Raw genomic sequence first — 71670 nt, 5'->3', positions numbered from 1 at the left:
AATTAACAAAGTAATTCACCCAATGCGCTCTTGACAATCTGGAATTTCTTTGCCTACTTACTACCTAAAGGATGGTAGTAACAATTGATATCAATATAGTTATCAATTTAAAAGACTGTTTCTTATATAGTTATCAATTTAAAAGACTGTTTCTTCTCAATACCTTTACAAGACAAAGAGAGAAAGACTTGCCTTCACAGTGCCTACTTATAATAATTCTCAGCAGGTTAAAAGATATCAATGGAGGATTCTCCCACAGGGAATGTTAAAGAGCCCCACCCTGTGCCAATATTTTCTACTACAGCCATTGGAAATAATATGTAAACAATTTCCTAAATCTATAATTTATCATTACATGGATGATATTTTACTAGTTGATTCACATACAGATAATTTAGAAAGAATGTTTGAAGAAGTAAAGAAAATTTTGCCTTGTTGGGGATTACCCTGAAAAGATACAAAGAAAAGATTCTACTAATTATATAGGATATAAAATAGGTCTACAAAAAAATTATACCCCAAAAGGTGCAAATTAGAAGAGATCTATTATGGACTTTCAAAAATTATTTGGAGACATTTCCCATCTATGGAACTGTTCTTGGGATTAAAAATTGATGAACTGAGTAATTTGTTCAAAACCTTAGAAGGTGACAAGGCCCTTCTATTTATAGTCCAAGAGAATTATCAGCTGAAGCTGAGAGAAAATTGGCCTTGGTGGAAAAGAAAGTATAGGAAGGACATATGGTGTGGATCCCAAGCTTGATTGCATTTTGGTTATTTTACCCTTTAAGCATTCTCCTACAGAAATTTCAATGCATAGGGGAGATATTATATTGGAATCAATATTTCTACCAAATATACAGAGTAAAAGATTAAAAACTTATGAGGAAAAGATCTCTGACTTGTTTTTCAAAGGAAAACTGAGACTTTGTCAATTAGCAGAAATAGACTCAGCAGAAATTGTAGTCTTTTAACTAAGGATGACATTGAGAAATTATGGGCAGAAAGTGAACCTTGGGAAAGTGTGTTTGATATATTGTGCACCCCAATAAACTTATCTGGGGGTCAGAGAAGAGAACAACCACTATATTAAGCATAGAGGTCAGGGAGTGGGAGCACACGCCCTTAATCCTAGAATTACAGAGACAGAGACCTCTGAGAGTTCAAGGCCACACTGGAAACAGCCTTTTATCCCAGCACTTGAGATCTCATGTCTTGCTTGGGAAAGACACATGTCTTTAATCCCAGGAAGTGATGGCAGGAAGCAGAAAAGTATATAAGGCATGAGGACCAGGAACTAGAGGCTTTTTTTAAAGCTTTAAGTCTTTTAGCAGCGGTTTGTTTGGGCAAGTGGTTCTTTTAGCTGAGATCCATTTGGGTGAGGACTCAGGGGATTTCAGTTTGAGCAAATAAGGTCAGCTGAGAAGGTGGCAAGACCTTTTAAGATTCCTGTTACAGCAAAGAGCTTGCAGTAAGTTTTTGGGAGAGATTAACAGCAAATATCCCAAAAGTGATAGAATTTAACTTATAAAGAGAGGAGATTGGATTCTGCCTTGCATTGTATGGGAAACACCCATATCTGGAGCCCATATATTTAATACAGATGCAAACAAGGAAAGGCAGACCAATGGCTTCTGATGTGCAGTGGAACAGTAGCTGGAACAGTTATTCTTGAAAGAATAACTAAGCTGACAGAGTCTAACTTGTCAATGGTTGAGTGGCATTTAATAAAAGAGATGTAGCTACCCACAAGCCGAGAAGAATAGGATGCAGATAAGAACTGGATGCCGAAATGAAGCCACCCGCAAGCTAAGAAGAATGGACAGCTGAATTCAGAACACATCAACAATTTCCAGTATTTAAAACCCTGAATCATGACAGGACACTTGTGGAATTCAGGTGTTTCTGGTACATGGACTGCTCTCACCAAATGTGAGGTTGAACTGTTGGCCTTGTGTACATCCTACTTCACAAATGAGTCTGTAAGATACGCTAAGCCTATGGGCTGAAGATGATGCCCCAACGTTGCAGAGAAACCTCGGGTGACTGTCTAGGCAGCTGGCTGTTTCTGTCAACTCATATTTTTTTTGGAAGCCACTTGTGTGCACTTACTGGTTTGCTTTTTTTTTTTTTGTAATATTATTTCCTTCTTGGGTCTCTGAAGGAGTTGAAGATTAGATAGTTATAGTTACAGTTATAGTTAAAGATTAGATAGTTATAGTTATAGTTTTCCTTGTTAAGAATTTCAGAAAAGAAACTCAGTAAAGAGGTAGAAGTGTATAAATTTGAAAGACATTATAAGATAGTTCTGTTAGTAATACAAGTTAAGATAGAAAGAATATCAGGTACATTTTGGACTTACCAAAATAGGATAGATAATGGAATTATTTCCTCTGAGTTTGTCAAATGCAAATGGACTAGACATTGTTTAAGTATTTATTGCTTGTATATATTGTGTATAGTTATTGTACTTATTGTATATAGTTTTTCTTATATTAGTTATAACTTCTTTCCTTTTTTGTTTTTATTAGAATAAATAAAGTTGTCTGGGGGTCAGAGCTAAAAGCAAGCAATTTAGATGAAGTCTATGGTGGTAGCACACGCCCTTAATCCAATTACATGGCAGGCAGAGTCTCTCTGAACCTTTAATCTCAGTCCGAACCATAGAGACCTGGAGTTCTATATAGGCAGGCAGTGATGAGGAAATCATGTGGTTGGGTTTAAAGCCAATGAGAAGGTAGAACAGAAAGGCAATCAAAAGACGGGTCACAGAGGAGAAGGTCTCTCTCTCAGGGGAAGGATGGCAGTGACTGGTAAGCTAAAGGCTTCGCTAGTTAGTGCTCTGATCATTTGGGCCTTTAACTCAACATTTGGCCCTGTGTTTCTTCTTTAATAAGACTGTTTAGAATTTCATCTACAGGTTACAAGTCAGAAAATTTAAGTAAAGTCATTCAAAATCCTTATAATTCAGTTCAAAAATCAGAATTGTATGCTATTCTGTTGGTATTAATGGATTTTTCAGAAACTCTCAACATAATTATTGACTCTCAGTATGCTGAAAGAGTGGTCTTACATATTGAGACTGCAGAATTTATCCCTGATGAGTCAGAATTAACTTTATTATTTATTCAGTTACAAGATATAGTCAGGAATAGGAAGTATCCCATATATATAACTCACATCCAATCCCACGTGGGTCTGCCAGGCCCTCTAGCACAAGGTAATGATGAGATTGATAAACTATTTATAGGAAATGTGCTTAAGGCCTCAGAATTTCATAAAAATCATCATGTGAATAGTAAAGGTTTAAAAAAAGGATTTTTCCATGACCTGGCAACAAGTCAAGGAAATTATAAGAAAGTGTCCTACTTGTTCTTTTTAACAATCAGACTCCACTACCAGCAGGATGTAACCCAAAGGGTACTCAAAGGAATGCAGTCTGGAAGATGGATGTGTTTCAGTGCAGAATTTGGAAAACTGAAATATGTAAACCCCAATATTGATACTTACTCAGGATTTCAATGGGCAACTGCTCTAAGTTCTGAAAAGGCTGATTTGGTAATCACACATTTGCTAGAAGTTATGGCCATCATGGGTATACCTGCACAAATTAAAACTGACAATGCTCCAGAACACCTCTCTGGCAAACTGAAACAATTTTTTGCTTATTAAAATATAAAGCATATTACAGGTATACCACATAATCCTACAGGGCAAGAAGTCATAGGAAGATCAAATCTAACTCAAAATGATATGCTAAAAAAACAGAAAGGGGTAACAAAACCTCCCAGAAATAGATTATATAATGCTCTACTAACTTTAAATGTTCTCAGTGCTAATGAGAAAGAAACAACAGCTGTGGAGAGACATAGAGAGATAATAGAAAAAAACTACAGAATTAAATCAGCCAATATACATTAAGGATGTACTGACCTCAGAATAGAAACCTGGACACGTGTTACATTGGGAACGAGGTTTTGCTTTTGTTTCTACAGGAGAAGAAAAGCTGTGGATACTATCAAAATTGATAAAGGTTTGATTTGAACGAGACCTCTTAATTAGAAGAGATGATAGTTTATCAACCAGCATGACCATCCAATTTAAACTAACTTATACCACTAACAAATGCTTTTCATTTAACCAGCTATAACTTGCCAACAGGGAACCTCCCCAAGGTTAGGCTTGGGGAAGGGTTTTTCTTTCTGTTCTTTAGGAGAAGAAAGGCTAAAGAATCTTAAGAACACTGGACAAATGAGACACCTGAAGAAAAAGGACAAATCATCCAGAAAAGCATGTCCCAAGAAAAAGAGTAAATTGGCCTATTGGTATATCACATATGAAATTTTGTAAGTCTTCATAAATGTTTGTTTCTGTTCTTCTCTACAGACACTTAACACAAATGGTCTTTATGTAGTCCCAGTTCAATTAAAAATTAAAGCTGGCTTTGGAGTTAGAACATGGCTCTCTCCTTCTCTAAACCCAAACATGTTTGTTAAAAGGAAAATGCAAAATCTCTGTATAATGTCAGAAGATCCATCTGATAAGGGACAGAAGAAAATAAAAAATAAGGGACTATTTTATGGTCCCTAATCTCTCAATTCTTTTTTTTTTAAAGATTTATTTATTTTATTATGTATACAGTGTTCTGTGTGCATGTACACCCGCAGACCAGAAGAGGGCAACAGATCTCATTACAGATGGTTGTGAGCCACCATGTGGTTGCTGGGAATTGAACTCAGGACCTCTGGAAGAACAAGCAGTGCTCTTAACCTCTGAGACATCTCTCCAGCTCCTCTCAATTCTTTGGTATTTTGATTCTTTATACTTTCCTTAAGGTATGAATTTATATCAAAATTTATAAGATTCATATATATATATATGCATATATATATATATATTTTAAACTTTTGTTATGATATTATTGGTCATATAGAGTACTAACTAATTCTAGAAAAAAGGCTTCATTTAGCTGCCTACACATGTTTTTTGTGTTGAAGTCCCTATTAGTTTTCTGCAGGGAATCATAACCAGGCCTAACAGTGAATTTGAAATCTCCAGAAAGATGATAGGGACCCACAACGATGATTCCACATGGACAATAGTAATAACACTAAGCTGACAAACATCATCCAAAGATCACCTTTGGACTACAAACTGCTCAGGACAATTTCAAGATGGCCAGCTGAGATGATCCAGTCTCATAGACTATTGGAGCGAGGACTTGAGATAAGCCCTGCACTTTTGCATTATGCAGAGAATGGACAACAAATGATACAGCTACCTCTCCCAGGACTTCACTATGAACCCAATTTTTTTCTTTTCAGGAACCCCTAAAGATGCCTTTGCCCACAAACAGCAGGAAGCAATTTTAAGTACATGAGGCCCATATTCCCAAGAGGTGGGGCGGGTGGTTTTTGATCTTTCAATGGGTTTTGGATAATTGTCATTGTTTAGGTTGATGGTTACAAGTTATTTTTGTTAATGGTCAGGAAAGAGGCTAAACAAAGAAGATTAGATTTAAGGTTCTTTTTTGAAAAAAAAATAAGATATAGATAAGAAGTAGATTATCAAATCTACTCTGAAAAGCAAAAAGAGAGAATATAGATATGATGAGATAAAAGGTAGATTATTGAATCTACTTTTAAAAGGCAACTACTAGTTTTAAATATTTTACATTGGATTGGATTTTTGTATATTGTATACAAATTATATATATTGATACAAATTTGAGATTGATTTTGTTAGAAAATGCTGTACATATATTTCTAATCATGTTCAGTATATTGTACCTATACAGTTCAATTAACAATGTAATTCAATTTGTTAATTAGGATATAAAGAAATGAAAGTTAGTAGTTAGACATTACAATCAAACTTGTAGACATACTAGGTATGTTTTCAAGGTCAAACAGAGATATTTTTTAGATAGACAGGTCATCTTGAAACCCTTCAGAGATCTACATAATATGGCATTTAAGGTGATTTAATAAAATAGATTTTTTTCTTTTTCTTTTTTTTAAAAATGACTATACGACATGTCTGCTCTTGGTAGCACCAATCTACTACAGAAAAGATATGGGCATTGAAGAGACTGCATATGGAGTTAACTTTCACTGTGGCTAAAGTTAGCCACTAGGCAAGAAAGTACCCTGACATCAACTACTGATAGTGTGCTATTCACAAATCACAAGCAGGACACAAATCATAGGACTACTGATCCTTGTCATGACAAGTGTGGTTACAGCTTTGGCAACAGGTGTCCTCTAAGGCCAGGGCAATATGGCCCAATTGCTGAAATGGCTTTGCAATCTGGAAAAGGTATAGTGCAGCTGAAACGGCAGTAGGCCGATGGCTCCTGGTATGCAGTGGAACAGTAGCTGGAACAGTTATTCTCGGAGGAGTAACTAGGCTGATGGATTCTGGCCTCTCAATGGTAGACTGACATTTAATAAAAGAGATGAAGCTACCTACAAGCTTTGAAGAATAGGATGCAGAGAAGAATGGGATGCTGAGATAAAGCCACCTACAAGCCGAGAAGAATGGGAAGCCGAACTCCAAAATACCAGCAATTTCCAGAATTTAAAATCCTGAATTATGACATGACACTAGTGAAATTCAAGTTTATTTAGTACATGGAATTCTCACACCCAATGTGGACTCGAGCTGTAGGCCTTGCGTACATCCTGCTTCATAAATGAGTCTGTCAGATATGCTAAACCAGTAGGCCCAAGATGATGTCCCAATGTCACAGGGCAAGCTCGGGTGACTGTCCAGGAAGCGGGCTGTTTCTGTTATAAATCACACTGTTTGGAAGTTGCTTGTTTGCACTTCCTATTTTACTGGGTATTATTTCCTTCTCGGGTCTCTGAGGGAGTTGAAGATTAAATAGTTATAGTTTTCCTTGTTAAAAAAATTCAGAAAAGAAATTCACTAAGAGATATTAAGTGTGGAAGTTTGAAAGACATCATAAGATAGTTGTCTGTTGGTAATAAAAGATAGAATAGAAAGTGAATTAGGTACATTTTGGACTCACCAAGATAGGACAGATAACAGAATATTTTCTCTGAATTTTTATTTTATTTTTTCATTTTTATTTATAATTTATTTTATTTATTAATTTTTTTTCGAGACAGGGTTTCTCTGTGTATCTTTGCGCCTTTCCTGGAACTTGTTTTGGAGACCAAGCTGGCCTCAAACTCACAGAGATCCACCTGACTCTGCCTCCCAAGTGCTGGGTATAAAGGCGTGCGCCACCACCACTGGCTGAATTTGTTAAATGTAAATGGACTAGACATTGTTGATGTTATTGCATGTATATATTGTATATAGTTATTGTACTTATTGTATATAGTTTTTCTTATATTAGTTATAACTTTCTTATTTTTTTTTAATTAGACAAAAAGGGGGAAATGTAGTGATATTTTATTTGTGCTTTAATAAACAAAGCTTGCCTGGAGATCAGAGGAAAATGCAAGTCATTATAAGTAAACTAAGAAGTCAGGCACCAGTAGCACATGCTTTGAATTCTATCACTTGGCAGGCAGGGATCTGTCTGGATCTCTGTGATTTCAAGGCCACACTGAAAACAGAGCCAGGTGTGGTGGCACAAGCCTTAAATTCCAACACTAGTTAACCCTGGAGGTCTGGATTTTTGTGCAGGCAGACAGGAAGTCACAGACCTGGGCAGGAAGAGGAAGTGATGTAGCTGGACAGAGACAGCAGCAAATCAGATAACAGACCACCATGGCATATAGGCGTGGATAGTCAGGAAGTATCTAGCATTGGAAGCTGAGTGGTGAGGTGAGGTTAGCTTATTGCTGTCCTATTCCTCTGATCTCTCTCAGGCTTTAATTCCTATATCTGGCTCTGTGATTTTTATTTAATAATACCATTTAGAAATTCATCTACACATGGTGGTCTTTCAGAGGACTCAAATTCAGTTTCTTGTACCTATATCAGGTGACTCACGACTGCCTGTAACTCCAGCTCCAGGTGATGGAATCTGTGTCAAAACCTGCATTCATGTGCATTAATCCACACAACAATCTGTGTGCATATGCATTTACCTAAATAAAAAATTTATTTAAAAAAAACTAATTATACAAGCAAAGAAACTAACTTAGTAGTTAAAATGGAGATATACTCAGTGCAGGGTGCTTGCCCAGTGCCTATGATGCCCTGGGCTCCATCTTCAGCTTTACACTGTGAAAAGAATGCATGGAGTTTGAGGCTTAGGGTTCAGCTCAGTGTTGGGCACTTGCACAGCTTGCATATGGCCCACTGGTTTGATCTCCAGCACTATGGAAAAAGTAAAGGTTATAAGGGGCTTTGACATATAAAGTAGATATAGAATCAGAAGTGACCAGGTGTGTATTTCACGTAAACTTAATTTTCTTTAAGTGTCATTTTTGTAGTTTTAGTTTTCATATGTATTGTTTTGTGTAGTTGAAGTTTTTCTGTGTTCCATCTGGTCTGCAGCCACTCAGACCCAAGTAAACACACAGAGGCTTATATTAATTAAAACTGCTAGGCCATTAGCTCAGGCCTACCACTGACTAGCTGTTACATTTAAACTAACCCATAACTCTTACTTATGTTTAGCCACGTGGCTTGGTACCTTTTCTCAGTTCTGCCTTCACATCTTGCTCTCTCTGTGTCTGGCTGGCGACTCCTGACTCAGCTTTCCTTTTCCCAGAATTCTCCTTGTCTGCTTATCGGGCCTATACTTCCTGCCCAGCTACTGGCCAATCAGCATTTTATTAGAAAAAAATCAGAGCAACATATTCACAGCATAGAGAACATCCGACAGTACCTTCCCTTTTCTGTCTAATCAAAAAGGAAGGGTTTAACTTTATCATAGTAAAGTTACATATAACAAAACATTAATCAAGCAAGAATTACAGTTATTTTTATTTATTTATTTATTTATTTTGGTTTTTCGAGACAGGGTTTCTCTGTAGCTTTGGAGTCTGTCCTGGACTAGCTCTGTAGACCAGACTGGCCTTGAACTCACAGAGATCCACCTGCCTCTGCCTCCTGAGTGCTGGGATTAAAGGTGTGCGTCACCAACACCTGGCAAGAATTGCAGTTATAATATCTAGTGTATTTGTATTTGGATGAATTAAAGAAAATATTCTATCTATCCTATATTTGTGAGTCTAAAGTTTCATATCTACCTTATATTTTATCATAACCAAGGAAAACCATAGTTATAACTATCTAGTCTTCAACTACATCAAAGACCCCAGAAGGAAACAATATTATCTAAGTAAACAGGAAGAGCATTATAAGCAACTTCCAAAAATCTAGAATGACAGAGAGACAGCTGGCTACCTGGCCAGTTACCCAAAGTTCATCTGCAGTGTTGGGGCATCTGTCTTTAGCCTATAGGTCTAGAGACTCTCAGTCACTTTTACTGTGTGTCCTATAGAATGTCTGTCAGTTTCTTCTGTGAAGCAAGAACCTGAAGGACCATCTCACCTTGCAAAGTTCAGTGGTCACCTTCCTGTGGGTCCTCCATGTCCATTAGATACAACATTTTGTCAAGCAGTCCAGGCAAGAACAGTTTCTTGCCCAAATGGCTATTTTGGCCAAGCAGAAGATAAATTCCATATAGAGTGTCTTCGACGCCCATCTTTCTGAAGTAAATGATGTTGCCAGGAGCAGATGTGTCTCATAGTCCAGAAAAGTATAAGTTTTTGAAACATTTTAAATGCCATATTCTGTAGGTCTTTGAAGTGTTTGAAGATTATTTATCTAATTGAAATATATTTATGTATATCTAGAAAACTTAACTAAAATGACTACAAGTGTGATTATCATAGAAGACTAATTATTAATCTGTACTTCTTAATTATCCATTACAATTTAAATGAGTTACATAACATAATACCTTAAATGAGAGTAGAAATATATATATACTGTATAACAAAATTAACTTTAAATTTGTATCAATAAACTAAAATCTATATCAAAGTAAAACATTTTAAACAAGTTGTTGTTCTTTAAAAGTAGGTTCAATAATCTACCTTTCATTCTATCATATCTATATCCTATATTTCTAGATCAGTTTTGTTTTCTTTCTTTTTGTTTTCAGAGAACATGCCACGATATAGCCCTCACATAGCATTCCTGGGTCCCTAGCTCCCTGGGATATACCTCACTTGACAGTGCTTTTCTACTATACAGGAAACCCTCAATTGGATCTGTAAAGTCCATTAAATGGGGTACATGGTACTCACTTGTAATCCCACCATTCTGGAGGTAGAAACAGAGGAACAGATAATCAAGATCATCCTATCTATACAGGCTAAGAACTTGTTTTGAAAAATAAAGACACTAAAATAAAAAAAAGTTTTTACAAAAACCCAAAGCTATGTAGTTCTACTGTTTTGAATTTGTATCAATATATAAGTCTTAAATAGGAATAGAAAAAGTTTACATTTGTATCAATATACAAGAATCCATATCATTGCAAATTATCTTAAGTTGATAGTTTGCTTAATTAGTTTACCAGCAGATATAATAACTACCTTAATATTCTATCCTATCTATTCCCCTTCTTTTCTTTTCCAAAAGAGAATCTTGAGTCTAAATATTATTGTCCACCCCCCAATCTGCTACATTTATCCACAACCCTGAGAAAATAAAACCTTTTGGGAGAAGGAGTGTCATTTTCATAAAATTGCTTTTGCTGTCTAGTGGATGATAGTATCTCTTGAATCCTGTAAGAAAGCTAAATGATTTAGTCTCAAGAGGACTAGCCATAACTATTGTAGACAATCTCACAGTAATGGGTAAAATTTATCTGAAGTTCTGGCTACAAACGTAATATGATGGACCATCTCATTTTTTTGGTTCAATGGCATCATTATGGACTTGGTAGAGTCATTGTTGTGGGGCCCCATCTTCCTTCTGGAGACTTCATGGATTGGAAATATTTATTTTTCACTGGAAAACTTGAACATTATTAATATCAAAATGGAAAGTTTGAATCTGAAGTAGACATGACTTGTGAAGAAGGATTCTGAGGAATCAAGACTAAGCATGGAAAGAAATAAAATCTCAACAACAATGATCCCTAGATATTTGTTTTCTTCTGTCCCTCATCAGGTGCCTCTTCTGATATGAGACAGAATCTCCTTATTTTTTCTTTTGCAAAGTACTTGGGTTTGGAGAAGGAGATGGCCACATTCCAACTCCAAAGCCAGCTTGATTTATAATTGAGTCAGGACCATAACTTTTCTAGAGTTAAAGAGATATTGGTGTTAGGCAGTGAGATATTACCCTGTGTAGTATATTGGTACCAAAATGTCCTTCCCTTCTTTTGTAGATGGTTTGGTGTCCATTGTTGATTTCTTGAAGATGAGTATTTCTATTATCTCATAAAGACAAAAATCAGAACCCTGCCTTGACCCTTGTTTGTTGAGTTTTCCTTACAACTTGTAGAATTGTCACATCGATGGATGAGCTGTCATTTCTCCTCATCAAGGGGTTTTTTCCTGTTCAAATCCAATTTTTCGTCATTTTGTTGGTATCCACAGATTTTCTTCTCCTTCAGAATCAAAAGCAGAACCCCTTCCCCAACGTAGGACATATCCTGGCTTCCATTGCAAGGTCAACATATTTCAAAGTACATAGGTTGGTTTAGCTCAGGAGTGTTTTCCATTGTCCAATGTCTCTCCACAGCTGCTGTCCCTTTCTCATCAGAACTGAGAAAATTCAAAGTTAATAAGGCATTATCTAATCTATTTCTAGGGGTCATTGCTATTTCTTTCTGTTTATTTAGCATATCCTTTAAAGTTCAGTTAGATCTTTCTATGACTGCTTGGCCTGTGGAATTGTGTGGTATATCTGTAATATGCTCTATATTGTAATAAGCAAAAAAACTGTTTCATTTTACTAGAGACATATGCGGAAGCATTGTCAGTCTTAATTTGTACTAGTATATCCTTGATGGCCATATGCAGTGGGATGTCTTTCTGTATGTTGTGAATATGTATTGCTTCAATTGGTTGATAAACAAAGCTGCATTGTCCTCTGGCAGGGCAAGATGGAGCCAGGGGGAAAAATCCAAGATAGGAGAGAAGAAAGGAGAGTAGGGCAGACATTGCAAGGTGCTGGCAGGAGAAGCATGATGTAAAGTACCAGTAAGCCACAAGCCATGTGGCAAGACATAGATTTATAGAAATGGGTTAATTTAAGATATAAGAACTAGCTAGCAAGAAGCCTGCCACGGCCATAGTTTAAAAATAATATTAGCCTCTGTGTGTTCATTTGGGTCTGAATGACTGTGGGACCGGACAGGACATAGAAAAACTTCCAACTACAGCCATAACTTCTAATAAGTGTGTAATTACATAATCAGCCTTTTCAGAACTTATAGGAGTTGCCCACTGAAATCCTGAATAGGTGTCAATGGTGTGGCATATATATTTTAATTTTCCAAATTCTGCAAAATGAAAACTATTCATCTGCCAGATTTTATTTCTTTGTATAACTTTAGGATTACTTCCTGCAGATAATGGAGCTTGGATAAAGAAGGAACAAATATTACTTTTTTTATGATTTCCTGGCTTCTTGCCAAGTGATGGAAAAGTCCTTTATCAAACTCTTGCTATTTATATTGTGTTTCTTATGAAATTCTGAGGCTTCTAGCCTATTTCCTATTAATAACTGATCAATCTCATCGTTACCTTGTGCTAGAGGACCTGGCAGAACCATATAAGATCTGATGTGTGTTATATATATATATACATATATATATATATATATATATATATATATATATGTTGTTCCCTATTTCTGAACATTTCCTGTAATTGTATTAATAGTGAAGTTAATTCTGTTTTATCAGGAATACATTAAGCAGTTTTAATATGTAAAACAACTCTCTCTGCACATTGAGAGTCAGTAACTATATTGAGAGGTTCTGAGAAGTTCATTAGTACAGTAAGACCGGCATATACTTTTGTACAGAATTGTAAGGACTTTGAACCATTTTGTTTAAATCTCCTGTTTTATATCCTGCCTTTCCTGATTTATTTGCATCAGTATAGAATGTGGGGACTCCAGAGATTGGTTTTTGCCGTACAATGTGAGGAATGACCCATTCAGTTCTTTGTATAAATTCTTTTCTCTTGCTTTTGGATAACAGTTGTTAACTTCTCCCACAACATTATTGCAGGCTCTTTGCCAATATTCATTATCTTTCCATAAAGAGGAAATTTCCTCATTAGGTAAAGGTGCTAGAATTTCTGCTGAGTCCATTCCCTGTCAATTGACAAAGTCTTAATTTTCCTTTTAAAATCAAATCAGAGATCTTTTCCACATATATCTTTAACTTCTTACTCAGTTTACATGGTAGAAATATCCATTCCAATACAATATATTCCCTCTGCATCAAAATCCCTGTAGGGGAATGTCTGGAGGGTAAAATGACCAGAATGTACTTAAGTTCTGGATTCACACGATCCACAGGTGCCTCTCATATTTTCTTTCCTTCTAGAACCAATTCCATATCAGCTTCAGCTGAGAATTCTCTTGGACTTTTTAAGTCCTTGTCCCCTTTTAGGGTATTGGCCAAATTTTCTAGTACATCTTTATGTATTCCAATAATAGTCTGTAAAGTGGAAACTCATCCTAACAATCTTTGAAAATCATTGAGTCCGCAGTTGATCTCTCCTGAGTTGTATCTTTTGAGATCTAATTTTTTGTAGATCTATCTTATAATCCTAAATAACTAATAGCATCTCCTCTTTGTATTTTTTTTAGGAGCAATTTGTAATCCCCTGTGGGCACCAGAAACAGTGAGAAATCCAAGGGAGTCTGCTTAAGGAGTATAATGAATTTATTAGGACACAAATTGGAAAAAACAACTCACTAAACAGAATAGGCAAATCATCACAGGGTCCTGAAAGACTGTGCCTACAACGTCCTTCAGCACCATCCAAGCCCAGGAGGGGGAGAAGAGACCCAGCATACATGCCTCTCAGGTCTTAAGAGTAGCCCCGAGCCCATGCCCCAGGGGTTGGTACTTCAAGGTCATAGGTAGAACAGGTACCTACTCCAGTGAGGTGAGAGCAAAAGGCAACTGTATGCTCAGCAGAGGATGTGAGCCTTCTCCTCATGCTTTCTAGTCCTCTCCATATCCAGCCAGCCTTCTCAAAGTAATGAAATTAATGATCCTTGAAAGTACAGTCTTTTACATTGTTGATTAATATGTGTCATCGTATATCAGGCTTAAAACAAATGAACAAATCAAACAGAAAGGGAAAAGGTGTCCTGTTATCTCATCCAGGTTGCCCACGCTTGGCCCCCAAGAGGTGGCATGCCAGGTGGAGGGATGGGTGAGGGGACAGGAGGTTGTCCACCAGGAGGCAGAGCTGGAGGCAGGTAGCTGGCTGGTGGCAAACCCAAACCTGGAGGAGGGTGAGGAGGGACTACATGAGTAGGGGGCAGGCATGGAGGTGAGGGTGGGAAATTAGGGTTGTAGGTAGGGGGAGGTTGAGGGTAGCCTGGGGTAGGGGGAAGAATGGTAGTTGGGGGGAAGGAAGCTGGAGGTAGAGGAACAGGAGGTGGAGGTGGGTTGTGGGGGTAGACATGGGGGTGGTAGGAAATATGAGCAGGTGGGCCATAGGGTGGGCACAGGGCACCATAGGAGGGACCCTCGGTCTGCATCATGGATTGCAGGCTCTGGAAGCCCTCTCCTGACATGTAGGAGCTGGTGGTAGACATCCCAGTCATGTAGCTGGAGGGCAATGGGGGTAGAGGCCAGTGTGACAATGGTGGGGGCTGGTGCACAGGAGCTGGGTGGGCTGGAGGAGGAATCTGGACTTTGGGGGGGTCACTTGCTTCCCCTGGACCAGTTGCTGCAGCCTCCTCTAAGGCAGGAGGGAGAGGAGGCTTCCAGTCTGCAGGGGGGTGCTCTGGAGGCAACGGTGGGTGAATGGTCTCAAGTTTGGGAATCTTAAGTGGTGGTTTTGTGGCTTTGTTCTCTTCCTTTGGAGAAATCGCCATGGCTGTGCACTTAGCCTGTTTTGGAGATGGTGTTTTGGGCTGCTGCTGAAGCTCTGTTGCTTCAGAGCCTGGAGATGGCCAAGACTGTGGTAGCTGTGCCACTTGTGATGTAGGCTGCAGAGCTGGGGGCTGCTGCGGGGGAGGAGGGGTGTGTTGTTTCTCTTTCCTGTAAAGATCCAGGATTTGGTGGCAGATGTCTTCCAGAACATCTACAGGGACATCTTCAACAAACTGTTCCCACCATCTCCTGGATATGGGACTGGAGGTCCACTCTTGGATTTTAAATTTTTGAAAGCGTCCCGCAAGATACATTGCTGCTACAGCTAGGATCTCTGGCTCCCACTGCAGTGACAGGGTGGTACAGAGACTATCATTTACAAATGTCCATGCCATTTGAATCAACCTTTGAATTTTCTTTTTATCACCTTTGAGCTGCTTTGCGTATCTGAGTAGGAACTGGTACGGGTGCTCTACTTCTAGATCAAACTTTATGGTCTGCAGTAAGATCCTCTCCAGCACCAGGACTTCTTCCTTTGGGTCATCTCCAAACTGACTGAACTGGACATCATTTAATAAACTGCGAGCCGTTTTGATGATATCGTTACATCTTTTTGGTGTCTCCTCTACTTTCCCAGCCAGAAAGAGACAGCAAGCTCCTGTAACATATCGTGGATATTGCTTGAAGGAATGAAACATATAGAATCGATGAAAATAAATGATTCCAGTAGCCAAGGTGTCATAGTGTAACCCCAAATGTGTGCCCATATCAAAGATGAAGCGAGCCCCCTCTTGACGGTATCGGGCCTCAGTGGCTGGATCAAGTCCTTCAAGTTGTGAGGGTGTATGTACCAAGTCCTTCTTATCCCAGTACCAGCACGGTTTTGTGTGGTCCGGCATTGCTGATATGACTGAAGGGCTTGAATTTTCTTTGTTCCACTCCATTTATTGAAGTAGCCTTTTCTTCCCCAAAGGGCCTCTGGACTGTTACAATCCTCTGAGAATCTTTCTTCAGGTTGACATCAACCCCTGGCCACAGGCAAACCCCTTACCAACTCCTCTCCTTCCTGACAGCAGCAGTCTTGGAGATTGAATGTCCAGGGTCACTTTCTACGACAAGAACATTTCCATGTAAGTCCTGAGTGATTTTTGGGACCCCACAGCCAATGGAAAAGGATGATTGTAAAGCATTCCCAAGACCCTCTGGAGTGCCATGATCCTCAGGGTCTTGTCCTCAGAGAGATTCCCTCTACTGTGTTCTGAGCTTGTGGATACACTTGTGGCCATAAGACAGGCCGATAGGGTCTTATTTGTTACATGACTCTGCACTAGATAGCACTGATGCTGTACGTATAACAAGTACACCCGTTATGTGTCTGTTGGCAGTAAAGAGGAATATGTCCTTTGCCCCTCAATTAGCTATATCTCTCCTGTGCCTGTTCAGTGGTTTCCAGAAACAGAAATGATACACTGAAATGAGTAAATGGAAACACACCTCCCCAGGAAGGAGCCTTTGGCAGAGGAACTGCCAAGGAGTCAAAAATATGTTGTCTACCGGTCCACAGGAACCCTTGTTCCACAAAAACAAATATAAACAGTAACATGAAGGGCCCACATTATGAGGGAACATGCTAATAACCTCAGCACCCTGAGTCAGGAGGATCTTGATTTCCAGCCTCCCCAGAACTGCAGGCCAGTTCTAGGACAGCTTGAACAACATAGGAAACCCTTGTCTCAAAACAATCAACAACCATAATGAAATCAACAAGCTATCATAGAAAGACATTTGAGATGGAGGTAAAACTTAATTTAGACCTATACTCATTGTCTTCAATGTGTTCATCTGAAGAGACAGAAATGAAAATTTCCTGTCCTATCTTGGGTCTAAAGGTCCCTACATCAAACCGCATGACCCGAGGGAGGACAACTACTCACCAGTTCTGAGCACTGACCACAGTCTCTTTATCCCAGCTGAGCCAGGCCCTTCTTCCAGGCTCCAGGTCTCTGGGTATCTTCCATGGCTCTCCTGAAGCCTTTATATACCTTTCTGCTCACCCTCCCTATTGAAATCCTAACTTACAACTCCAAAGCTGCAATTTGATTGGTTGGCTCAATCTCCACCCCTTCAATTCTACAGACAACATTCAATCATTTCGTTGATTGAATCAGAACTCTTTGTGAAAACACCCTCTAAAGTCTAAGATCAATATAAACATTCCTCTTGTTAATTACTACAAACACTGAGTTTGTTGAATTGTCCTTTTATTTGCTTATTTATTACTTAGTTTTGAATTTGTTACAGGGCCTGGGTCTTGCTCTGAAGCTAAGGCTGTTTTGGAACTCTAACTCCTAGTAATCCTCCTGCTTCGGCATCCTTCCTCTTTGGATTACTGTTATGAATCATCATGTGTCGCTGAACTTGATTCTTGTGACAAACGCAGTCTGAGTTTGAGTCAGTTTGTGATTTAATCTGTTACTGATAATAGACATAAAAATAATTAAGAAATATTTTTGTCAATGGACCCTGGGAAAAACACCTAGTCAGTCTGGAATATGTTCTGTAGCTCAAGGCCTGAACTGGATGCTCTGTCAGTAAACTCAAGTAGCAGCTACTCAAAAGGGTGAGGCAGGAGGATGGCTTGCATCCATTAATATTTTAGAAAGCACTGACTGGGTGGTGGTGGCACATGCCTTTAATCCCAGCACTCAAAGGCAGAGCCAGGCAGATCTCTGTGAGTTCGAGGCCAGCCTGGTCTACAGAACGTGATCCAGGACAGGTACCGAAAGTTCACAGAGAAACCCTGTCTCGAAAAAAAAACAAAAAAAAATATTTTTTGAAAGCATTTCTGTACCTATACCTCAGATAGTAAAGTCCTTGCTTGGCATTTATAAAACCATAGGTTTTGTGATCTAGATGTTGGGATATGCCTGCCTTTCCATAATGTGAAGATTTGAGTAAAAGGCTCAGAAATTCAAGGTCATCTTTGGTTATATAGAAAGTCTGAGGCTAGTGTGGCCGGCACTAAACCATTTCTCAAAACAATTTTAAAAATGTGTCAGGGTACAACCACTGTGGAAATCAGTATGGAGGTTTCTCAGAAAATTGGAAATCAATCTACCTCAAGACCCAGTCATACCACTCTTGGGCATATACCCAAGGAATGCTCAATCATACCACAAAGATACATGCTCAACTATGTGCATATCAGCATTATTCCTAATAGTGAGAACCTGGAAACAACCTAGATGCCCGTCAACTTAAGAATGGATTAAGAAAATGTGGTAAGAAAATATACACAATGGAGTACTACTCAGCAGAGAAAAACAATGACAGCATGACATTTGCAGGCAAATGGATAGAACTAGAAAATACCATCCTGAGTGAGGTAACCCAGACCCAGAAAGACAAACAGGGTATGTACTCACTCATAAGTGGATACTAGATATAAAGTAAAGAACAATCAGACTGCAACCCACAGAACCAGGGAGGCTACATAGCAGGGGAGACCCTAGGATGACTGTGGCTTATAATAAGTTTTGGTTTTACTCAATTACTGGGCAAGCGTCAATGAAACATTTCCCTATTAGGATAGGAATTTATACTGTATCAAGCTGATAATAGAAAAATTAATTAATTAATTTTTAAAAAATGTGTCAGAGTGAAAGACCCTAGCCCTTCAGGTTTACACCCCCAAGCCTCAGAAAGAGAGAAACTTCAAGCACCAGGAAATGAGAAACTAAAAATCTAGTTCCCAGGGCAACCTGACTCAGCTACTACTCAATCACCCCTGTAACAATATAACAATGTAAAAAGATTTCTATTAAGAGATGTGCTCAACTGTGACTGGGATAGTTGCAGGTGTTCCAAGAAGGACCACTGTGACCTGTGTGTAAGCTTAACTCCCACCCTGATAGCCCCCTTGAGGTTTACGTAACTGTACCCCCTCTGTGATCACCCTGTGATCAGGCCATGAAATTGTATGGAAATTGTAATCTTGTGGGTTTTGTGGGTTTTTCCTTTAAAAGCCCTTATGGGGCTGCAGTAAGATGCGACTCTTGCTCTTTGGAGCAGAGTTTGCCCATCTGTACAGATGTTTCTTAAATAAATCCTTGTGCTGTTGCATCAACTGCACTGGAGTCTGGGTTCTTGGGGCGCCCACTTGAGACCCTAAACTTTGGGATCCAACAAGAGAGGGTGATGTCGCAGTTGTTCTCAGGAATCCGTAAGGAGCTTTAGAAAGGAAAGATTGCAGGGCATGGAAGGAAGCTCAGAGGTTTCCAGTGTGTCCTGCTGTTATAGAGTACACAAGTTCAAAGCCCAGCAGGAAGAGTCCAGGCTAGGAAAACCTCTGCCCTCTCCTGGACATCAAGGCACAATGCTTGTGTGCATACACAGACATACATACACCCACAGATGGAGAGAGAGAGAGAGAGAGAGAGAGAGAGAGAGAGAGAGAGAGAGACAGAGAGACAGAGAGACAGAGAGACAGAGAGAGACAGAGACAGAGAGAGAGAGAGAGACAGAGAGAGAGACAGAGAGAAAATAATGAGGCTGGTTACAGAGTGAGAGACCTTGGAACACTAGTCTAAATGGGATGTCTCCATCAACTTTCTCCTGTTGGCTCAGGGAACCCTGTGGAAGAGGAGGAAGGAAGAGTGTAAAGCCAGAGGGGACTGAGAATACCAGGAATGCTGCTGCTTCTTCTTCTTCTTCTTCTTCTTCTTCTTCTTCTTCTTCTTCTTCTTCTTCTTCTTCTTCTTCTCCTTAAATTTATGTATTTATTATGTATACAGTGTTCCACCTACATGTATTCCTTCAGGCCAGAAGAGGGAACCAGATCTCATTATAGATGGTTGTGAGCCACAATGTAATTGCTGGGATTGAAGTCAGGACTTCTGAAAGAGCAACCAGTGCTCTTAACCTCTGAGCCATCTCTCCAACACAGGAACCCTTCTTAAACACAGCAGAACTGCTGCACTTATGAACTCAGAGAGACTGTGACAGCATGAACAGGGCCTGCATGGGCCTACACCACATGGGGTGCTGGTGTTGAGAGAAGTGGACACAAGCTCCCTCCCTAACCCAGACTCTGTCTCCAGTTGATAAGGACTTGCAAATGACAAATAGTTCTCTCAAATGCAGTCTCCCTGGGGATAGAAAGAACTCTTAAGGACAGGTTCAATGACCAGCAGTAGACAGCCAACACAAAAGAAACTCCTGGCATCTGTGATGGTTCTTTGTCTCATAGTGTTTTCTTAGGTCATTTACACACACACACACACACACACACACACACACACACACACACACACACACACACACACTACAGGTCCTTTGCTTATATAGTATGGCTACCAATTTTGTGTTTTCATGGGATTCCTCTGTGTTTGAACATGTCCTGCATCCATATGTATTCCTCATACTTTGTGTTTAGCTCTTCTTCCTCTGTTTATTATTTATTTTTTCCTACCCCAATTTGTTTTTGTTTTATTTTACTTTATTTGGTTTGCTTTTCGGGTTTCTCCCTGTAATAGCTTGATGGCTCAAAACTCACTTTGTAGACTGGCTGACCTTGAACTCACAGAGATCTACCTGCCTCTGCCTCCCTTGAGCTGGGATTAAAGGCGTGTGTCGCCACCACCCAGCTTTAAACAATTTTTAAGACAGATGCTCACTCTGTATGCCTGACAGGTTTGCCTACTTAGAACAGGTTGGTACTGAACTCACTGAGACCCACCTACCTCTGCCTCCCAGTGAGAGGATTAAAGACGTGTGCCGCCATTCCTGGTACTGACCCAAACTCTTTAAGATTCATTCTAGGTGTAGGAGTGTTTTGCCTGTGTGTATGAATGAGCACCACATGTATGCCTGCTGTCCAAGAAAGTCAGAGGGGGGCTTCAGATCTCCCGGGACTGGAGTTACACATCATTTCAGGACACCATGTAGTTCTTGAAAGCACCAAGCAGACACCATAACAGGCTGTCTGACTTCTCTCAGAGATCAGGCCTCAATTTCAGTGTCCTGAGACTTGAACAAGCAGTTTCTGGGAGGGCCATGAACAAAAGACATAGTCCATGACTCTGCTGATTAATGTCTTCATGTAGACAACAAATATTGTAAGAATAAAATGGGGCCGGGCAGTGGTGGTGCACGCCTTTAATCCCAGCACTCGGGAGGCAGAGGCAGGTGGATCTCTGTGAGTTCAAGGACAACCTGGTCTCCAAAGGGAGTTCCAGGAAAGGGGCAAAGCTATACAGAGAAACCCTGTCTCAGAAAAAAAAAAAAAGACATAGTCCTTGCAGTAGCTCCCTTTCTGCACATACTCTGACATCTGAAGGTTCAGCCAGTTGTTTACTCTCTGGGACCCCTCACCAGCTGAGAACTACGTGCATGGGTCAACGTGAACATGGGAGGCCAGCCAGCCCCCATGGCAACTCAAGGACAGAGCCTGGGACTTGTCCAGGCCTCCGCCCAAATTGAAAACTGTAACCCCCAAGCAGTAAATTCAAAGCTTACACACCTCACTCAATCATATGACACCAAGGCTTGTACCACCCTTGTTTATGTTTTCTTTAAAAGCCGCTCACCCTGAGACCTCAAGGCCATCCTCCTCCACCCGTATTATCAGATATTCCACACAGACCAAGCCCAAGCTTGCTTGTTATCAATAAACCCCTGTGTGTTTTGCATCGGATATCAGCTCTGTGGTGGTCTTGTCCGAGAGCCTGGCGATGCGGCCACAACAATGCTGGAGTTGAAGATTTTTTTTGTTTTGTTTTGCTTTGTTTTGTTTGTTTTTTTTGAGACAGGGTTTCTCTGTGTAGCTTTGGGGCCTGTCCTGGAAGTCACTTGGTAGCCAGGCTGGCCTCGAACTCACAGTTATCTCCCTGCTCTGCCTCCCGAGTGCTGGGATTAAAGTTGTGTGCCACCACCGCCCGGCTAGACTGGAAGATTAATGGGTGCTCATGAGCGCTCAGCCCTTCTCAGCCCCCAGGTCCCACTCTTGATTTCATGTCCTTGAGCAAGTGTGCTGCCCTGACCTTCCTGAAGCACTCGCTGTTTCCTGGGGAACCAAGGGTGGCTCTCCTCAAAGCCACCTCTTCTGTTCTGTTCTGTTCCATGGGTGGAAAGCAGGTCTTACATGGCTCAGGCTGTCCTTGAGTTGACAACATGGCTGAAGATAACTGACCCTCCTGCCTCCCACTCTTGAAGTCTGAGCTTACAAGCAAGCCCTGGCTTGTCTGCTGCAGTCAGTGCTGGGAAGAGGACCCAGTGGATACTGGGTAGTTAGTTCTCTACAAACTGAGTGCATCCCCAACACCCCAACCTCCATAGTAAGGGAATCAAGCCAGCCTCCTGCCTCACCTTCTCAAGTTCAGGCTTTGAGCTCCAGAACATATTCCCGACTGACTAGGTACTTTTCCTACAATACAGTGACAAAAATATTTTAAAATTATTTTTATGTCTATTATCAACAACAGATTAAATCCCAAACTGACTCAAACTCAGTCTTTTGTCAGATGAATTAAATTCAGCAACACATGGTGATTTAGAACATTACCCAAGCAAGAAGGATGCTGAGGCTGTAATGCCCAAATCCCAGGGACCCCCAAAAGTCCACCACAGAGACCGAATCCCACATGTAAGGCAAAGAGCCTTTATTTTCAAGCTCCAGGGCTTGGTCTGTCTGTCCCATGCAGCAGTGACAGCAGACTGCCTTGAGCCCAGGCAGGTTAGGGGTTTTTTTTGTTTGGTTTTTTTTTTTTTTTTTTTTTTTTTTGGTTTTTTCGAGACAGGGTTTCTCTGTGTAGCTTTGCACCTTTCCTGGAACTCACTTGGTAGTCCAGGCTGGCCTCGAACTCACAGAGATCCACCTGACTCTGCCTCCCGAGTGCTGGGATTAAAGGCGTGCGCCACCACCGCCCGGCAGGTTAGGGTTTTTAATCATAGCAGAGGTTGGGTGAGGAGATTTCCAGGGTTCAGGACCCTGATTGACTGACAATTGTCTGGGGTTATCTGTAAAACAAGAACAGGTGTGTTCTAGACTCTGCAACATCTGGCTGCCTTATCTAATATTTGGAATGTTTGGGTTGTTAGGTACTTCCCCATCCCTGGGTGGTTCCCTGGGTGGTGTTAGCTTATGGCTTTTCCTAGATCTGGGTGTTGCCTGCCAGTAAGCCTGTCACAGAAGCTGTGTCTGGGCCTCTAACCCTGTCATGGCAGCTGTGTGGTCAAGCTGTTTTGGGGCCCCTCAACAGAGGCAGGAGGATTGCTAGAAGTTAGAGTTCCAAAACAACCTTAGCTTGTGAACAAGACCCAGTCTCTGTAACAGATTCAAAACTAAGGAATAAATAAGCAAATAAAAGAACAAATCAGGGGCTGGAGAGATGGCTCAGTGGTTAAGAGCACCGACTGCTCTTCTAGAGGTCCTGAGTTCAATTCCCAGCAACCACATGGTGGCTCACAACTATCTGTAATGGGATCTGGTGCCCTCTTCTGGCCTGCAGGGACACATGCAGGTAGAATACTGTATACATAATAAATAAATAAATCTTAAAAAATAAATAAAATAATTAAAAAAAAAAAAAAGAACAAATCAACCAACTCAGGTTTGTGTAGTTAATTAACAAGTGGAATGTTTATATTGATCCAAGACATTTGAGGGGCAGTCTGGGTGTTTTCACAAGGAATTCTTATTCAATCAATGAAATGACTGAATGTTGTCTATAGAATTAAAACTTGGAGACTGAGCCGTCCAATCAAATTGCAGTTTGGGGTTGGAGGGTGGGACTGCAATAGGGAGTGTGAGCAGGAAGGTATATAAAGGTTCCGGAGAGCCATGGAAGATCCTCAGAGACCTGGAGCCTGGAGGAAGCACCTGCCTCAGCTGGGATAACGAGACTGTGGTCAGTGCCAAGAACTGGTGAGTAGTTGTCCTCCCTTGGGTCATGCGGTTTGATATAGGGACCTTTAGATCAAGATAGGACAGGAAATTTTCATTTCTGTCTCTTCAGATGAACACATTGAAGACAATGAGTATAGGTCTAAATGAAGTTTTACCTCCATCTCAAATGTCTTTGTACAATAGTTTGTGATTTCATTACGGTTGTTGATTGTTTTGAGTCAAGGGTTTCCTCTGTTGTTCAAGCTGTCCTAGAACTGGCCCTGTAGTTCTGGGGAGGCTGGAAATCAAGATCCTCCTGACTCTGGGTGCTGAGGTTATTAGCATGTTCCCTCATACTGTGGTACGTTCACACACTACTGTTTTTATTTGCTTTTGTGGAACAAGGGCTCATGTGGACCTGTAGACCACATATCTTAGCCTCTTTGGCAGTTCCTCTGCTTCGGACTCACAGTAGCTGTCTGGAATTGCTTGTGAGTTCTATCTTGATTCAGGCTTTAGTCTGCATCTTTTTCAAAAAGGTTTGCTTTTTGGGGGGTGGGGGTGATATGTTTTAAGTTTTCTGACCCAGGGTGGCTGAAAAAACTGCAAGAAGCCACTGCCATCATCCTCCTTGGTAGAAACTAAACATTTTGGTTTTCGAGACTGGCTTTCTCTGTGGCTTTGGAGGCTCTCCTGCATCTGGCTCTGTAGACCAGGCTGGCCTTGAACTCAGAGAGATCCACCTGGCTCTGCCTCCCGAGTGCTGGGATTAAAGGCGAGTGCCACCACCACCCAGCTAGAAACTAAACTAAACATTGAATCACAACATAAAGCTTTTTTTTTTTTTTTTTTTTGAGAAAGTGTCACTCATAAGGTATTTTGACATTGAAATCATGTGCCCATTAGGGGGATAGAAAGGCTCTCATGATGCCAGTGAGAGTCTAGATTTACACTACCAATGAGGACAATGGCTTAAGTTGATGTCTCTACCATTGTCAGAGCAATTGACTCAGTTCTTGAGTGGTTACTGTACTGGGGCGGGGGGGGGGGGGGGGGGGGGGGGGGGGGGGGTGGGGGGGGTGGGGGGGGGGGGGGGGGGGGGGGGGGGGGGGGGGGGGGGGGGGGGGGGGATTTCTAAACTTTATCTTGAAGATATGTTCTCACCTGAATGCTTCCCCAGGAGCCTTCTGACTGAAGACCATTCATGATGAGTGTTCAAACCCCACCCACACTCATGAAGTTGGCAAGGCAGGCACTCCTGAGAAATGAGGCCTTGGCCATCTCTGCTCTGCAGAAACTGCCCTGGACGCTCTTCCCAGCACTGTTCAAGGACGCCTTCCATGGCAGACACACTAGGATTGTGAAGGCTATGGTGGCAGCCTGGCCTTTCCCCTGCCTCCCTGTGGGGACGTTGATGAAGACCCCCAACTTGGAAACCTTCCAGGCTGTGCTAGATGGAGTAGACATGCAGCTGACAAGAGAGTTTCACCCCGGGTAAGCAACAACCAAGTACTGTAGACTGAGCACAAGGGGCTCGTGGAAGAGACCGTGGGTCAGGGAGAGCGGCTTTGTAGGTGGGTCAGAGGCTTCTGATGGGTTCATCATGCTGGGATGCAGGGACCTTGAAACCTATTGTTTCCTGTAGTAAGGACAGTTGAGTATGGATTAGAGGACAGAGTAGATGTAGCCAGAGAGGAAGGAGCCTATCCCTGGCTTTCCAACAACCACTAACATGGGACTAGGTAGAAATGGAGAGTAACTTAGTGGAAGGAAAGTGGTCAGCTGCACACATGCAGCTCAGGGGAGCTTCCATGACACACATGAGTTCCTACGTTGGACACTTGGTGCTGGAGAGACCTTGGCAGGAGGGAAGAGCTGACATTAGGGATGTGTAGTGAAAACTTGCTGGGGGTTGGGGCTTGTCATGTCTGCTGACACTTTACATGTTTTACCCACAGGATCGAGAAGCTTCAGGTGCTCGACCTGAGGAATGTTCAACATGCGTTCTGGAACGTATGGACTGGAAGAGAGGATGGGGACTGCTCAGCAGAGACTGTGGATGAGAGGCCTGTAGTGAAGGTCCTTTCCAGATATGCACTGAGGTGGCGGCATCTGAAGGTGATAACTGACCTCTACCTCAGGCTCCGTCTGAATGAAGAGCAAGCATGCTTCTTGAAGTGGGTCCAGCAGAGAAAAGATTTTCTACAGATACACTGTATGAACATGAAGATCTGGACTGTGCCTGTGTGCACTGTCAAAGGGATCTTGGATGTTTTCCACCCAGGACACATTGAGGACCTGGAATTGAACCTGGCCTGGAATGTGTCCAAACTGGCACAATTTGCTCCCTGCCTTGGACAGATGAGAAGTCTTCGGAAACTCTCCCTGAAAAACAAGGGCCAGAACATTTTCGGGCTTGTCTACAGAACAGCAGACACTGAGAAGCGGATCCGCAAGGCCTTTGCTCAGTTCTCGAAACTCCACCGTCTGCAGCACCTCTCCATGAATGGCATCTTCTTTCTCAAAGACCACATGAAACAAGTACTCAGGTAAGCAAGGATGGGGAGGTGGCTCAGCTACCAGAGCAAACCTTTCTAGTTCACTCTAAGGATTAGCATGTGCATGGGGCCTGCCAGTGACTGGGGACAAGTATGGTGAGAGTTGTGGGTGTGACTTGATTTAGTAGACTCCAAGAGGCAGCACCCGGTTACTCTGATTGTTCATAGAGTCAAACTGACCTTGAGACATGTGCCCCATCTTCCTCTTTATAAACCCCAGTATACCCCACTCCAAAACCTTTTCCCTGAACTAACCGCTTTGTCTATGTCTAGGTCCCTGAGAACCCGCTTGGAGACTCTCTCCATCCAAAACTGCGATCTGACAAGGTCCGACTTGAAATATTTCCCCTGGAGCCACAACCTGTGCCAGCTAAAACATCTGGACTTGAGGCAAACCGAGTTTTTGACTCCATGTCTCAAGCCTCTTGGAGTACTGCTAGAGATTGTAGCAGGTACTCTGGAGTCTCTGGACTTGCAGGGTTGTAGTATGGATGACTCTCAGGTCACTGACCTCATCCCTTCCCTCAGCAAGTGCTCCCAGCTCACGGAGGTTAACTTTTCATACAATGACTTCTCCATGCACGTCCTGAAGAAGCTTGTGCGTCACACAGCCAACTTGACCAACATAAGTGTGGAGCACTACCCTGCCCCTCTGCAGTGCTATGATGCTTCCGGTTGCATCGAGGAAGACAGATATGACCAACTTTGTCATGAGCTCATGGATATACTCAGAGCCGAAAGGGAGCCCAGTAGCATCTTCTTCTCCACAAATGCCTGCCATGTATGTGATGAGAACTGTGACTATGATGAGTGCTCTGAAAATAATGAATGCCTTGTCTTTCACCTGGAGCTTTGTTCTTGCTGGCAGTAAATAGGGAACATGACTTCTGGATGTGGGTGCTCTCCCTCTGGGTTCTTTCTCAGTCATTAGCCTCCCTGCTAGCTTCAGGGTCTGGAAAGACTCTCAACTGGCTTCAAGCATCTACTGAACCAAGGAACTGTTTTGGAAGTCTTCCGTTGTGATCTCTATTAATTGTGTTTTTAAAAGTCCCTATGCCTACCCATTACATTCTCCTTTTCAGCACAATAAGACAGCAATAAAAGAATTCAGTATCAGTTTTCTTCTTCATTGATATCTTTACTAAACTCATAGATTGATGGATGTCTTTTTGCTTAAATGCCATTATGATTTTCTGGCTCCCATACACCAACCAATTGTAAGAACTCTGGACATAAATATAAAAGTGAACAGATAGATGTCTATAATCACAACATTCCGTATTGGGGCAGGTAGATACAGTCTTCCTCTAGGGTGGACTAAATATCCATGCCAGCCTGGGATACAGAGTGAGACTCTCTATCCAAAGACCCTGGAGCCAGAGAGATGGCTCCAAAGCACAGGCTTGGGGCTCTTTCAGAGGGCTCAAGTTCAGTTTCCTGGACCCACATCAGGTGGCTCTCGACTGCCTGGAGCTCCAGCTCCTGGTGAAGGAATCTGTGTGGATACCTGCATTCATGCGCATTACTCCACACAATACATGTGTGCATGTGCATATACCTAAATAAAAAAAAAACAAATTTTACAAGTTAAAAAAATAAAAACTAATTATTAAAAATGGAGATATACTCTGGCAGGGTGCTTGCTCGGTGCCTATGAGGCCCTGGGCTCCATCTTCAGCTTTACAGGCTGTAGAGAGTACATGGAGTTTGAGGTGCCCGGTTCAGCCAGTGTTGGGCACTTGCACAGCTTGCATTTGGCTCCTTTGTTTGATCTCCAGCACCATAAAAAAATTAATTTATGAGGGTTTTGATATATAAAGTAGATAAGATTCAGAAGTGACCAGGTATGTATTTCACATAATATTTTTTTTTTTCTTTTTTTTTTTTTTTGGTTTTTTGAAGAGGGTTTTCTCTGTAGCTTTGTGCCTTTCCTGAAACTGGCTTTGGAGATCTGCTTGCCTCTGCCTTGGGAGTGTTGGGATTAAGGGCACACTCCACCACCGCCGGGCAACAAACATATTTCTAAGAGTCAATAATAAAATAAAACAGAAACAAGCCGGTCGGTGGTGGAGCACGCCTTTAATTCCAGCACTCCCAAGGCAGAGGCATGCGGATCTCTGTTAGTTCGAGGCCAGCCTGGTCTCCAAAGCAAGTTCCAGGAAAGGCGCAAAGCTAACAGAGAAACCCTATCTCGAAAAACAAACAACAAAAAAAATAATAATAATTTTATTTAACTGTTATCATTGAAGTTTTAGGTTTCATATGTATTTTTTCCCCCTAGAGAACGTGCCACTATATAACCCTAACATAGCAATTCCTGGGTCCCTAGTTCCCTTAGATGTACCTCCCTTGACAATGCTTTCCTACTATACATGAAACTCTTAATTGAATCTGTGAAGCCCACTAAATGGGGCACATGGTTCTCACTTGTAATCCCTCCATTCTGGAGGTAGAAACAGGAACAGACAGTCAATGTCTTCCTACCTACACAGACTAAGAACTTGTTCTGAAAGATGGAAGAAGCAAACACAGCCCTAGATGGAGTTCAGTGGCAGAGGGTGGGCAAAGCATTCATGGAGCCCTGGGGTTAAGTCCCAGTAAGAGGCAGAGAGACAGACAGGGGAGAGAGAGAAATAGGAGAGAGATGAAGGAAAGGAGAGAAAAAAGGGCTGTGTATTGCTTGGTATATTGTTGGCTGTGCACATGTGTAGTCCTGGATTCCCATGCCCAATGTGAAAAAAACAAATCAAAGAAACCGGAGAAATCCGCATTTGCATCTGTAAATAGAGGTCATGACTTCTGGATTCTTAGATATGGAAGGCTTGGAACACATCTCTCACCTGGGGACTCAGAGCTCCTGATTTCAGACGCTGCTGAGATGGCTGAGATGGAAACAAAATGATGAGCAGTGAGGTGGATTTTGCAGCCTGAGGACAGGGACAGCAGTGGGACCTCGGGGACAGGTACAGTCTTTTGGAATCAGAATGGCGATTTTGTGTTTCTATGTGGCTTCTGTCAGGGTCATGACCAGTGGCTTTGTCCTGCACCTGTAAAACTGGATGCTCTCCCTCTGGGGTCTTTCTCAGTTATTAACCTCACTGCCAGATTCAGGGTCAGGAGGATCTGATGACTCCGGAATGGAAAAACACTGGTATCTAATGACTGAAGTAGAGGTCCAGGTCACATCGGCAACAATGAAGTGAGAGCTTTTGTGACACTTCTTTCATTCTTGTCCTTTGCCTGTGAATTAGTCGCATCCCTTTTGTGTGTCACTGAAGTGAGCAGTTGAGACACTTCCTCCGAAGGATGTTCCAAGGGACTAGGAGGATTATTAGCATCCAGTCCACGCAGACATCGTCACCATGGACCCATCAGAGATGGCTGAAGGAAAGGGGAGCTCAGGGCAAAGTGCACAGGGTTTATGAGGTTGATTCTGCACTTTTCAATACTACTCTCTCTTTATTTGATAGTTTCATGTAAGCCAAGCTGTCCTTGAACTCTTGATGTTTTTTCCCTTACCCTACTGAGATTACCATGAGCCACCCAAGTCCAGCCTGCATGCCACATGTCTGTAGGTTGTAATCCTATGGACTCTTGAACTCTTTGAAATAGCCTTAGTGTATATAAAGGTGTCTAATAAATATATGTCTCTCTACTGGTATAAAACATTTAGTTTTGTTTTGTATTGTTTTTTGGTTTTTTGAGACAGGGTTTCTCTGTGTAGCTTTGGTGCCTTTCCTGGAACTCACTTTGGAGACCAGGCTGGCCTCGAACTCACAGAGATCTGCCTGAATCTGCCTTCCGAGTGCTGGCATTAAAGGCGTGCACCACCACCACCCGGCCATATATTTACTTTACAAAAGAGCTGAAAAAAAAAGAGCTGTATTTTATTGTATTTTAATTCTTCCTAGCTATATCCATTATATCCCCCCTTTTCTCTATAGTAAGATATCAAAAGAATAATTTATTATTGCTCTGTTTTATTCTTTATTGGAATATGTATTGACCACATAGAACAAGGATTCTTTGCTTAAATGTACTGCTGTTCTCTGAATTCCATAGATTATCTAAATTTAAGGATTCCTCAACAAACGGTTTCTTGGCATGGCGGTGGTGGCACACGCCTTTAATCCCAGCACTCGGGAGGCAGATTCAGGCAGATCTCTGTGAGTCCGAGGCCAGCCTGGTCTACAGAGTGAATTCCGGGAAAGGCACAAAGCTACACAGAGAAACCCTGTCAAAAAAAAAAAAAAGAGCACACTGCTTTTTTAGAAGATCCAAGTTTGGTTCGGGAGGCTCTCAAGTGGCTCTCAAAAGGTGGCTTCAGGTGACAGGATTACTGGATTACCTCTGGCCTGCCTAGGGCCCTACTTTTACATGTACAAATCCATACAATAAACATACATATACACCTAACTTTAAAAAATAGTCTTTAAATAGAGAACCCCATTTCACAAAGAAAGTGAAAAAAAAATGAACTAGCTGATTAAAATGGAGATGTTGCTCAGTAGCAGGGACTTGCCTAACTCATGTGTGGCTCTGACATCAATCCCCAGCACCACATGATGAAGAGAATATGTGGAGTTTACAGGGGTGTGGGTTGAGCTCAGTTGTTGAGCAATAGCCTAGTTTGCTCTGGGCTCTGGAGTTTGAGCTCCTGCACCGTGGATTGAGTGAAAGGATATCAGGAGTTTTCCCATGTAAAAAGCACTTGTGGAACAGAGCCAGCCCTGTGAGAGTAGGTACAGGTCAGCCATCCCCAAATTCCTGAGCATGAGACAGCTGTCCTCCTCACCCATCTGCCTTGTGGTGGCATGAGCAGAGGTAGTTTCACCTCCTCCCCACACACACCAAAGCCTGAGACACATGGGAGAACAGGCCCTGTGGTCATTAGTGTGGGAGAGCCATCCCTGATCTCCAGCTTCAACACTCGGGAGAGCAGGCCCTGCACCTTGCCAGGGCAGCACAATAGAGTCAACACTCTTAGTGCAGGTGTAGGTAGCCAGCCCTGATATTGTGACCACAGGAGAGCTGTCCCCATCTCCCATCTGGCAGACCAACCCCACAGCTGCCCAGGCCCAAACCCAGGGTTATGATTTGCCTGCCCCAGCATCCACCCCATCTATGATCTACTGCTAGAGCACGTGAATGGACCAGACCCACAGACCAAAGCTGCAGCATCTCCATAACACAAGGTGGCAGTGAGATGTCCAGGGAGAGTCCTTGTGGGGTCCATCATCGAACATGTAGTGAAGACCAGGGCCCTCAAACCAGATCAATGACTCGTTGCAATGAACACTTCCAAGTAGAGATGTATCGACAAAGGAATATATAAATGAGATCAAGATACATGATGTGAAAAACACATAAAATAAATAATAAAGTTTTAAAAAAGCACATGTGGATATATAGTCATAGGGAACAGGGTCTAATTTGCTAATCTGCATGAAAACTTACCCATTCTGTATCACCTTTAAAGCTTTAGGTTTCAAATGTATTTCTCTCTTTCTCTGTCTCTGTCTCTGTCTCTTTCTGTGTGTGTGTGTGTGTAGGTGTGTGTGTGTGTGTGTCTGTCTCTCTTTCTGGTTGTGTGTGTGTGTTCTTGGTTTTTTGGGGTTTATTTTCAGATAGTGTGTCACTATGGAGATTTTACAAAGCAACACCAGTGTCCCTAGCTCACTCCAAAAAAAGATGTGGAAGGCCCTCACTTGATAGAGTGCTTACCTATCTATTAATTAGGTTGGTGAATCCCATTAAATAGGGTATAATAATATATACAAGTTATCCTACCACTCTGGAGGTGAGGCCACAAAACAGATATTCAGGAAAATTCCTCTTGGTGCAGAACCAGAGTCCCTCAGCACCTTCATTCTGGTCTCTCAGTTTTATTCCTGCTCAGTGATAGCTGTAAAAAATAAAATGAAGCCGGGCGGTGGTGGCGCACGCCTTTAATCCCAGCACTCGGGAGGCAGAGCCAGGCGGATCTCTGTGAGTTCGAGGCCAGCCTGGACTACCAAGTGAGTTCCAGGAAAGGCGCAAAGCTACACAGAGAAACCCTGTCTCGAAAAACCAAAAAAAAAAAATAAAATAAAATAAAATAAAATAAAATAAAATGAAAGTTGCCAGGCGGTGGTGGTGCACACCTTTAATCCCAGCACTTGGGAGGCAGAGCCAGGCGGATCTCTCTGAGTTCGAGGCCAGACTGGGCTACCAAGTGAGTTCCAGGAAAGGCGTAAAGCTACACAGAGAAACCCTGTCTCGAAAAAAAAAATAAAATAAATAAATAAATAAATAAATAAAATGAAAATTAATAAGTAACGCTGAACTCTTAAATTGTTTGAATTGTAAAGACTTAGGGACTTTTAAACGTTGCAATGTTTTATATTGCGATGCTATTAAGTAATATTGATATGATATATTGGGGATACTCTAGAGAGGAAAGGTTATGGTTTAACAGTTAATGTGTTTTTGTGTCAAGTTGACAGGGCTCACTTGTGCTGGCTAGCTTTACGTCAACTTGACACAAGCTAGACTCATCTGAGGAGATGGAACACCAATTGAGAAAATGTCCTACCACGTTGTCCTGTGTACAAGCCTGTGGTGCGTTTCCTTCATTGGTCATTGATATGAGAAGGCCCAGACATCCTGGGTGGGGCTATCCATGGGGTGGTGGTCCTGGATGCTATCAGAAAGCAAGCCCAGTAAGCCCTGAGGACCAAGGCAGTAATTAACATTCCTGAAAAGCTTTTATATCAATATCTGCCTCCAGGTCCCTATCTCAAATTCCAACCTTCACATCTTTCATGATGGACATAAAAGCTGGGAGGTGAAATAAACCCTTTTCTCTTCAAGTCCTCTTGGTCATGGCCTTTATCACATCAGTATAAATTTAAGTAAGACACAAAGTTATCATGCTGAGTTGAGACTTTCTGCTGACTTGACCATACACAAGCCCAAGCCCGATACACTCAGGGGTTCAGTAGTCAGCCTTGGTGGGAATCATAGCTTTGATGTTTCATTGGTATCTATCTGGGGTGGGAGGAATTCTACTCATGTCTCCCAGGAAGAAGCTCACTCAACAAAATGAATGCAAGGTCTTGTACTTGCTGGGCAAGTGTTCCAACCCCGGGAGGTAGTTACAGCCTAATATTTGGAACCAAAACATTGTTTTGTTTTTGTTTGCTCAAATCTATCTATTGATCTATCTGTGTATGTATGTATGTATGTATGTATGTATGTACATACCTATTTCTATCCATGTATCTATCTATCCATCTATCTATCTATCTATCTATCTATCTATCTATCTATCTATCCATCCATCTACAGAGTTCCACTTCCCACACCAGGCTGGCTTTATTCCCAGAGGGATCCTCCTCAAGTCCTGTATTACAGGCGTGAGCCCCCAAGCCCAGTTTGAAGCTGTCATTTCAAATGTATTGGGACCCTTTTTATGGTTGTTGTTGAAAACCAGGTCTTACAATCCCATGGTTGACTTGAAGAGTCTCAGTAGCTGTGGATGACCTTGAACTTTGAATGCTGTTCCTATGTGGACACAATAAGTGTCTTAGTCAGGGTCTCTATTGCTGTGAAGAGACACCATGACCCGGGCAGAAACTCATATAAATGAAAACGTTTAATTGTGGTGGTTTGCTTACAGTTTCAGAGGTTCAGCCCATTATCATCATGGCAGGTGACACGGTGGCATGCAGGCAGACATGGTGTTCAAGACGTAGCTGAGAGTCTTCCATCTCACAGGCAACAGCAAACAGTTTAAGGGTGACACTGAGCAAAGCTTGATCAAAAGAGACCTCAAGGCCTGCCTCCACTGTGATACACTTCCTCCATAACCATAGCTGCTGGGTTGGTCATTTTACTCTTTTATTTATAACTCATTCTTGGTTGTCTTTTATTTATAATGCATTTGCACTGCATGAGGGACAGTTATATCATGTCAGGTGTAATTATGACCTGGTTATTGTTTTTATTTAGAAATTATGCACAATCTGAAGAGATATGGTTGTATGTGTCTCCACCTCTTCCCACTTCAGATGACTTAATTAATAAAAATCACTCACACGTGTACCCAGCTATCTGAGTTTTAGTGAATTCAAGATCAAGTGTTGACAACCAAGAATAGCTAAGGTAGCCCAGCTGTGGTGGCACACGCCTTTAATCCCAGCACTCAGGAGGCAGTGACAGGAGAATCTGGGAGTTCAATAGCAGCCTGGCTTACAGAGTGAGGTCCAGGACAGCCAGTGCAGCACAGAGAAACCAAAACCAAAAAAAAATAGTTATCATATTCCAGATACAGTTTCACTATATAGTTCAGACGGAGTTCACTCTCAATCCTTCCTGAGTTTCTGGGGTGAGTACATGACCTTACATAGCCCTGGTTGTCCTGGAACTCAAGATGTAGACCAGGTTGTCCTTGAGATCACAGAGGATCCACCTGCCCTTGCCTCTCAAGTACTGGGATTAAAGGCATGCTCCACCACACCCACATCTGGAATTTCTAAATGTTGTCCAAACACAAATATTTCAATCCTTTCCTATCAAGTGCCAAATGTTTTATGTTGTCCTGGTTTGGTCATGTGGTCAAGATAAGGACACAGAGTCTTGACTCAGGAGATAGATAGCTCAGTGGTAGAACATTCGCCTACAATGCACAATATGTGGGTTTGATCCCCAACAACGTAAAAACAAGTGCACAAATACACACCCTACTGCAGAACCTCAGCCTTCCTTCCAAGTATGGATGTGTTTGTGGTGGTGTTGAAAATTGAAACTAAGCAATGCCAAGTGCTGTTTTGAGCAAGTTTCTCTGTTACTGTGTTTAAAATGTACCAAACCCTACTTGGGGAGGGAAGAGTCTAATTCACCTTACACCTAACAGTCCTTCATGAAGAGAAGTCAGGTGAGGAGCTCAGACAGGAACTGAGGAAGAACCCATGGGTAGAGGACTGCTCCTTTCCGGCTTGCTTTCTTCTCTAACCCAGGATTATCTGCTCAGGTGGCCCCTCAGGCCAACAATAGTCTGAGGCCTTCCACATCAACCATTAATCAAGAAAATGCCCCATAGACTTGACTACAGGAGACTTTTTTCTTACTCTCTTTTTCTTTCCTCTTCCTCCTAATCTTCTGTTTGCTCCTTTGGTGGTGGTGGTGGTGGTGGTTGGTCAAGATGGGTTTCCCCAAACCCAGAAGGACAAACATGGTATATACTCACTCATAAGTGGATACTAGATATAAAGCAAAGAACAATCAGACTGTAACCCACAGAACCAGGGAGGCTACATAGCAGGGGGGACCCTAGGATGACTATGGCTTATAATAAGTTTTGGTTTTACTCAATCATTGGGCAACCCTCGGTGAAACATTTCACTATTATGATAAGAATTTGTACTGTATCAACCTAAGTAAGTGAGTAAGTAAATAAATAAATAAATAGAAAGAAAGAAAGAAAGAAAGAAAGAAAGAAAGAAAGAAATTTAAAAAAAGATGGGGTTTCCCTATGTAGCCCAGGCTGTCCTGGAACTAGCTCTGTCCACCAGCCTGGCCTTGAGCTCAGAGATAAGCATGCCTCTGCCTCAGTACTGGGATTAAAGGTATGGGCTACCACACTAAGCTCAAGAAAAGAGTTTCTTAATCCAGGTTCCCTCTTAGCTTGTTTGTTTGTTTTTTGAAGACAGGGTTTCTCTGTGTAACAGCCCTGTCTGTTCTGGAACTCACTCTGTAGACCAGGCTGCCCTTGAACTCACAGAGATCCTCCTGCCTCTGCCTCCCGAGTGCTGGGATTAAAGCTGTGAGCCATCACCCCCTGCTAAGGTTCCCTCTTTGCATATGACTCTAAAAGCTCACCAGCAACGTGCTAAGAGTGTGGTTTAACGGTGATCTATGTCCAGGCCCTGTCTTTGCTTTTCAGTTTGAAATCGCAGGTCACTAAATTAACCAGGCAGGTTGGACTGGAGACCCCTGCTTAGGCATCCAGAGTGGCTGGAATTAGGACCCTGTGCACTAGGTCCAGCCCAAATGATCTTATTTCCTTGGCACAAATCTTTATTTTTGACGTTTTTGTTTAGGACAGGGTCCCACTCTATGTTCCAGTTTGGCCTGGAATTCACTACATAGTCCAAGCTGGACTTAAACTTGCTAGTAGATGATAATCATCAAATCTTGATGTTCTTGCCTCCAGCCCTCAAGAGCTGGAATTCTAGGTATGTGACACCATACCTGCTTCCTTATAGCTCTCTTAGCTTGGACATTGTGGAGATCAGGCTGTGCCCGCTCTGCTACTCCATACTATACAGAAAAAAATAATGTGAAAGCACCAAGCAGATGCCACAAAAGGCTGCTCTGTTTTCTCTCACAGATCGGGCTCAATTTCAGTGTCCTGAGACTTGAGCAAGCAGTTTCTGGGAGGGCCATGAACAAAAGACATAGTCCTTACAGTAGCTCCCTTTCTGCACATACTCTGACCACTGAAGGTTCAGCCAGTTGTTTATTGTTGGGGACCCCTCACCAACTTAGGACTATGTGTATGGGTCAATGTGAATGTGCAAGGCCAGCCAGCCTCCATGGCAGCTCAAGGACAAAGCCTGGGACTTGTCCAGGCCTGCCCAAAATAGATAACTGTAACTCTTGTGTAATATTAACGGGACCATCCTTAATATTATACATCCCGGGGGCTCAGGAGAGAGAACTACTAACGGTGAGGACTATTTTCAGGAAATAGAATCTCATCACACCGAGCTCTATAGTCCACTTGCTTTAATTCCTCTGGCATAACATCCTACTTACACAGCTTCGGTTCTGTTCTCGTGCCTAGCTCCTTTCTTGCCTGATTTCCCTATCTATTACTCCCTCTAAGTTCTATCTTAATTCTCTCATCTTAATTCTGCCTCAACTAGGTCCTTTTCACCTTGTTCTTACCCAGCTAGTACTTCCCCATCTGGCTCTTCCTCATCTTCCATCTCGTTCCTCTAGTCCTCTCTTCTAGCCCTTCAATCTAGTTCTTCCCCATCTCAGTTTGTTCCTCTCAAGTTCTTACCCATCTAGTTCTTCCATTCTCTTTCCTCTTCTCCGTCCTCCACATGCCCTGGGAGTCCTGGTATATATACACTTACAAGCAGTATTCCCTTAGCAGTGCAAAGCCAGGCTTCCAGGGTCAAACGGAGGGGTGATAAGAATCACATAGGAAGGCAATAACCATTAATTATCATTTGCAACCCCAAAGGGAAGTGACCAATGAGGAAATGAATTAACTAAAGGCTAAATTCAGGTAATATCTAAGAAGAGGGCTCTTATGTGCTCAACTATAGTCTTAAATGTGATTGGTAGAAAATGTTAAGAATCTATAAGTTGCTAGGTCAATGGGAGAAAATAAAACTGCCTTCTTTTTTCCTATGGTTCCTATCTGTCCAAGCTATCTGCCGTTTTTCTGCAGGGTAGGGGAAAGTGTGCTCAGTTGCTAGGCAACCTGTGTACAGCTAGATGCCTCTGGTGATAGTTAAAGGGAGATCTGGAACTAGAGGTAAGGTGTGGGAGCCCGTTTTCAGGTTCCTCCTGGCTTTACCCAGCAGGTCCACATAGAGGATAATTAGGACCACGGGCCTGAGTGCAGGTGTCTGAGATGGTCTGCACTTGGCTGTGCTGGGGGTGGGGGGGGAGGTTTTTTGCTCCACCCCTTGGTGTCTCTATAAATACCCTGGGACAGAGACAGTCGGGGCGTTGGAAAAGGTTCCAGGCTCTCTCGAGGCTATCCTTTATTTTCTGTTTATCTCCACAATAGTCTCCGCAATAAATCCTTCTATCTAATATTTCCTGCTGCTCAAACTCAAGAAAACTCTGAGGAGTAGTGGGGTTGGGTAAACGCCCCAGAGTAAGTTTTGGGAAAGAAGGAAGTAAAGCTTAATTGGCACATCCACCAGGCCTTCTCAAACAGGTCGCCTGGATGCTTAAGTCTGTTCTTAGAGTACAGAGGTATCTGTGATAAAGTACTTTCCTCCATCTGGGGATGGACCTCGCCAGATGCTGCCAATGATTATAATTACAAGGAGGCTTAAACTGGGGTTCTGGATGAGCATAGCTGTCAGCACAGAAAGTTATCTAAATATTCCTAGAAGTGGTTAGGTGAGGAGTTAGAGGTCTATAAAGTTAGTAAGGCTGTAAGAAAGGAGAGCCGGGTGGTGGTGGTGCATGCCTTTAATCCCAGCACTAGGGAGGCAGAGCCAGGTGGATCTCTGTGAGTTCGAGGCCAGCCTGGGCTACAGAGTGAGTTCCAGGAAAGGCGCAAAGCTACACAGAGAAACCCTGTCTGAAAAAACCAAAAAAAAAAAAAAAAAAAAAAAGAGGTGGGTCCAAGCTAAACTGTGTAAAGCTATTACTTAAGTCCACCTGACCTAGGTGGTGTCTCCTTGTGGAATTTGCCTTAAATCAGGAGACCTTCATGTGGACTGTTATTACTGCTAGTCCTTGAAAGTGGCCAAGGGAGATATCTGATTCTACAGAAAGCCTTTCCTGAGGCTGTTCTCCAAATACCTGGAATGTGTATGTCCAGAGAGTGATCAGTCCATACTATTAGCCCTTCTTAGGGGAAAGTCAATTGGGAAAACTATGAAGGCACACATGATTTTCATAACAGAAGACAACTGATATATAACAAGCCAAATAACACCAGAAGCTCCTTGGAATTTGGCTTCCTCTGGAGGAAATCCTTCATCCCTTCAGGTAGTGACTTTGCCATAACCAGCTAAGTTCTTATATCTTCCTGTGCCCGGCAGCAGTTCCCATTTTTTTGTTTAGTTAAAAAAAAAAGTTTTCATTTTCTCTAGGACAGTGAATATGTAGATAAACTTAAATTTGGAGATGACTGAAAATGATAATTAATGATTAATTAATATTGATATTTAATCAATATTGTACCTATAATATATATTTATAATCGATAGTCTATATAGATGGCAGGCTGAGGATTAGTTTAACCATCTAATAGATATAGCTGTATATAGTTAGAATATTTCTGTCTTAAAAAAGGGAACAGATCAGTAACAAAAATCTACCATTAGCTGGTATGGCATAATATGGCCAAAAAGTGAATACTATGATTGTGACTTATCAAAAAGAAATGGTTAGTTTGGAACATTAGCTGTATCTATTAATCTTTAGTTAGCGATATTAATTTGGTTAACCTGTATTTTAAGGAGGCATAGTTAAAGAGTTACCTGAGTAAGTCATGAGCACCTGTGGGACCTAGGCTGCAGCTGAAGCTTACCTAATTTAAATTTGTAATCAATGCAATATTAAACTATTAGCTATGAGAAAACAGTAATAACCTGTGTCAGGGTATACATAGCAAGACTTACATACAGAACAATTGTCATAAGTACATAAGGAGAATATCTGATAGTACATACATTTCAGGATCATGGGCAGAACTTATAAAATTAATAATAGAGCATTTTTTTAAGGGCAGTCTAGCCCCTGGGCTGGAGAGTTCAGTTCAGAAAAAGGGGTACGTGACAAAGGGGGCCGTAGATATCTCTCATGGTTACTTCCTGCTGATATGGGGGTGAAGTTGGGGGGGGGGGTTGAGGCCTGGAATGCACTGGAAACCCAGGAAGCGCAGGCTGTTTCAGGTTCTGTGAGACACATGCAGCAGACTTTCTTCTCTTGTAGGCTGGAGGGTGTGATGCAGGGCTGAGCCGGACAGCACATCCATGTGGGCTGGAGGGTGGGATGTAGACCTGCAGCTAGACAGCATGACCATTGTCTAGAGGATGAAAACCTGTAATTCTTTAAATGGTTAGAATTTCTGCTGGAAACAAATATATGTATTAATGGTAGAACATGCAGCCGAAGAGTTTTAAAGATGAGAAGTTTTAAAGAGGAAACTTTTCTCTTAGGTGTACCTGTGGAATATTAAATGCATGGTTAGTAGATGAGAGAAGGCGATATCAGGCTAGGGAGAGGGAAGGCTCCTCCCCCACCCAGAGAAGAAACAGAAATTTTGTAAGTGGGAGATAAAACTGTATTCAGGTTGCATTCCTCCCGGTCTTTCTTGGCTTGTGGGCATTGGCAAATTTTGATCTCCTGAAGCTTGTAAGAACCTTCTTAATAGACAAAATCTTAGACATGTTAGCAATATAACAGTGGTAAATTTTGTCAGAGCAAAATTGAGTCCTTGGAGTCTCAAAAAAGCTTCAGGATAGCCAGAGAAGGAAATCTGAAATGTGTCATTTATATATCTCTCAAGTCTCATTTATCTTTTGACAATAATTAATAAAATACATTTAGAAGAGAATTATTATTTCTAATCATATTTCTATAAGTTTTATATCATTGATGAACAGTTCATCAAAAGGATCTGGAATTGTATCAAATTATTCATATTCAACGCTCAATATTTAAGAATCTAGAGGTAAATAACAGCCTGTATTCAGTCTGGCAGCTTTAGAGCGCCTTTGTCCTGCAGTGGCCTAGTATATGGTGTGACCAGGCAATTCAGGATTCATAAAGGCGGGTCAATGTCCTATAAAGACATGTATCCTCTTCCTGACATTATGAAAATATCAAGACCTTTTTAAGTACTAGTGAGAAGATCACAGAGGCTTAGTTGTAGCTTTGAGGCTTGGTCTGAGGGGATAAGGAATGCCTGTAGCGGGAGACATGAAAAATCAACCACCGATTCTTAGGAGCTCTTGAAGTATTTGTAAGGCCGTTGTCTATATATGAGCTCTAGGCATTCCTAAAATTGAAAAGCAGTGAAATAAATGGTGTATTACTTCTTATTTTATAACTATAAATCATAAGGATGTAAGCCTCATGGGTAAGCTTCCATAGGGAGAGAATTTATAATTGTTGGACAGACATAAGAAAAGGTGCCAGTATATCCTGTAGAGCTATCTGCCAATCTATAGACCCCTAAGTTTCATAGTTTTATTACACAGATATATTATAGTTATATCAATGTATTGCAAGATACATGTATATACATATATACATATATATATATATATTATTAGGTTGGGGACTGCGAGGAAGCTATAATTGACAGTTCTGATAGTTAATCTGTATATATAATGAGGAACTCTGCTCAAAAAATGAGTCCTGGATAAACAGAACTTGCATTTCCTGCTCTGTATGTTGGCTTTGGTCTCCATCATGGCAGGGTGAGTAGCCAAGTTAAAATCGAAATGCTGACAATCTTTAGGTTGAGGAGTTATGGTAAAGAAGCAATCTTGTAAATCTATGATGATTATTTTTTGGTTTCTGGGGATGGCCGTGGGAGATGGGAAGCCAGGCTGTGAGATTCCCCTTGGCTTTAATAAATTTTATTTAATTTCTTTTTTTTTTTCTTTTTCCTTCGAGACAGGGTTTCCCTGTGTAGCTTTGCGCCTTTCCTGGAATTCACTTTGTAGACCAGGCTGGCCTTGAACTCACAGAGATCCGCCTGGCTCTGCCTTGGGAGTTCTGGGATTAAAGGCGTACGCCACCACCGCCGGCTTATTTAATTTCTTAGGTACTTGTAACAGTCTATAAGCCTGATTTTCATTAAACAACAAATGTTGGGGTGACTCAAGGGCTGGTGGGGGGCTTTATATGCCCAATATTTAGAATATGCCATAAGTTTATACTTGGCCAATCTTTTCCTGAAATATAAGAAACATCCATGCTTATGTCTAGCAAACCAATTATTTTCTTTCCCTGTATTTTAAGTGTTCAGTTGGTCTGGAATACTTAATTTCTGAAACCAGAAAGCCATATCCCTAGAATCCAAACTGGCAGCCCCCATAGGTGTTGCCCTGTATGAATCTGAACTGTTTTTGTAGGGGGGTGTACAATGATCTTAATCTCTTCAGTAAAGTCAGGCTCAACCTTTCCTGGGACAGTTTTTATACCTTGTACAGCAGAGGAGCTATGGCCTATAATTAGCCCCAATGTCCCTTCTGGGGAGGCCCATAGACTCTTGTATTAAGGCGTACATAAGTTCATTCTTAAAGCCTATATATCTATCTCAGACCTCAGTAAAAATTTTATCCATAGATCTAACTTAGGCATACATCCTCAGTATCTCTAGGTTATTTACAGAGATCCATGTATCATTTATAACATATCTAGATGTTCATATCTTATATTTCTCTATCCCAATGACTTGCACTACATATATAATAAATTTCTTTTTTTTCTAAAGATTTATTTATTTATTATGTATACAATGTTCTGCCTGCATGTGTCCCTGCAGGTCGGAAGAGGGCACCAGATCTCATTACAAGTGGTTGTGAGCCACCATGTGGTTGCTGGGAATTGAACTCAGGACCTCTGGAAGAGCAGTTGGTGCTCTTAACCACTGAGCCATCTCTCCAGCCCAATAAATTATTTCTTAACATTCTTAAACATTCTTTATATCTAATTCTTCATATCCTTATAAAAACTTTACATCTAAAAACATTTTCGTATTTAATTCATCAGGAGATACAGGTGATTGATTACTGAAAGCAGCCAATGTGGTGAATTCCTTTAAACAAAGGAACAGTCAAAGATTACTTTGAAATCTGTTTTTAGGTGAACTATTTTTTACTTGAAATTGGATAGTAAGGCAAATTATCTTTAAACCTGGTAAATGGGGATATAATCTAAATGATCTCAAAGCATAGTTTGGACAAAACCCTAGCAATAAGGGGTATGACAGTTTTGTCCAAAGCTTACTTTTTAAATGCTAGGGGGCTAAGTAATGAACTGGTTATATGAAATTTAGCATGCTTAGCATGCATAAAAATATAATTTTGTATACATTAGAGAATTTGATCATAAAATGATCAAGCTTTAATTTGCATACATAATTATCTCTAATAGCTATAGCTTAAGTACAACTTATCCTTAACAGTTAACAGTTTAGGTTGGCCAATCAATCAACAAGTTTTATTTCTTAATTATCTTTAATTAAAGTAAACTTATTCTTAACAATTTATAGGTTAGTTGTCCTCATAAGCTTAGAACTTAGGCTTTATACCCGTCAGGTTTAACCTTAAAAATATTAAGTTTGTACTGAAGTTATTTTAATATAGAAACAGGGACTCTTATTTAAAAATATAGTACATGAGGAGAGAAACAATTTAATAACTCCTTTAAGGTGTATCATGAAATGAGATAAGCACAGTAAAAAACTAAAACAGAGGAGGATTTTTTTTTTAAGCTGCAGCCGGTTTGTCCAGACCATATCTAGCCAGACAGTCACCCGGAATGGCAAGGGGAGAAAGAGGAGGGGTGGAGATACAGGCTGAAGTGAGCTGAGATGCAGATAGTAGATGGCTAGGTTTAGAGAGAAGAAGAAGGCAGATGTTTAGGATTCCAACCCCCAAACTTCTTCGGGGGTCTGATGAATCCATACAAGTCGTCGTAGGGTGACCCCTAACCAGGACCTGTTTTTTTGAAATGGGTTAATTGAAGTTCTTGTACTTGACCAATATTTTTGTAAATTACCAAGAACTTAAGAGTCAACCCAAAAAGAGGAAAGAGAGAGAAAAGGAGAGCTGGGAGTTGTCATTAGTTTCTAAACCGGCTCTGGCTGTGGCGCTTGCATTGTTATTTAAATGATGGCTGCTGGAGTGAGCTCCTAGTTAGCAATTTAGAAGTTTAGGCTCAAGTTAGCCCTTAGATCGATCCATTTAGTTTTAGCACACACACACAAAAACCCTGTTTGTAGCAGGACGCTGCTGCTACTCTGGAGAACATAGTGAACTTCATTAGCTCTGGTTTATGCTCTCAGGAGGTCTGGTAGTGTGAATATTGTGTTACCTCCTTGTAAGACCCTGAATGAAGTAACGGGCGGGTTTCTCCCTAAAAGGGAGGGGTTAGAATCTCTGCCACTTATCATAGTCTGACGGTAAATCAATCTCATAAGGTTGGCAGCTTTTAGGGGTCTCCTAAATCTTTCCTTACATTTTTTAGGAGGCTTTATGGAATTCAGATAGTCTGTTGCTTCCTTATCTAAGCCTGTAAACAGACTGGAGCTGACTGAAATGCCTTTCATCTTAAGCCTGTGTCCTGTAACTTCTATCAAAAGCTGATTCTCTTTAGACTCCTTCTGACTCATGGTGCAAGAAGGATTCTTAATAGGGAAGGGAGATATTCAACTACTCACCACAAAGAGGCCTGGGGTTCCTCCCAGTCTGCAGCACCTTTGGTGAGGTCCGGAGGTCCATTGGTAGCCAGCACTTCAGGTGTCACCTTTACAACTCCCAGGAAAGACTGCCTCATCTCTGGACAGCCTCCGCCAAGCACACCACTGCTTTTTGAGTGTGCTTGGTAGATTACTCTTCCTGAGACTGGGTATCCAAGGGCGCCAGGTCTTGTATAATATTAGCAGGACCATCCTTAATATTATACATCCCGGGGGCTCAGGAGAGAGAACTACTAACGGTGAGGACTATTTTCAGGAAATAGAATCTCAGCACACCAAGCTCTATAGTCCACTTGCTTTAATTCCTCTGGCATAACATCCTACTTACACAGCTTCAGTTCTGCTCTCGTGACTGGCTCCTTTCTTGCCTGATTTCCCTATCTATTACTCCCTCTAAGTTCTATCTTAATTGTCTCATCTTAATTCTGCCTCATCTAGGTCCTTTTTATCTTATTCTTACCCAGCTAGTACTTCCCCATCTGGCTCTTCCTCATCTTCCATCTCATCCTCTAGTCCTCTCTTCTTGCCCTTCAATCTAGTTCTTCCCCATCTCAGTTTGTTCCTCTCAAGTTCTTACCCATCTAGTTCTTCCACTCTCTTTCCTCTTCTCTGTCCTCCACATGCCCTGGGAGTCCTGGTATATATACACTTACAAGCAGTATTCCCTTAGCAGTGCAAAGCCAGGCTTCCAGGGTCAAACGGAGGGGTGATAAGAATCACATAGGAAGGCAATAACCATTAATTATCATTTGCAACCCCAAAGGGAAGTGACCAATGAGGAAATGAATTAACTAAAGGCTAAATTCAGGTAATATCTAAGAAGAGGGCTCTTATGTGCTCAACTATAGTCTTAAATGTGATTGGTAGAAAATGTTAAGAATCTATAAGTTGCTAGGTCAATGGGAGAAAGTAAAACTGCCTTCTTTTTTCCTATGGCTCCTATCTGTCCAAGCTATCTGCCGTTTTTTCTGCAAGGTGGGGGTAAGTGTGCTCAGTTGCTAGGCAGCCTGTGTACAGCTAGATGCCTCTGGTGATAGTTAAAGGGAGATCTGGAACAGAGGTAAGGTTTGAGAAAGGAGGAAGTAAAGCTTAATTGGCACATCTGCCAGGCCTTCTCAAACAGGCAGCCTGGATGTTTAAGTCTGTTCTTAGAGTACAGAGGTATCTGTGATAAAGTACTTTCCTCCATCTGGGGATGGACCTGGCTGGGTTGCTGCCAATGATGATAATTACAGGGAGGCTTGAACTGGGGTTCTGGCTGTGCATAGCTGTCAGCGCAAAAAGTTATCTAAATATTCCTAGAAGTGGTTAGGTAAGGAGTTAGAGGTCTATAAAGTTAGTAAGGCTGTAAGAAAGGAGGGTCCAAGCTAAATTGTGTAAAGCTATTACTTAAGTCCACCTGACCTAGGTGGTGTCTCCTTGTGGAATTTACCTTAAATCAGGAGACCTTCATGTGGACTGTTATTACTGCTAGTCCTTGAAAGTGGCCAAGGGAGATATCTGATTCCAGAGAAAACCTTTCCTAAGGCTGTTCTCCAAATACCTGGAATGTGTATGTCCAGAGAGTGATCAGTCCACACTGTTAGCCCTTCTTGGGGAAAAGTCAATTGGGAAAACTATGAAGGCACACATGATTTTCATAACAGAAGACAGCTGATATATAACAAGCCAAATAACACCAGAAGCTCCTTGGAATTTGGCTTTCTCTGGAGGAAATCCTTCATCCCTCCAGGTAGTGACTTTGCCATAACCAGCTGAGTTCTTATGATACATACTTGCGGCCTGCAGCATGTAACTCCAAACCAGTAAATTCAAAGGTTACATACCCTCATCCAATCATTTGATGCAAAGGCTTGTACCACCCTGCTTGCTGTTTTTCCCTTTAAAAACCCCTCACCCTGAGAGCTCAGAGCCACCCTCCTCTACCCACTGTGCTGGAGTGTTAGACATCCACCAAGCCTGGGCTTACTTGTTATCAATAAACCCCTGTGTGTTTTGCATCAGGTATCGGCTTTATGGTAGTCTTGCTCGGGGGTCTTGGGACATGGGCACAACAATGAACAACACTAAGAATGCTTGAATAAATATATAAGAGATCATATTATTTTATAACTATGTGAAATTATATGTAACACATCCAAGTATATGTATATACATATGGATATAGATGAGATGAAATTATACCACTGGGGATGATGACGTGCCACCCAAGAGCCATAGATACCTAAGCAAACCGCAGTACCAACCATGAGAAACCTCTTCTCAACCTCCTAAGGAAGAGTCAAGAAACCTCCAGAACAGCATAGACTATTGCTATTGTCCTTGTTTCCCCAGGGAAGGTGAAGTTAATTCCCTATTGCTGAAGACACCACAGACATTGCAAGAAAACTCACAGAATCAACTAACCTGGGCTCACAGGGGCTCACAGAGATTGAACCGACAACCAGGGAGCCTGCATGGGACTGACCTAATCCCTCTGCATATGTGTAACAGTTGTGTAGCTTGGTCCTCTTGTGGGACTCACAACAATGGGAACAGGGGCTGTGTCTGACTCTTTGGTAGCTTTTACTCCATATCCTCACACTGGGTTGTCTCATCCAGCCTTAATCTTGATATGCCATGTGGTTGATATCTATGGGAGGCCTGCCCTCCTCTGAATAGAAATGGAGGAGGAGTGGATGGAGTGCCGTGGGGCGGGGCCAGAGGGGCAATGGCGGAGGGACTGGGAGGAGAGGAAGGAGGGGAAACAGCGGTCAGGTTATAACATCAATCAATCAATCAAATATATACATATATATATATATATATATATATATATACACACACACACACAATCAAAGGTAGAATCTTTATTAGATCTGTAAAGGTTGAAGTTTATAGCAAAAAGGCAAACAGAAGAGGTAGAGGTCTCAGAGAAGGGCCCGGGGCTCCTCTGAGTGGGTGACACTGGGTGGCAATGACTCAGTGTGATGGGCACCCTGCCCACCTGAGTACTCTTCAGTCTCTCGGGATCACTGGAGTCTTTCTAAAGTCAGTCTACACTGTTCTATTAGTTATCAACCTGAGAAGCCCTGAGCTGTGACCTCAGAGGAGACCTAGAGGCTGCCCCTCCCAGTCAAGACTGGACATCACCCACCACTGATTTCAGGGATGGGTCTTATGCATCCACTAATCAAGCACCCAGACTTTTGCTCTCTCCAAACGCCCTCATATCTGAGTTAGCAGCACAGTAATGGCTTGGTCCCTGGGCAGGTAGGTCAAGTTTTCCCATTTGCTCATCAGAATCATTTAAAAAGTGTTGAAAAAGCTAGATGGGAACCCCATCACACACCTGTTCTAAGAGTCCTGCCCCCAGAAACATGACCTTCAGATCCATCTGAGCACCTGTCTTTCCACTCACGATGGGCCATCAGGGTACTCACTGGGACCCAGAGTCAAGAATACACACCACTGACAATCAACCGTTCCAGCAGGTTTCAAGCCTCTGTCTTTGGATTCCACTGACATAAAACAAAGTATAAGGCCGAAGTTCTAACCTATGCTCAGGGATCCTGGGAGGCGACACCCACCTATTATGGCTTCAGAGGGATTTTTCTTGGTGTGGCTGTGGTCTGATTAAGTACAGCCATGACGGCCTGGATGTGGCAATGTGGGCTGTGTTAAAGCTAAGCCAGAGTCAGGGCAGAGGGTCTGAGGGGCTCTGCCTACCCGGCAGTGAGGAATCTGGACGCTGTGTGCACTGCATCTCTCGGGGAGTCCCCGACCTTGCTCCAGGAAGCCCACGGTTCAGGAGCCTCAGTCATCATCAGGGACTTCCTGCAATCCCTCACTGTGGCGAGCCCGCCCACTGATCTCCAACAGGGATTGGGCCTCGAGATTCGAGTCAAGGATGCTCTTCTTGTTCTTGACCAGCTGTGTCTCTAAGAGATCGCCGAGCCCCCACACCTCCATCTTATCAACCTGGAAGTCCTCCTGGGCAGACAGCTGTGGGCTGTTGTAGGTGGTGCATGTGGGCTTGGCTTTGCTGTGTCCTTTCCCAAAGTCGGCGGCCACCCAAAGCCCAAAGTAATGGTGCTGCCCACCCACGCCCAGTCCATTGGGCATGGTCTGCTGTCCGTGATTCAAGTACATGAAGTGGTCATTGTAACCCGTGGGCATGTACGTGGCCATGCTGGGGGTGATGGAGAACAGGAAGCATCTTTTGTCCCCTTGAAACTGAGGCTTGACCTCCCAAGAACAGGAGGCAGAGCCACCGAAGACATGGCCGTCCCTGTCCTCGAGGACAAGCAGGCAGGGCCCCCCGGTGTGTGATGTGGCCTCACAGCTGAGAGAAGCTCTGTCCGTGGAGCTGTGTGGAGAAGAGCAGGTGCCAGCGGTGCCGCTGCTTGGCCGGCCGGCAGGTGCGAGTTGAGGTAGATGACAGACAGCACGTCCAGAATGCTCTCAAACGGCTGCCCTGGGTCCACGTGGCACTCGGGGACCAGCGTGGAAAGGTCAAGGGCTGAGCTCAGGAGGCGAAGGCCCCGATGGATGACCACGCTCAGAAACATGCCCACGTGAGGGACATGGAACACCCAGTCCTCGATCACGGTTTGGTCACAGACCTGGTCCAGGAACTGGGGCCCCTGAAGCTTGTGGCCATCTCTGCCTCCCGAGTGCTGGAACTAAAGGCATGCACCACCACATCCTGTGGTAAAGTTGCGTTTCCAACACCCATGTCTGGTGGCTCTCAGGTGCCTGTAACTCCAGCTCCAGAAGACCTGATGCCCTCTTCTGGCCTCTGTAGACACACACATGCATGTGCACATACGTACACACATAAATAAAACTAAATAAAAGGTAAATTAAAGGGAAACAGGTGAATGACAACAAAAACAGAACACGCCAGCCTCTGGGGTGCTGCTGAAGGAACGATTGGAACACAACTTCACAGCTACAAACCAATCAAATATATTTGAAGAACTGCTGAGAGGGACAATCTGTCTGTCCTAGAGGTGAGTACTCTAAATGATTATCCAATACAAAGCTCTAAAAGTATACATACATACATTAAATGAACTCAAGAGTGGATTTACATATTTATTTGCATACATATAAAACATTAACAATTAAAAATAAGAGACGCCGGGCGGTGGTGGCGCACGCCTTTAATCCCAGCACTCGGGAGGCAGAGCCAGGCGGATCTCTGTGAGTTCGAGGCCAGCCTGGACTACCAAGTGAGTCCCAGGAAAGGCGCAAAGCTACACAGAGAAACCCTGTCTCAAAAAACCAAAAAAATAAATAAATAAATAAATAAATAAATAAATAAAATAAAAATAAGAGACTACAAATTTGAAACTGATGGAGAAGGGAACAAAAGGGAGGGATTGGTGTGAAGTTATGCAATTATATTTTATTAAAAAAATTATTTCTGATCCTTAAGAACCTCCATTATGTACAGTAGTTTATTCAATGTGTGTTCAAATTCCAAAAGACTTCCCATATTGTGTGTAATTTTTTCCATGAAAAACTAATCACATTTATGGCCTGTTTGGTTTTATGAGACAAGGTTTCTCTGTGTAGCTTTGTGCCTTTCCTGGATCTTGCTCTGTAGCCCAGGCTGGCCTTGAACTCATAAAGTTCTTTTTTTTTTTTTAAGATTTATTAATTTATTATGTATACAGCATTCTGCCTGCATGTGTTCCTGCAGGCCAGAAGAGGGCACCAGATCTCATTACAGATGGTTGTGAGCCACCACGTGGTTGCTGGGAATTGAACTCAGGACCTCTGGAAGAGCAGTCGGTGCTCTTAACCACTGAGCCATCTCTCCAGCCCTATTTTATTTCTGTGTATTTGTGTGCATGTGTATGTGAGTATATGCTGTGTGTGGGTGGGATGGCAGTGGGCAGTGGAGGGCTTAGGATCCTCTAGAGCTAGAAATTACAGGTGGTTGTGAGCTGCCAGACATGGGTTCTGGAAACCAAATTCCCATCCTCTGCAAGAGCAGCAAGTACTCTATCGGGCTGCACCATCTCTCCAGCCTAGACAGTGACTTCACACAAACACTTACCACTTAGGGGACTGACTAATTAAACCAGAAGAAAATGGAGAGGTGAGCATAAAACATAGTATCAGAAAGGCAGCCCTTGAGAGGTTACTGGATGTTACTGGACACACAGGATCACTGAAGTCTGCCATCCCTCTCCTGGATCCTGGAAACAGACACCTGGCACTACCCACTGATCTATGTCACCAGACCATTGGTGCTCATGTCACCAGATCTCCAATGAGCTCCAGATCTGCCCCAGGACTGCAGTACAGCATGGTCCCTTGTGGAACTGGGACCACTTGAATTCATATTTTCAGATGCAGCCCTCCTCTCTGCTCCCCTAGCCTGGACCCAGCTCTGTAGACCAGCAACCACTTTGGGACTGGGTGGCTGTCCTCTTGCTCAGAGTCTTTGCTCCTGGGTCAGCTCTGTTCTTGCTTTAGGAAGTCTATTTGAGTTCCTGCAGTGTCTTTAGCTCTTAGTTGTTCGGAGAGGGGATCTCACTTAGCCCAGGCTGGCCTCTAACTACACAGTGAGGAAAACCTTGAACTTGGATCGTCCTTCCTCCTCCACTTATGTGCTTGGATTAGAGGCATGAACAACCACAGCTGGTGTCATGTGGTGCCTGGGCATGGGATCACCCAGGGGGTTCTTGATGATAGGCAAGCACTCAACCAGCTGAGCTACATCCCCACCTGAGGCAGGAGGATGGCTGTGAGTTTCAGAACAGAATCACCTTCAAAGTGAGTTTCAAACCAATCTGTTCTATAAATTGAAACCATATCTCTAAAATATAAGCAGCATCACTAACAACCAAAATACCCTCAAATTTTCTAACATTCTGGGGCTTGATTCCAAATTAGAGCATTTGCCCTGTTTGTACTGATACCTTTGCTTTTCAGTGTCTTGATCTCTGAACCAGGTTCTCAGTGTATGTGTTGTAAGGAATCAGAGTACATCCCCTGTAAGTTGGTGACCCATAATCTCCATGTTCTGGGTTCAGGGCCCCATAGTCTCCATGTTCTGGGTTCAGGGCCCCATAATCTCCATGTTCTGGGCTTGGGGGCCCCATGTAAGCTGGTGACCCAGAATCTCCATCTTCTTTCTGGGTTCAGGGCCCCAGGTAAGCTGGTGACCCAGAATCTCAATGTTCTGGGTTCAGGGCACCAGGTAAGCTGGTGACCCAGAATCTCCGTGTTCTGGGTTCGGGGCCCCATCCTGAAATGTATCTAGAGATGAACCAGCGGCAGGAGGTTTCGATCCCCTCTCTCAGACCTCCCTCTCTGTGGCCCTGCTGTACGTCACTCCACCATCACAAACTGTTCTGCATAGGAAGACGGAGTCCCGTGGGAGAGCCTGGCATGAAGAACCTGCTCACATGGTCAGCCACTCTGCAGATGCATTGGTTCAGAAAAACACAAGGTAAACATGCGGGAGGTCTAGTGTGCATTCTCCTAAGATGTGTTGCTCTGTGAAGACTGACTGTTTATAGGGTTAATTCTAAGATTATGTCTCAAATGATATTGTCATGGCAATCACTTCTTTTCAATTTTTTATTTCTTTCCAGGGTATACTTGATATAAAACCTTACAATTAATTGCTTTATGGTAGTCAGCCAACAACAGTGATCAATATTGAAGAAATTGATCTATATTTTAATAAACACAAATAAAAAAAAGAGTGATACTAAATTATCTTGTGGGTATGAGATTAGACCCACAAATAGGAGAATTAAGGGCTCAGAAAATTATAAAATTAAAATAAAGATAGAGATCACAATTGAATAGTGATAATGTAGTTATCTGGTGTAGTAAGGGCTTCAGGACAGTAGAGGGACTTTCTTTTGTTGTTTTGTTTGTTTGTTTTTTGAAACAGGGTTTCTCTGTGTACTTTTGGTGCCTGTCCTAGATCTCTCTCTGGAGAGCTGGCTGGCCTCTAACTCACAGAGATCCGGCTGGCTCTGCCTCCTACGTGCTGGGATTAAAGGTGTGCACCATTACTGCCGGGCAGCAGAGGGACTTCTGACCATGTACTGGAGACTTATTTACCAGTGGTCACCTAGCTTTTAGGAGCCACGCAGCACGCAGGCTGGATAGGGTGGTCTATATGGGTAATCTCAGCCATTAGGAGGTGGAGACAGATGCTGTGGGATGTTCTGTATGGCAAATGTGTTGCTGATTAGTCAATAAATAAAACACTGATTGGCCATTGGCTAGGCAGGAAGTGTAGGCAGGACAAGGAGGAGAATAAAGCTGGGAAGTGGAAGGCTGAGACAGAGAGACACTGCCAGCCGACAAGATGACAAACAGCATGTGAAGATGCCGGTAAGCCACGAGCCATGTGGCAAGGTGTAGATTTATAGAAATGGATTAATTTAAGCTGTAAGAACAGTTAGCAAGAAGCCTGCCACGGCCATACAGTTTGTAACCAATATAAGTCTCTGTGTTTACTTGGTCGGGTTTGAGCAGCTGTGGGACTGGCAGGTGAGAGAGATTTGTCCTGACTGTGGGCCAGGCAGGAAAACTCTAGCTACAGACAGATCAGGAGAATTAAGAGTTCAAGGCCAGGAGCAGGAGAGATGGCTCAGGACTGGAGAGCCCTTCCTCCTCTTCCAGAGGAGCCAAGTTTGGCTTCTAGCATCCATGTCAGGTAACTGATTTAGGGATCCGATGCCTCTGGCACTTGCAGTAGTTAGTAGGCACTTACCTCCTCACCACATAAACATAACTAAAACCGAAGAAAAGTAAATTTCATGAGGGTTCAAGGCTAGCAAGTTACATTCAAATATTTGTTTTGAAGTGACAGAGGAAAGAGCAGCAGAGGGCATACTTAAAACATTTGCTCTGTGGCTAGAGAGACGGCTCAGCGGTTAAGAGCACTGGCTGCTCTTCCAGAGGCCCTGAGTTCAATTCCCTGCACCCACATGGTCACAACCATCTATAGTGGGATCTGATGCCCTCTTCTGGCCTGCAGGCACACATGCAGACAGAACACTGTACATAAGAAATAAATCTACAAATGGTGCCCAATGTGTTGGGAAGAGTTTCTACCTAAAACCTGAGAAAAAAGATTCTAAAATGGAGCTAAAAACAGTTCCTTAGTTGTCTCTCTCAAGTTAGCGGCAGCCTGCGTGTTTAAGCTACTATGGTGGGTTCCTGGCATGCGTGCTGCACCTGCAGTATGACGGGAATGAGGCCTCTGCAAGTGGCACATTAAGCTGCGTGGTGGATTTAGCCTTTGCTAGTACAAAACAAAAAAAAGAGGTTTCTGGGCTACGCTGCTTTGAAAGAAGCATAGACCCACTATTTCTGAGAGTTGATGGTTCCCAGAGCTGGTGGAAAATGTACCACCACCATGTTGGGAAGCTGAAGTGGGTGGAGCCAGCAGCCACAGTGCTGTTTCAGTCTTAGAATGCTGCAGTTTAAAGCAATAGGCTCAAGGTAATATAAAAAATAAGCCACATAAAGATGGTTACTTTACAGAGAATCTGGATTATGTTCTCTTTGATATTCATAACTGAAGAAAAACATTTGATTACAAAAGCTGTTGAGTTATGCCAAAACGTATATTTTAAAGGTACCTTGACTTCAAAATTTGGATATAAGGATATGTTGCTTTGGAAAAGAGGCTCTGCTTTTGTTTCTACAGAAAGGCAGAGGCTCTGGATTTGTTCCAGATTAAGATACATCAGGTTTGACCAGCCAAGACCCCCTGAAAGGTCTCTGATGACACCATGGCCCAGATGATCCAACATCTAGATCAAATTCAAGGCAACTGGCTTTGAGGATACACCCTCATGGACTACTTCATGATCCTAAAATTTTCTTTATGTCCCCATGAGATACAGCGCCCCCCTCCAGCAGAAAGTAGTAAGAGAAGCTATGCCCAAATTCCCAAATATACCAAGCTGGCTTTGGAGATGTGTAAAGGTTAAAACCTTCCTCTTAAAAAAAAAAAAAGAAAAGGGCTGGAGAGATGGCTCAGCGGTTAAGGGCACTGGCTGCTCTTCCAGAGGTCCTGAGTTCAATTCCCAACAACCACATGGTGGCTCACAACCATCTGTAATGAGATCTAGTGCCCTCTTCTGGCCTGCAGCCATACATGCTGTATACATAATAAATAAATCTTAAAAAAAAGAAAAAAAGAAAAGGGGAAGTGCTGTGGGATGATCTGTATGTCAAATTGCTCTGATTGGTCAGTAAATAAAACACTGATTGGCCAGTGGCCAGGTAGGAAGTATAGGTGGGACTAACAGAGAGGAGAATTGAGGAAACAGGAAGGGAAGAGAGACACTGCCAGCCGCCTCCATGACAAGCAGCATGTGAAGATGCTGGTAAGCCACGAGCCACGTGGCAAGGTGTAGATTTATAGAAATGGATTAATTTAAGATATAAGTACAGTTAGCAAGAAGCCTGCCATGGCCATACAGTTTGTAAGCAATATAAGTCTCTGTGTTTACTTGGTTGGGTCTGAGCAGCTGTGGGACTGGCGGGTGACAGAGATTTGTCCTGACTGTGGGGCAGGCAGGAAAACTCTAGCTACAAAATTAAGTTTAGCTGTCAGTGGTGGCACATGCCTTTAATGCCAGCACTCAGGAGGTCTACAGAAGTTCCAGGACAAGCTCCAAAGCTACAGAGAAACCCTGTCTCGAAAAATAAAAATAAATAAATAAAAAAACATTTGTCTGCATTGCCCTTTCCTCCTGCCATCATTGATATGCACACAGTGCCTCCTACACTGAGGTTCCTGGATTAAAAACCTCTCCAAATCCCCCACCCTCCTTCACAGAAGGTGTCTGCATTGCTCACTCTCTTTAACAGCTCTGCACAAAGCCACCCTGAGAAGGCAAGGACCAAAAGTAACAATCCCCTCTTTACTGCAAGCAGGGACAAACCCTGGCCTCCAGGTCATACACACGGCGCTTCAAACAACTGCCACAGAGAACTGCAGCAAAGGACATGTCCTTGGGCTGCCGCATGGCCCTGAGTGTGTCCATGAGCTCACGGCAAAGTTGGACAACTGACTCTCTGGAGAAGTAACCAAACTCATCATAGCACTCCAGAGGGATAGGGTACTGCTCCGTGGTCATCTTGGTAAAGTTGGCTGTGTGGCGGAGAAGGTCCCTCAAGACATTCACAGAGAAGTCATTAAAATAAAAATCGACCTTGGTGAGCTGCGAGCATTGGCTGAGGGCAGGTAGGAGAACACTGAGTTGGGAGTCCTTTATCCCACACCCCTGAAATCCCAGAGTCTCAAGAGTGTTCGCCACTTTCTCTAGGAGAACTCTGAGAGGCTTCATCCTCAAACAGGACAGAGGAACGCCACACATGTCCAGGTGTTTTAGTTGATGGAGCCGCTCACACCGGGACAGGTGTTTCAAGTGTGACTGGAAAAGCCGGCAGTGAGTGATAGAGAAGGATTCCAAGGGCGTCTTCAGGTTCCTAGACAGAGACCAAGGGGTTAGTTCTGACAAATGATGCTGGAGAGCATGTGGGGTGGGTTCACACAACAGGACAAGGGGACGTGTGTCCCCGGGTCACATGGACCAAATGATGGAAGTCAGTATCTACTGTGCTGCCTGTTGGATTCTGCTCACTCCAGTCACACCCACAGCTGCCACTAGCACTGTGGGTGGCTCAGCGGCACACTAGCACAGCTCTGTGGCAGCTTTTCCTCACTGAGGACAGAATTCCAGGGCAGCCTGTTGCACCCTAGGGCACATGCAGTAAGGACCAACCCATGAGAGCCCTGAGAGCATTTAGGCAGTTAGTTCTCACTGCCCTCTGCCCCTGTCACCTCCCCTGTGGGGATTCACAGTCCCCAACCCTGACACTGACCTTCAACCTCACTTTCAGCCTTTCCCATCCACTCAGCCCCTACTAGTTCAAAACACTTCCTACATGGGAAATCAGGGCATCATGGTGGCTGTTCACACAATCTGAGCTCAGACCATCTGGGGAACTCTGCAGGCATCTGTTCCTCCACTCTTTCTGTACCCTGCTTTCTCTGTTCACTTGCCATTAGCTTAGCCAGGGTTCTAAGACAGAAAGTACACCATTCTCACTCAATCTGACCCACACAACTATATTGTTGACATACTACACACACACACACATTTCCTACCCCAAATCAGGCCTCTGTGTCATGAGGTCCTGGGAGACCTTGATTCAGTTAATAGAAACAGACCATGCTTAGATATGCTAATGACTCACTGTTCATTGTGCTAGGACCAGAAGATACCAGACCCACTACTCTTTACCCTAAAAGGCAAAGTTTTGCTCTGGTAGCAGAAACAGCTCTCTCTGCATCCTTACCTGAGCAAGAGTTTCATGTGCCTCCTGGCAAGAGAGATGCCATTCAAAGAGAGATGCTGGAGACTGCTGAGTTGGGAGAACTGAGAAAGGAAATTTCCGACAAGCTCCTTCTCCTCTGAGCCTGGTATATCATCAAGCCCCAATCTGTTCTCGGGAATTTGCGCTAGAGAAAGCGTGTGAAGATTTCTCATCTAAGCGAGGTAGGGAGAAAACTGTGCCAGAGAGGGCCAGCTCCAATCTGTGCTGAGTTCCAACACCTGGATATGCTCAGGCTGGAAAACTGTCAGAATCGTGCTGACATTCTCTAGGGACAAGGACTCAATCTTCATGTTCACACAGCAGAACTGTAGGGAGTCTTCTCTCTGCTGGGCCCACTCTAAGAAGTTTGTTTCTGCTTCATCCAGTTGGAACCTGAAGTAAAGGTCAGTTATCACCTTCAGAGGCCGGGTCAGCTCATATCTGAGAGGGGGCTTCACCTCCTGCTTCTCACTCACAGTCTCTGCTGAGCAGTCCCCATCCTCTGCTCCAGCCCATACAGTCCAGAATTTGTGGTGCACTCTCCGAAAATCGATTTCTCGAAGTTTGCCCCTCCTGTGAGTAAAACAGGTGACGTGTCACGGACAAGAGAAGACCCGACAGACATTCGGCTCCTTTCCACACACCTCTAACGTCAGCTCTTCCTCTCTCCCGTGTGGATTTTGACAGTGTTTTGTTTGTTTTTTCCCCAGCGCTGAGTGCCCAACAAAGTCCTCATGGTGCCAGGCAATGGCTCTTTCTGAGCTGCATCAGTAGCCCTCTGTCTCCCTTCCCTCCATTCAGTTATGCTTGACCTGGTACTAACTAGTGCCTGTGGGAGGGACAGGGACAGGCTCCTTCCACTCTGCCCACATCTTCCCCATTCCTCCCCTACACCCAACTGTCCTTTTCCATCAGAGCTCAACACAGGTCAAGGCTTCTGCAATCCTCCAAGCTGATGCTACCAAAGGCCTCTCATCTACCTCTGACCCCATTCTCTGCACCCCACATATCTCTTCCCTGTACCCCAGTGTCCTCCATTGGACCCTACATGGGTCTTGCTTACCTGGGGCAAATATTCTGTGTAAGTAGGACATCCAGTCCATCCAGCATCTCCTGGACCATCTCCAGGTTGAAGGTGTTCATCAGTGCCCCCACAGGGAGGCAGGGGAAAGGCCAGGCTGCCACCATAGCCTTCACAATCCTAGTTAATCTGCCATGGAAGGCGTCCTTGAACAGTGCTGGGAAAAGCATCCAGGGCAGTTTCTCCAGAGCAGAGATGGCCAAGGCCTCATTTCTCAGCATCTCCTGCCTTGCCGGCTTCATGAGTGTGGGTAGGGAATGGATGCTCATCCTGTTGGATCCTGGGGAATCGTCCAAGAAAGACATCCAAGGAAATGTTAATTGATATAGACACAAATCAGTGTCCAGGAAGTATCATGAAAAGGTCACAAACTAAGTAAGATACAAGAAAGCAAAGCCTTTCAGACTTGGTTGCTCCGAACTCTTTTTTTGTTTTTTGTTTTTCCGAGACAGGATTTCTCTGTGTAGCTTTGCACCTCTCCTGGAACTCACTCAGTAGCCCAGGCTGGCCTCCAACTCAGAGATCCGCCTGCCTCTGCCTCCCGAGGGCTGTGATTAAAGGCGTGCGCCACCACTGCCTGGAGGCTCCAGTCTCTTATCTCAGCCTGTGTGGGTGAAGAACCAGAAGTGGGATACTAGACCAGCTGTGGTACTGGAGCACACCTGAAAACACACACACGCACACGCACTTCCTGGCCTGGTGGCATGTGTACTGAGAAGCCAGAGACAGATGGATTTATGTGAATTCTAGCCTGCCCCACACAGCAAGTTCCAGGCCACCCAGGACTCCTTAGTAAACAAACAAACACCAAAGTAAATTCCAATTCAACATCCTTTCTCTGTCAACAGCAACAAAGAAAAACTAAGTCGTTTTAATGTTTTTCTCCCTTAAAAATGCTCTCACTCGCCAGAACTTCTCATTTCCCTTAATAGCTTCATTGTAATCACTGTAAATTAAAAAATAAAAGAATGGGGGGGGGGCTGGTGAGATGGCTCAGCGCTTAGGAGCACTGGCTGCTCTTCCAGAGGGCCCAGGTTCAATTCCCAGCACCCACATGGCAGTTCACAACTGTCTATAACTCCTGTTCCCGGGGATTCAACACTCTCACACAAACATATATGCAGGCAGAACACCAATGTACATAAAATACAAATAAATGTTTAAAAAAAAGAAAAGAAAAGAAAAGCACAAAAACTGAAACCTAGATACTGTCTAAGCAGGTGAGTTTTTGGAATGCTTGTCCAGCATACATAAGGCTCTGGGTTCTCGATCCCCAGCATCCACCCAGCTCTTAGGAAGGGGAGACAGAGCGTTCACTATTCAAGGTCATCTAGGGTATGTATGGAGTTTCTAGGCTAGCCTTGGTTATAAAAATCCTTATTTTTATTATTATTATTGTTGTTGTTTGACACTGGATCTCTTTTACTATGCCTGGCTGTCATGGAAATCACTATGTAGAGCAGGCTGGCCTTGAACTCCAAGAAATCTGCCAACACTGCCTCCCAAGTGCAGGAATTAAAGGCGTGGACCACCATGCTTATATAACACTCTGTTTTAAGATTAAAACCAAGGGGAGGTGGTGGCACATGCCTTTAATCCCAGCACTTGGGAAGAAGAGGCAGGCAGATCTTTGTGAGTTTGAGGCCAGCCTGGGCTACACAGGCAGATCCAGGAAGGCCCAAAGCTATACAGAGAAATCCTGTCTTGGAAAAAAGAAAAAAAGAAAGAAAAAAAAAAGAGTAAAACCAACTGCCCAGCATGGTGGGGCATGGTGGCAAATGCCTTCAATCCCAGTATTTGGGAGGCAGAGGCAGGCAGATTTCTCTGAGTTCAAGGCTAGCCTGGTCTATACAGTGAGTTCCAGGAGAGCTAGGGCTGTTACATAGAGAAACCCTGTCTTGAAAAACCATAAAGAAAAAAGAAAAAGAAAAAAAACCAGAAGATTGGAAGATCTCTGAGTAACAGCATGTTATGTCAGCAACCCGGAGCAGAAGCTGGGTTTCCACCTAGCCTGAGCTACTCAGCCAGTTCGGGACAATCTGGGCAACAGGCAAAACCTTGTCTCAGAAGTTTAAAAAAAAAGAAAAAAAAATCACGAATGAAGAAGAAAAAAGTGGTATTTAAGAATAAAGCAAAGCTGCATTTGGAATCAAACCCAGTCTGCACTCTGCTCATGTGGAGACAGGAATTCCAACTCCCTCGCCATCTTGGGTCTAAAGTAGAGAGTGGCTGGGCTGGGTGAGATGTGGTGTCCTGATGGAGAGGGTGACTTACCAGAGGCTGATACTGGCAATCCTGTTCCCCTTCCAGCAGGCCAGGCAGACGCTCCTGACTCCAATACCCTGGTTATCTTCTGTGGCTCCTCTGAAGCTTTGCAGCGCGTCCCCCCTCGCTCCTCCCATTTGTAGCCAGCCAGACAAACAAGCAGTTTGATTGGATGATTGCAGCTCTACCCTTCTAATTGAATTCAGGATTTCAGGGCATGTGTCTGGATCAGATTTTTACCAGGAAAGGAAGGAACTGTGACTATGGTGGAAGATGATGACCCCACTGTGTATTGACTCCACAAGCGCTACGATCTTTCTCTCTTCCCTTCTTCCTTCATTTCTTTCTTCTTTTTTTTTTTTTTCTTTTCCCTCTTGGTGGAATTCGTTTTTTAGATAGGGCCTTTATGTAGCCCAGGTAGGCCTAGAACTCACGGTGTAGCAGAAACTAGACCTCAACTAATGGCCTTGCCTCTGCGTCATTTCCTGAGTGCTGGATTATGGGAGTGAGCCTCAACACTCGTTTTATTTATAGATATTTTCCAGGCAGAGTCGACCCGAGGGAAACGTGTACTTTGGACACCAGACCAGGGGATTTGCATTCAACACTGGAAGCCACTAAGTGAGAAGAGTGGACCCCAGAGTGGGGATGAAATATGGACAACATCATGGCCACAGCAACGCCATCTGTTTCCATGTTACTTGCTCTTCCCTAAGCACAGAGGAAGACTCTACCTCCCAAGGAATGAAGTGCCTAGGCAGATTGACACGTATCTTTAATCTGAGCAAACAGGAGGCAGATCCACAGAGAGGTGGATCTCTGTGATTTCAACACCGGCCTCATGGCATAGAGAATTTTGCACCAGTGGATCTTTTATTTAAAAAAAAAAAATCCAAAAAGAAAAGAAACAGACAAAAAAGAGAAAACACCTGAAGGCTGTAATTTATTTTTATTTTTATTGTTTTTTTCGAGATAGGGCTTTTCCTGTGAGATAGGCCTGAGATTTCTAGCCCTCTCCCACGTCTGCAGCCTGAGAAATTTCTTGCGTTGGGACCACCGCCATTGGGTGCGTCCTGGGGGCCACGTGAGGCCAACACATTCATCCGACTTGACAAAGCGGCAAAGGCTGTCCGGATTCCCGGGGAATCCTTTCCTCACGTGGCAGGGGCCCCCACTTCTGTGGCTGACAAGCCAAGGAGTGGCTTGTGCCCGGTATCCGTCCTTGGCCTTGGGGATGCCTGGGGCCTTGGCTCCTCCGGATCACGTTTGTTTTTTTATTTCTTTTTCTGCCTCTCCACTGCAGACATGGGAAACAAGGCTTCCAACCCTGTTAGTCCTTCCTCTCCTTTAGGCTGTCTTATTGAAGCTTTAAAACCTCTCAGTTTAATGCCTTACATAAAGATTCCTAAGCTAACTCGTCTATGTTCTAAAAAATGACCAAAGTATTCTTTAGAAAACAACAAAAAATGGCCGCCGAGCGGCTCCTTAGATCCCGATATTTTACGGGAGTTATCTAATTACTGTCAGCGCTCAGGCAGATGGCAAGAGTTGCCCTACATTATAGCATTTTTCTTTCTCAGTGCTAAACCATCTCTTCTGAATTCCTTCTCTCCTGCTCATATGCTCCTGGCTATGCCTGAACCGGAGGATTCTCTGACTCCGGAATCTCTGACTCTAGATCCTGCTAACGAACCTCCACCTATTCGACCTCCAGCTCCAACTCCTAGAAAACCGTTCCTTCCGCTCCCCTTCCAGATTCTTCTTCTAAAGCTGCTCCTTCCTCGGCAGCGGCCGGTTCCAAAGGCCCTGCCCTAGCTCCAAACTTCACTCCTCCTACCACCCGCTCTCGGACTGCTAAATTGTCGGATTCCAGCCATCCAAACCCTTCCACTGTTCTCCCTTTGCGAGAGGTGGCTGGTGTGGATGGACTGATTAAAGTTCATGTTCCATTCTCTCTAGCATAACTCTCTCAGCTAGAAAGTAAGCTGGGTTCTTATACTTCTAATTCTGCTGCCTTTATTAAACAGTTTCAATATATAACTCAATCTTATAGTCTCACCTTTCATGATATATACATGAAACTTTCTAATAACTTACTTCCTGAGGAGCACAGGCGGGTTTGGGAGCAGGCTAGGATTCACGCAGACAAAATTCATCAAACTAACCTTTCACACCCTCCAGGAGCTGAGGCAGTTCCTGACCGAGAGCCACATTGGGATTATAACACCCAGGGTGGCTGTCTAGCCAGAGATAGGTTTATTACCTGTCTCCTGACAGGTCTCCGTAAGGCTGCCCTAAAACCAGTAAACTATGAAAAACTAAAAATGGTTATTCAAGATAAGGACGAAAATCTGTCTCATTTCTTAGAGCGGCTCACCAAAGCTCTACTTCAGTTCACTAGCTTAGACCTGGAGAGCCCTGAGGGCAGGCAGCTGCTAATGACCCACTTTGTCTCACAGAGCTTCCCTGACATTAGGGATAAACTTAAACATTTGGGGAACGGCCCTCTGACTCCACAGGCAGATATGCTGGCGATAGCATTTAAGGTGTACCATAGGAGAGATGAAAAAGCCCATAAAAGGAGCTGCCAGATGCTGGCAAGCACTGTCCGACCGGCTCCCCAAAAGCCGTCTGGTCCCTGCTTCAAGTGTGGGAGAGAAGGCCATTGGGCCCGGGGCTTGCACCACCTGTCCACGAAGGGCACCAACAAAGCCTTGTCAAAACTGTTACCAAAAGGGTCACTGGTCAGCTGACTGTCCTAATGTCCCAAGCGACATAGGAACACCAGACGAAGACCACCCTCCGGCTGACTTTGTAGGCTTGGCTTACAGCGAGGACTGACACTGCCCAGTTTCTGCCCCAGCCACTCCCATCTCACACAGGGAACCTAGGGTAATTATAAAGGTCAATGGGCGCCCCATCTCGTTCCTTTTGGACCCCGGAGCTACATACTCTGTCCTGAGAGTTTTGGGGGCCCACCTCTCCTTCTCGTCTCCCTATTGTCGGGGTTGGGGGACAGCCTTATCTACCTCATCAGACACCACCACTCAATTGCATTTTCAGAGGCATCCCTCTCACACACACATTCTTAGTGGTGCCAAGCTGCCCTGTAACTTTAATGGGGAGGGATCTTCTAGCTAAGGTAGGAGCATCCATTTCTTTCACTCCACACATTCGCCTCATCCCAGATGCTCCAGCAGCTCCTTTACTTCTCCTCCTAGCCACTCACTCTTCTGACTCTAACAATTCTTTTCCCCTACCGGTCTCTCAGGTAGACCCAAAAGTCTGGGATACCCAGAACCCTTCTATTGCTAGACACCATCAGCCTGTTATTATCCAGCTACAAGATCCTGCAAGATATATCACCCAAGCTCTGTATCCTCTCTCCCTCCAGAGCCTAAGAGGACTTAAGCCTATCATTTCTGACCTTCTCAGGAAAAAGCTGCTCCACCTAACCTCTTTACCTTTTAACACTCCCATACTTGCAGTTAAAAAGTCTAATGGAACCTACTGCCTGATTCAAGACCTCCAGCTCATTAACTCTGCAGTGGTCCCTCTCCATCCTGTAGTGCCTAGCCCTTATACTCTCCTATCCACTATCCCTTCGGGAACCTCTCACTCTCAAGCTCCAGAGGACACCAGGATCCACTGCCTTGTCACCAATTCCAGAGGAATAAGGTATCACCCCTTCATTTCCCAACCAGGGCCACACAGAGCTGGAGGCAAAAGGGACCATCAAAAATATCCAGACGGTAAGGAATAATGTGATACAATAATCTATCATTGTTCAGTGCTCAGCAACCGATCACCTGTGTTTCCTAAATGCTAACCTAATAAGGGAAACAGGTGCCTTAAATAAACTACCTCTAATAAGGCTTGTCTCAGATAAAAATTTAGCAGAGTACTAAGGCCAGATCTACCTCAGGTAAATATCACATGTCTCTATCTGGGCAGGCCAGATCTACCTCAGACAAATGCCAACTCCAAAATAAAATAATAATGATTCTTTCTCTCTAAGCTTTTCCTATGTCAACAGTATCTTGTCAAACAGAAGGTTCCCAGCCACAGCACGGATGGACAGCCGCAGAACGAGGGGACGGCAGAACGTCATTCCAGGACCTGCCCCCCATCATCCCAGGACTTCACAAGATACCCTCTCATCCCATCCCACCCCCAAGAGCCAATCAACGCCCACTATTCAGCTGGAAGCAGTCTTTGAGAGAAACGTCACCCCCATACCCAGGCAACCACAATTTTTTTTCTTTTTTAAAAAGAGTCAGGGATGAAAGGTTTACAACACGCCCCCACGGTCGGGCGTGTTCGCATATGCCTGGTGGACACTTCCGCCTAGCCAGGTCCAGGTCAGGATAGCCATTTCCAGGTCAGGGCATCTCGAGTGACCAAGATCCGTGACGTTCCATTGGCTACGTAGACACGCAACGTGGTCATGTGATCTACGCGCTTGCGTGTAGTAGTGACGTTGATCTGTCCACGCCCAGCCTTTAAAATCTGGCGCCATGTTCCCGATTCCTTCTTCTTCTCCTTCTCCTCCTCCTCCTCCTCCTCCTCCTCCTCCTCCTCCTCCTCCTTCTCCTTCTCCTTCTCCTCCTCCACGTGCTTCCCGCAGGCCTGTTCACTCTCTGTCCCTTTATCTTTAATAAAACTCTTATTAGCAGATTCTGTCGTGTTTCGTGACATTTCCGTGCAGGGTAAGAACACAGCACAGCCGAATAACTAACACTTACAGCCTCTGTAACACACAGAAGTCTTCAGGAGCCAAAAGTGTGAGCTCTGCCTCTGAGCAGTTCCTTGACCACAGTCCCTTTGAGTAAGGTCTTGTGGTCATCTGGATGCAACCTGCCTTAAATCCTGAGGTAGCTGACAGATTAAAAGGCATAACACGTTCTAGAAAACAGCACCCTACACTGTAAAGCACTACCATCAGACCCATTTCTGGAATCTCTAGCATGGGACATAGTTTCCATGTCTCTGACTAGGGACCCTGATCCAAGAGTTCATATGTTCATAGATGGTTTTGTCATGCTGTTCACACAGAGTTCAGCCTAGCAGGACTCTAACCTGATGATTGGATTGGTCCATTTTATGAACCTTCAGCATGTGAAGTCATTTTCTTGCCTCTCCCTAGGGTTTCTGATGAAGACACCCCAGCTGGAGAGCTCCTATGTCACCTTGGATGGGCCTGCCATGATGCTCACACAGAGTTCACCCTAGCAGAACACTAACCTGGAGATGTATTCACCTGTTACTCAAACCTGTATCATGTGATACACATAAATTATCATTTCTGATAATTGTTCCCATCTTTCTTTTTCTGTCTTTCTTTTTTTTTTTTTTTTTTTTTTTTTTTTTTTTTTTTTTTTTTTGGTTTTTTGGTTTTTCGAGACAGGGTTTCTCTGTGTAGTTTTGGTGCCTGTCCTGGATCTCACTCTGCAGACCAGGCTGGCCTCGGACTCACAGAGATCCTCCTGCCTCTGCCTCCCGAGTGCTGGGATTAAAGGGTTGTGCCACCACTGCCTGGCTTGTTCCCATCTCTTTATCTCAATAGACAGTAATTATTTTATCTGAGTCTGTGGTGGCCTGCCTGGTTTTGGATCCTCATGGAACCTGATACAGTTTTTAATCTCTCCTGTCCAAACACTTGATTATCTGAAATGCCTGAAATGCTTTGGCTTCCTAAATCAAAGAGAAATACTAGTGCATTGATAGGGCCATAAGCAGCTAGTGTGCAAGAACATTCTTCATATTCATGTGCCAGAGCAGAGGGCAACACAGGGTTATCACCTGCCACAGAGTATACAGACGTTTATTATTTATTTATTTGTTTTTCTGTTTTGGCCTAAAATCTAAGACCTGAAGAGGTGGTTTTCTGTTAACATGAACTTGTGTGTAAAAAAAAAAAAAAAACAGCAAAAACAAGAAAGAAAAAAAAAGCCCAGGAATTAAACTACACAGCAGATCAAAGTGTAGATGACAGGTAGGTATCCATGCATTCTCATCAGCACACGGGCCATTCTCTGGGTAAGGCTATTGTAGGACGTAAAACATTCTTTTTTTTCTTTTTTTCTTTTCTTTTTTTTTTTTTTTTTTGGTTTTTCGAGACAGGGTTTCTCTGTGTGTAGCTTTGCGCCTTTCCTGGAACTCACTTGATAGTCCAAGCTGACCTCGAACTCACAGAGATCCTCTTGCCTCTGCCTCCGAGTGCTGGGATTAAAGGTGTATGCCACCACCGCCGGCTAAAACATTCTTTTAACATCTTTGTTTGTTTGTTTGTTTGTTTGTTTGTTTTTTCGAGACAGGGTTTCTCTGTGTAGCTTTGTGCCTTTCCTGGAACTCACTTGGTAGTCCAGGCTGGCCTCGAACTCACAGACATCCACCTGGCTGCCGCCGCCACTGCCGCCATTACCACCCAGCTTCTTTTAACATCTTTTTTTTTTTTTTGGTTTTTCGAGACAGGGTTTCTCTGTGTAGCTTTGCGCCTGTCCTGGAACTCACTTGGTAGCCCAGGCTGGCCTCGAACTCACAGAGATCCGCCTGGCTCTGCCTCCCGAGTGCTGGGATTAAAGGCGTGCGCCACCACCGCCCGGCTCTTTTAACATCTTAATTCATTTTAATTAAAATATGAATAGATTACTTACCCCTTCCTTTGCGCCTTCCAGGCCATCTCAAGTCCCCTTCCTCTATCTCCTTCCTTGTCCCCCCCAACTCTCAAACTGACAGCCTCTTCATCCCCGATTATTATCATTATACATATGTATTATGTCTATGTATGCACAAATATATAAACACAACCTATTGAAACCAGTTCGCCAATATTTTATAGCACTACATACCTACATTAAAAAGTAGAGCCTTAAGCCGAGTGGTGGTGGCCCACGCCTTTAATCCCAGCACTTGGGAGGCAGAGCCAGGCGGATCTCTGTGAGTTCGAGGCCAGCCTGGGCTACCAAGTGAGTTCCAGGAAAGGCACAAAGCTACACAGAGAAACCCTGTCTCGAAAAACCAAAAAAAATAAATGAACAAATAAATAAATAATAAAAAGTAGAGCCTTGAACTCAGAGATCCGCCTGGCTCTGCCTCCCCAGTGCTGGGATTAAAGGCGTGCTCCACCACCGCCAGGCTTGAAATCCTGTAGTTTTCAATATGCAACTGATATGATCAGATATTTGGATATCTGATATGCAACTTTAAAAAGGTCTAGACCCACAGGTTGAGAACCACTGATTTAGGAGCTGGGCTGAAGGAAAGTGGGCAATAAATATGAGACATTTTTAAACAGAAAACCTCAAGGTCTGATACTAAAAGCTTTTCACCAGAAAGGATTTGTGTCTGGAATGGCATTTTGGTCATACTCTTCTCTATAGCTCCCAGGCATCGACGTTCACACAGGAGATAAGTGACCAGTGCCCCCTCTTGGCATTAACCACAGGAGATAACCAAGGACATTATTCGAACTGCTGGGCTGGTCTTCTGCCCGTCAACTGCTCAGTCCACTCATCTCTCATATCCTGATGAGTATTGCTTGTTTAATGGGCCTATTGAGGAAGAGCGCTCACATCTGGCTCTGTAGAGCTCCCGTTCTCAGGCTCTGACCCTGAGCAACTCCAGCAACAACAGCTGCCACCAGAAACCTCACAAGAAGCAACTGAAGGGAGAAAAGGGGTTCATCTGGCCAACTGTCCCTGAAATGCAGCCCAGCATGACATTGTAGGAAAGAGGGGTGCAAAGAGTGGGAGGGGCCTGGTCCCAGTGCGTGCAAATAGGAGGCAGACAGAAAAGAGTGTGGTGCTCACTTTGATCTCTCTTTTTAATCCGTTCCTGCCCTGTAGTCCAATAGATGGACCACTCCCATTGAGGCTGGTTCACCTTCCTGCTCAGTTCAACTTTTTAGGACATACCCTCAGGTGAGTTTCCAAAGCAATTCTAAATCCTATCCATACAATTAGCCATCACACCAAACCTAAACACCAAAAGTAGACCAGTGGGTGTTTTGGTTGGAGGTGGGATGAGGCGCAAGGTCTTGACAAAAGAGATCCAGTGTCTGTCAACTAGACAGGCTCCAGTCACCTAAGAGAGAAGTCTCGGGGAATTCAGGAGAGTGAGTTTCTGGGTTGCGTTAAGGTAGGATGGTGTGGTTGTTAGAATCCTTGGACTCGCCGGGCGGTGGTGGCGCACGCCTTTAATCCCAGCACTCGGGAGGCAGAGGCAGGCGGATCTTTGTGAGTTCGAGGCCAGCCTGGTCTCCAAAAAGCGAGTTCCAGGAAAGGCGCAAAGCTACACAGAGAAACCCTGTCTCGAAAAACCAAAAAAAAAAAAAAAAAAAAAAAAAAGAATCCTTGGACTCTAGAAAATGCAGCTAACTAGCTCTCACCTGTGATGATTTGGTCACTGGGTTTGCTAGGGTCTGATAGAACAAACACTTGGAGGTTCTTAACGCCTTTGGCCAAAGCCTTGCACCTTACCTCCAACTCCAGTGAAAACACCCACTGTGTCTGGGTGTTGAGAACCGTTTAGGGAGCTGGGCTTGGTGGAGCACACCTTTAACCCCAGCATTCATAAGGCAGAGACAGGAGGAACTCTGACAGTTCTAGGCTAACCTGGTCTACAGAGTTCCAGGACAGCCAGGGTTACACAGAGAAACCCTGTCAGGAAAAACAGAACATAAAACAACAAAACTAAAGCAAACCAAAGAACATTTATGTAAGGGTCAGCCTTGTCCCCTTGGTGTGCTTTAGACCCATCGAGGAAACACCCCTGCTGCTGTTCTGAAAGAGGAATCAGGCAGGAAGCTCCATTCTGAATGTGAGGTACTGTGCCATAGGCTGAGGTCCTCACCCCATGTGCTGGGTTCATGAACTAAGAAGAAAGGGAATGCGATCTGAGTACCACCCTGGCTTCCTCTCCGCTCCCTGTTTGTGCACACAGCCTGGCCGGTTGTCTGGCACTCTTGCCACAGCGTCATCCCTGCCGTGATGGACAGAATTCCCTTGAGCTGTCAGAAGAAAGACTTTTCTCCGTGCCAGTTGCTTCTTTTGGGGTACGTCATCACAGCGACTGCTGCTGGTGTTATTAAGGATGAGGCAGAGGAATTACAGGTTGTTAAAGCATCATTAAAGGAAAGCTACTTTCTCCTGGCATAAAATAGGATCTGAGGTTGACCTCTGACCCTTGGAGAACACTGTTCTTGTAATCCGTACCAAGGATTAAAACGTTATGTTGTATTATCCCCTTACCTTATGAGTTAACCCAACTGGGCCTGTCAATCACCTGGCCGAGGGAGAAGCCCACCCCTCAGGAAAGCTGGTTCCCCTGAGGCTCCTCTGAGGACATGGGAAGAGTGATTAACCCCTTCTTGAGAAGATGTTCTTACACTTCCCTCCTACCGGTTACTTAGTCATCTTCACATCAAACGTGCCTGTTGCCAGAGTTCTAACTCAAAATTGTAAACGTCCTTTCTAACCCTTCTCCCTTTGAATACCCGTGGAAATGGAATGTGCCTGCTGACATACTCCTCCGGCTTTTTTGCCCTTCGCCTCTGTAGACCCCACCTGTTATTTCTCTGGTGCTTGCACACCTCCACGGCTGTACCTCCACTGGTGACGTAATTAAGGACAGAATCCTTACAGGAAGGCTGGGGAGGATTCCTGGGAAGAAGCTGTGTCTGCAGAGGCTGAAGAATGAGTCCAAGTGCAGGGATGTGGAGAGGGTGCACATGGCAGGTCCAGAGCTTCACTACAGTTTACCTTGGGCTATCTTCAGTTTACTAGGTAGGCATTCCGGGCTGTCACGTGTCCCACCTACCATCCTGTCGCTAACAGAGGAAACAGGATCTAATACCCCAATAGATTTCTAAATCTTAGAATGTACCCAATTTTAAAACCCCAGTTCCACCCATCATAGGCTTTAGAATGTTGTTAGGTGGCATCTGAGACCAATAGAAGAGAAATCTCAGCCTTGCAGAAACCACACACTAATGTTTCCAGTATTGTGTGTTTTATTTTCTTATTTTAAATCAGTACATCCCCATTGGCATCGGAAGGGGAGAGTTTTTTATGAAGGCCCAAAGGTCTCTGTCATGTTGGGATTCAGCAGCAGCCACAGGGTGCACACAGCGCTCAGGAACCCAAAGAGGAACCTCATTGTCCTGAGGAAAGACATAAACAGAACCCTGGGCCCACACCAACACTGGATCGGGTCCCCTCCAAGTGCTAGTAGAAAGATCCTTCCATCGCTCCAGACGGTGATTTGCAACAGGAGCCCTCCAGTGCTTATCTGTAGCGGATACTCCAGCAGAATCCACTGATAAAAAATTTTAAATATATAAAACAAGGGAAAGAATAGAATGTGGAGAGGAATGATGAGCCCCTAGTTCCCCCTTTTTACTTTAGCAAAATATGTTTGTTTGTTTTTTGGGTTTTTTTTGTTTGTTTGTTTGTTTTGTTTTTTGAGACAGGGTTTCTCTATGTAGCTTTGCAACTTTCCTAGAACTCACTTGATAGCCCAAGCTGGCCTCGAACTCACAGAGATCCTCCTGGCTCTGCCTCCCGAGTGCTGGGATTAAAAGGGTGCGCCACCACCGCCCGGCTGTTTTTGTTTTTTTTTTTTTTAATAGTTCAAATTTTTCTTTTCTTTTTTATTTTTTTAAATTAATTAATTTATTTTTGTATTATCAGCTTGATACAGTATAAATTCTTATCTTAATAGTGTTTCATTGAGGCTTGCTTAGTGATTGAGTAAAACCAAAACTTATTATAAGCCACAGTCATCCTAGGGTTCCCCCTGCTATGTAGCCTCCCTGGTCTGTGGGTTGAAGTCTGATTGTTCTTTGCTTTATATCTAGTATCCACTTATGAGTGAGTACATACCATGTTTGTCCTTCTGCGTTTGGGTTACCTCACTCAGGATGGTATTTTCTAGTTCCATCCATTTGCCTGCAAATTTCATGCTGTCATTGTTTTTCTCTGCTGAGTAGTACTCCATTGTGTATATTTTCTTACCACATTTTCTTAATCCATTCTTCAGTTGACGGGCATCTAGGTTTTTTCCAGGTTCTGGCTATTACAAATAGTGCTGCTATGAACATAGTTGAGCAATGTATCTTTGTGGTATGATTGAGCATTCCTTGGGTATATGCCCAAGAGTGGTATGGCTGGGTCTTGAGGTAGATTGATTCCCAATTTTCTGAGAAACCGCCATACTGATTTCCACAGTGGTTGTACAAGTTTGCATTCCCATCAACAGTGGAGGAGTGTTCCCTTTGCTCCGCATCCTCTCCAACATAGACTGTCTTCAGTGTTTTTGATCCTA

The 71670-nt window shown here is 43.5% G+C and overlaps 3 protein-coding genes and 1 pseudogene across 3 annotated transcripts; 1 reads left to right on the top strand and 3 right to left on the bottom strand.

The window, feature by feature from the left end:
* Window positions 1-14286: 14286 nt before the first annotated feature.
* On the bottom strand, window positions 14287-15960 carry LOC128108967 (cyclin-K-like). Its single transcript, XM_052735995.1, has one exon. It carries the CDS (start codon window positions 15958-15960, stop codon window positions 14287-14289), a length of 1674 nt encoding a protein of 557 aa, XP_052591955.1.
* A 9147-nt stretch (window positions 15961-25107) lies between these two features.
* Window positions 25108-27329, top strand: LOC128108805 (PRAME family member 8-like). The gene is made up of 3 exons (XM_052735839.1): window positions 25108-25394; window positions 25859-26449; window positions 26732-27329. Exons 1-3 carry the CDS (start codon window positions 25108-25110, stop codon window positions 27327-27329), a joined length of 1476 nt encoding a protein of 491 aa, XP_052591799.1.
* A 20844-nt stretch (window positions 27330-48173) lies between these two features.
* On the bottom strand, window positions 48174-50942 carry LOC128108804 (MTOR-associated protein MEAK7-like; annotated as a pseudogene).
* Window positions 50943-54687: 3745 nt separating this feature from the next.
* On the bottom strand, window positions 54688-57565 carry LOC128108966 (PRAME family member 8-like). The gene is made up of 2 exons (XM_052735993.1): window positions 56982-57565; window positions 54688-56108 (listed from the first exon to the last, which is right to left on the bottom strand). Exons 1-2 carry the CDS (start codon window positions 57170-57172, stop codon window positions 55541-55543), a joined length of 759 nt encoding a protein of 252 aa, XP_052591953.1. The 5' UTR covers window positions 57173-57565; the 3' UTR covers window positions 54688-55540.
* Between the last annotated feature and the right edge of the window lie 14105 nt (window positions 57566-71670).

The sequence above is a fragment of the Peromyscus californicus genome, unplaced genomic scaffold (assembly GCF_007827085.1).
Source record: "Peromyscus californicus insignis strain IS unplaced genomic scaffold, ASM782708v3 Scaffold_13__1_contigs__length_99412109, whole genome shotgun sequence".
In the NCBI taxonomy this organism is placed as follows: Eukaryota; Metazoa; Chordata; class Mammalia; order Rodentia; family Cricetidae; genus Peromyscus; species Peromyscus californicus.
This window is presented reverse-complemented; position numbering and strand designations above follow the sequence as displayed.

Coding starts and splice junctions, on each gene's coding strand:
- LOC128108967 (XM_052735995.1), bottom strand. CDS start 15,960: ATGGAGTGGAACAAAGAAAATTCAAGCCCTTCAGTCATATCAGCAATG.
- LOC128108966 (XM_052735993.1), bottom strand. CDS start 57,172: ATGAGAAATCTTCACACGCTTTCTCTAGCGCAAATTCCCGAGAACAGA. Junction 56,109..56,981: donor CACATGAAACTCTTGCTCAG/GTAAGGATGCAG, acceptor GTCTCTGTCTAG/GAACCTGAAGACGCCCTTGG.
- LOC128108805 (XM_052735839.1), top strand. CDS start 25,108: ATGAGTGTTCAAACCCCACCCACACTCATGAAGTTGGCAAGGCAGGCA. Junction 25,395..25,858: donor ACAAGAGAGTTTCACCCCGG/GTAAGCAACAAC, acceptor TTTTACCCACAG/GATCGAGAAGCTTCAGGTGC. Junction 26,450..26,731: donor CACATGAAACAAGTACTCAG/GTAAGCAAGGAT, acceptor GTCTATGTCTAG/GTCCCTGAGAACCCGCTTGG.